The sequence below is a fragment of the Ochotona princeps genome, chromosome 15 (assembly GCF_030435755.1).
Source record: "Ochotona princeps isolate mOchPri1 chromosome 15, mOchPri1.hap1, whole genome shotgun sequence".
NCBI classification, from domain to species: Eukaryota; Metazoa; Chordata; class Mammalia; order Lagomorpha; family Ochotonidae; genus Ochotona; species Ochotona princeps.
The window spans coordinates 24,017,547-24,082,841 of NC_080846.1; the positions used below are offsets into that span (position 1 = coordinate 24,017,547).

General features: G+C 43.4%; 1 protein-coding gene across 5 annotated transcripts; it reads left to right on the forward strand.

Annotated features, from left to right (window-relative positions):
• The first annotated feature begins 15,810 nt into the window (after nucleotides 1-15,810).
• DYRK2 (dual specificity tyrosine phosphorylation regulated kinase 2) lies at nucleotides 15,811-48,206 on the forward strand. Of its 5 annotated transcripts, XM_058673895.1 has the most exons (6): nucleotides 15,811-15,965; nucleotides 26,422-26,497; nucleotides 33,964-34,052; nucleotides 35,725-35,974; nucleotides 38,893-39,041; nucleotides 46,399-48,206. In XM_058673895.1, the coding sequence occupies exon 6, from the start codon at nucleotides 46,420-46,422 to the stop codon at nucleotides 48,004-48,006; it is 1,587 nt and encodes a 528-aa protein (XP_058529878.1). In that variant the 5' UTR covers nucleotides 15,811-15,965; nucleotides 26,422-26,497; nucleotides 33,964-34,052; nucleotides 35,725-35,974; nucleotides 38,893-39,041; nucleotides 46,399-46,419; the 3' UTR covers nucleotides 48,007-48,206. The 5 variants fall into 5 exon arrangements, with proteins under 5 accessions (XP_058529878.1, XP_058529877.1, XP_058529880.1 ...); XM_058673894.1 differs by lacking the exon at nucleotides 35,725-35,974; XM_058673897.1 differs by lacking the exons at nucleotides 35,725-35,974; nucleotides 38,893-39,041.
• The last annotated feature ends 17,089 nt before the right edge of the window (nucleotides 48,207-65,295 follow it).

Here is a 65,295-nt window from a genome sequence, read left to right on the forward strand (position 1 = left end):
GAATAAGTATAGTCCCCATCCCCCACATTAGTTTTACTCCTGGAGTGATCAAAACACATGTTTCAAGAAGGTTCCAGAAGGACTTTAATCTAGAGACAGAGACTAGTTCAAAGTCATACCACAAAGGCCTTACATTGAACTTCATCCTAAAAGTTATAAGAAGCCATTGAAGACCCAAATATTGAGAAAGAGAAATCGAGGAATGGTATGACACATTTTTAAATAACTTAGGAGAAAAATAAAAAGCAAACCAAAAAATAACATCTAGCCACTATTTTTTAGAATAGATAAAGGGGATGAGAGCTAAATCAGAAAGAAAAGCAAACTAAATTAAAGCAAGCATAGTGGGCTTCTGAAAGTGTGGCCAAATATCAGATTGTTAACCAGGAGTTAAAAAGCATAATGTTGATAGAGTATTCTCATTTAGATCATTTTAAAGAAATTTAATTCTTTATAAATACATCTTCTCAGCATTCATCAGGTACGACTATCCTTGGCAAAGGGAAACTAGGATCCTCTAAGTCAGCTAAATGGTCGAAACATTTACACCAAGGACATTGACCAATCAAATTTTCTTTTTGCTTTTTAGTGTGTGTCAGCTCATCACTGATCCCTCCCTCAGTGAAGGAAATAGGAATTGTTGAACACATCCACATTTATGTCCTTCTAGAAACAGCAGACTGTTCCTATACCTCCTCCCAGTTCCCTGAAGTCCTGATGTTTTTCTCATGGTCAAGATTATATGCATTTCAAAAAAATGCACTATAAATTATATCATAAAGGCATCATTTAATTAAAAAGAAAAAGTACCAGTATAAAGACAAGTGTTGTCTCCTGCCTGCTGGTACAGATGAAGAGGGCAGGGCTGGTGTGGAAGTGGCTGGCTTCCCTCTGGGGATAGGGACAGCTAGGCCTCTGATGATTCACAGGAGAGCCGTCCAGCAGGTCAGGCCAGTTCTGAGGTTGTTGGATGGTCCTGAACAGCTCTGCAGCTACTGAAACCTCTTCTAACCATTTCTTTTCTTCCCCAAGATTTAAGGAAAGGTGTTTCTTTTGTGACTGCCAGTTTGGTATCATTTTCTGTCTCCCTTTCTAAAGATGAACTATGCTAAAGTCAAAGTAATGGACTAAATCTTACCCTTGTTGCCATTTGTCATTTTTTTAATTGTCTAGATCTTGCTGCAGATACACCCGGGGTCAATGAGTTTCAGAGCCAAATGAAAACAACAGGCCTTTGACTGGGCAGTCTCCAGCAGTGCAGCCATGCAGTGAGAGGGTTTGGCAACACCACCCCTTTCCATTGTCCTGGGATAGTAGGTAGAAGTCAGTGTATGGCTTGGAACTGAGCAACTGAGCAGACTAGTTTGTTGGGAGCCTGCAGTTCAGGGAGAGATAATTGCTTTATTGGCTCTGGTTTTAAAGCAAAAACAATGTGAGCCTCTGACATCATCAGAGCAGTCCTGAAAAGTTCACATGATTGTGAAAGTGTGTGAAATGTTAGACACCTCCTTGGTTGTGAGTGGGAAGAATGAGGAAGCCCTGGAAGGGCAAAGCTGCTAGTCAGCAGGTGCTGAGCTCAGGGAGATCCATTTGCTCTCAACAAAGCCCAGGGTTGGGAGCCATTGATGGAAGCAGACCTGGAGGAGGGGCGGACCTGGCTGTGAGGGTGGCACATCGTGAACACACTCCAGAGCTCTCAATTCCCTCACTAATACATCACTGAATGCTACTATGAAGGCCACTCTATCCCTTCCTATCAATGACCACCCTGCTCAGCCCTTTTCAGAAAACCCATCTCCACTTGAGAATGAATTATGTGGACATAGCTTGGATCCATGAAAATGTCTTACTGGTTTCTTCCCAGTGAGGAAGACAGTGAAAAGAAATGTTAGCATTACTCAGCTTTTTTCTTATTGACATGAGACAGGCAGCCAGCTAGACAGATCTGTTGAACTGGAAATACTGGCAAACCATCCCTACCCCATGTAATTCTGTCTTCCCACTTGTTAATCAAAATGCCCTCTTGTCTGGGATACATTTGCATCTGGCACCTAAAAAGAAGATGCCATGAAAATATGGATATTGAGCTCCATGTGGAACTTGGGGAGGTACATATAATTCCCAGGTGACTTCATGTCTGTAGGAACCACCCCTAACTTCATAATAGGGACCAAAAGAGGGACTCTCTCTTTTCGGCTGCAGACCATGGCTAGAGGTGCTTGTAGGTGCTCTTTCTCTCTCCTTTCCTATAACTTCTGTCTTTTAGGGAATTTTCTGCTCACTGCCCACTCATGATAGGAATTTGTCTATGTAGGGCAACCCATGCTTGTGTGTGTGTGTGTGTGTGTGTGTGTGTGTGTATACTCATTTTCTCACCTTTTAAATGTATTTCAGCACTTAGTACATATTATATGTGTTAATGTTAGGATGTGTGTCTTTGTGCTTGCAAAGAACACCAAGTAAAAGTAATACACCCCTAGGCAACACTGCTATCACATAGCTAAATTATTACTATGGCAATTGCTGGCTTATCTCAGACTGAGGAGTTGCTGAGTTGCATAGCTTTTGTTGGTAAAATTTGCAAAGTTCCTGGCAAACTGGGATTCGTTGAGCACCCTAATTCTACCAGTACCTAATCAGATGCCAAGCGAAGGAGATAATAAAGGCTGCTGAAGGTTATACCCAGCAGCACCAGAGCAACTTCAGAGTTTTGCATAGTGTTTGTACTTTATAATGAACTTTGACATGCAGTATGTCATTTTTATCTTAGAACAAATTTGGAGAGGCAGGGGAGACATTTCACATTTATAAAAAAATAACATTGAGCAACAGTGATGAAGTGATGTGCTCAGTGGCAGAAAGCTGATTAATGACAGAGAATGCAGGTGCTACTCCAGCTCTCTGAGGAAAGGGACAAGGTGTGATGGAATGACTCAAGTTCAGGGTTTTCCTACTGTAACATATAGCCTCTCTCAAGCAGCGCAGGATGACTCTGCCATTATACAGCTTTTCTGTCATCTTGCTGTGCTACAGAGGACCTGTCTTACAGTGAAGGAGAATTACATGGGAATTCACGGCCATTATCCTAGCAACAACCAACCTCCAAGGAAGCTCTGATACTAAGGCATTCGCTATGACCTCTAGTCAAAGGCAAGGCAAAATGCTACTGCCCAGTTACAGTCAAATGGCATATGATAGGATTTCCTGGTAGAAGGCAACACTAGCTTGGACAAGAACAGCGAGAAGAGAATTTTAGGAGACCAGGCGGTGGAGAGCTGTGACAAGGTAGCCAACCTGGAAGGAATGCCTGGAGGTCTCGCGGAGGCAGAGCAATTCACAGAATTAAAAACGTGACTCAGCATTTATAGTTCTTCCCTACAACTCCCCGCCCCCCACAGCAGTGATATTTTAATATTGCATTTTAAATTTTATTCTGGGACCAGGAACTATGTCTACATGATGGTCATGTTTCTTACTCACTGCACTGCAAAAGAGAGAGAGAGAGAATGAATGAATCTTCTATCTGTTTTACTCCCAAATGGACATCATACCATCTAGAGCTAGGCTAGGGTAAAGCTAAGAGCCAGGAACTTACCTATGGTCTTCCAAGTGGATGTAGGGATCCAAATACTTGGGCCATATTTTACTGCTTTTCCCAACTGTTAGCTGGGACTGGACTGGAAGTAGAATAGCCAGGATAAAAACTGATACCCATATGAGATGCTGGCATTGCAGCATTTACTGGCTGCACCACAACCCCAACCCATTCTCAAACATTTATTAGAAAATCTCTCAGGGCAGCACTGTGGTGTAGCAGTTAATACTGTCTGTGATGCTGACCTAAACATATAGACACTGTTTTGTGTACTGGCTGCTTCATTTCCAGTCCAGCTCTCTGCTCATGGCCTGGGAGAATCAGCAAAAGATGGTCCCAGGGTTTTGATTGCTGTCACCTGCATTAGAGACCCAGAAAAAGCTCCTGAATCCTGGCTTCTGGCTTCAGCCTGTTCTAGCCCTGGTCATTGGAAGCTCTGTTCAGCGATCCAGAGGATGTAAGATCGTTCTCTCTCTCTCTCTGTAATTCTTTTGAAATACATATATATATATATAATATATATATTATATATAATAAATATATATAAAGTTTCTCTAGGAATCTAGTTACTCAAATCATCATAGCTGCCTCCCAGGGTGTGTAGTAGCCAGGAGAGGAGCCAGGAGCTAGAAAGTGGAATTGAATCCAGGTACGCTGCTGTAGAATGCAGGCATCCTTGTCACTGGGCTACAGGCCTATACACGTTTCAAATCTACTGTATGTATCATTAAAAACAAAACAAATGAAATAATAATATTCTTAGGTAAAGAAAATTTTGATTACCTGGTTGATTTTTGTTGTTGTTACTACTCATTTTCTATATTCTAAGAAGTACTCATAGCTTGAATAATTGGAGCATTCCATCTGATTCTACAATATGAAAGATAGGCCTAAGTTACCTTTGCATGAAAGAAAAGACTTTAAAAAATAAAATATGTGTTAAAACTATTGAAGGTCTGACTATTCACAGATGTTTAAGGCATTTGTAGGTCAGCATGTTAATACTGTAATCCCCAATCTACCATTTCTATTCAAATGCAAACACTAACTCATCTAGGATGTAGTAAACTGGCTATTTTGTCTTTTGTTTCAAAATGGCTCAATTTCACAACACATTGAAAGCTCAGCTGCTATTTGTGGTTGGCAAGGAAAACAACATTAAACTTTCACTATTAGAACATAGACACCAATTAAAATCAGGAGTAGGTAAAAGTACCCCCAAAAGATGAAACTTTCTGCACTTTCTAAAATCCGTATTTCTTAATATGATTCAGTCTTGTTTTTGTAGCTGGGCACATGTTTTTCAGTTACAAATTTGAGCTCCATAATTGTATTTAGTTCAGAAAATCAATGTTTTGTTATTAATTTTTGGACTGTTTACATCAGTCTCATTCTAACTGGAAAAGGGCCTTGGAAAATGTTCTCAGTAACCAAAGACAAAAATTTTTAATGTGGAATACTTAAAATAAAACACCATTTTCCAATTTAGCCCTTGTTTTAAAGTATTAGAATTTGTTCTTTATATTACTGGAATTTTCTAGGGGCCATCAGTGGGTATGTTTGGTGATGATTGGGTGCAGTTTACCCAGGTATTGCACTTTGCATTCATTTTGCATTGAGCTGAGGAACTGTTTGTTTCTGATTGTTTTCCTGTGTCCCAGCGGCCTCCCAATGTCTCCCAGTGGGAGCTGCCTGCCTTGAGATCAGTAACTTTTGGCTTTATCTCACATACTTTTGCCTAACACAACCCCTCATTGTAGGTGCACATTTATTTTTCTTTTAGAGCCAACTGTGCCAAAGCTTTTCTTTGAGTTGCTTCACGCCCTCGGAATAGCCTAGTAACACAAGCACATTATCACCGTCATTTTTCAGGCAGAGATGTGAGAACACAGAAAGCATAGGACAATGGGGGAATACGTGGCAGAGCCGGGCTTCAAGGTCAAAGCCCAGCCTAATTTTAGAAGCTTTGTTCTGCCTTGTGTGATGAGGGTTTTGCATGAATTATCTGGGGTTAAGGGAGATGCAAGTGAACAGTGAACGGAAGACCCTGAAAAGCACCGTTAGGTAGATATTCAAACTCATTTTTCCAAGACTGGAAGCGGGGTCTTTGGAAATTGTTAGATATTCAGCACCACTATGTCAAATTGCTATAATTTATTTGAAATATCTCAGTGCCCACACCATGTATATAGATATACTCCCTAGAGGGAGTCAAATATGATCCAAAGTGCTTGAATCGTAAATCCAGATTCCAATTTAAATTGGGATGATCCTGTTCCCAGAGGGTTTATATAGACAACAAATGGATACTGAGATTGTTTCTTATTGATGAAATAAATTGTATTTATGACAGATGGGTTGAATAAGAAATACTTGTAAAGAAAATTCCCTTCCTTCTAAGACAGTATGTGAACCCAAGTGTCTCTGTAGTCACTTACCTTTTATATGGTGTCTAAGTTGGGAACTCTAATTGGATCTTTGTCCCCATCTTAATGGAAGATTTTGTTGGCTGATCCTGCTAGTGGAGGGTGTGGTGTATTTGCCTAAGGGAGCTACTTGCATGCAAAGTGTCTGTTGGAACCCCCAGAAAGGCAGAGAACCATGACTTAACCAAGTTTACAAGAACTGGCTGTGGATTTTGCATGTGTGCTGGAATCTGATTTGAAATTGGCTGGTAGGAAAGTTGTAGAGGGGGAGATCTGCAGTTCCCACCCTCTTCTGATTATCTGATTATAAACAGTGCTTGATTATAACAGACCAAAGGAGACTTAAACTGTATTACAAATCCAACTTTCCTTCTATAATCAGATATCACACCTTGATCTTATCTCTATTATTTATGACTACCTTTTGGTACATCTCATTAACAACTCAAAAAAAATCCATCATGTAATATTGAATACTTATCCTTAAAATTCTCTTACTTGCATAAGGAGCCACATCCTGTTTATGTATGGAGAAACGTGCTACCTGCAGATATGAACAGATAATACCAGTTTTGCCCAGAAAGGCCTTTGGAAAATGACGTCAGACTTTGATGTGACTGCTGGAAATGATTCTACGGAAAGTTAGAATCAGATCACTGGAAATCAAAGTACTGCATGACAGAAAATTCAGGAATGCCAGGAGCCTCCCTGACTCCTTTCTGCTTTCTGGAAATGCCAGTTTGATGATGAATAACAAAAAACAAAAAAATCTGGAGTTTTGACCCCAGTTGGAGAAATTCACCTACAGGGGATATTAGCAAAGGCATTACAATAGCACTGCCAAATGCAGCTCCATAAGTGAGTGCCCTTAGATCTGTGCCAGTCAGGGGGGAAACCTGCTACTCTAAGTTTGCCCAGAGCAAAGAAGATCAAATCTGGATTCTGTGTTTCTCCACCATTACTATTATAACCACTGCTAGGCGCAAATATTTCTGCAACACTATTTACAGTCATATGACTGTTTTTCCTTTTGGCCTGGCTGCTGAAATGTGGATTTTAGTTGAGAGGTAAGAGCTTGTGGCTAGCAGAAAAAAGTACTGTTGATTTTCAGGAAAATACTTCTGAAATACAAAAAAATCTATGGTTTTCTAGTTATTGGCTTTTTGAGAAGATCTTTAGAATCTGTTTTTTTTTTTTGTTTTGTTTTCTCTTTTGATAGGCAAGACCTTCGGGGATGTATTAGGTAAATTTTACTCACTTTTCACATCTAAGAACCATAGCTGGAGAAGACTCGGACTCTCCCATCTTGCCCCCTTCATTGCATGTTATAAGGTAAAACATTTGGAAAATATTGTCATTGACAGGGTCCTTAACTATTTGTAAAGTGGAGGATACAACACCACCCTTTGATGGTAGCAAAACCACATTACATTTTTGTTTTTTCACCTTACTCTCTTCAATATAAACTTTAGAGCTATGACTCCATAAGCTTGGACACTGTTTGGCTTAAATTAGGCTGCATTATGCAGTGTTGGAAAAATATTTGGAGAGGTGGAGTACTTACTAGTTACTGAGTAAACTTAACCATTTAGTGGAAAGACTAAATAACCACAGATTAGCCCAAGAAATGCTTACTACATGTCGGTACAAACCACATGGCTTTGTAATAGTTTTTTTTTTTAAAGATTTATTTATTTTATCACAAAGTCAGATATACAGAGAGGAGAGACAGAGAGGAAGATCTTCCGTCCAATGATTCACTCCCCAAGTGAGCGCAACGGCCAGTGCTGTGCCGATCTGAAACCGGGAACCTGGAAACTCTTCCAGGTCTCCCACGCGGGTGCAGGGCCCCAATGCATTGGGCCGTCCTCAACTGCTTTCCCAGGCCACAAGCAGGGAGCTGGATGGGAAGTGGAGCTGCCGGGATTAGAACCTGTGTCCATATGAGATTCTGGCGCGTTCAAGGCGAGGACTTTAGCCGCTAGGCCACGCTGCTGGGCTCTCTTCCAGAATCTTTACAGTACAAATTATCTATGGCCAAGACTGTTATCTGTTTATTGCCATCTCTTTTTTCTAGCTCACAGACACATATCCAGCCTATATTTCTCAGCCCCTTTCCCAAGAAAATTTGGCTATAGACTAACTTCTTGCAGATAAAATGTGAGCTGAAGACAGGTTATCCCTCCCTGCCCTCTCTACAAAATCGTCTGTTACCCTTCTCATGCTCTTCAAGCCCAGTGATTTCAGTGGAGGACCCTGCAAATCAACATGATGGTAGAGCCACAAGACTGAAGGACATCCCAACAGGGCCATATTGTCATTTGCCAGTACTGCTATACTACCAAGGCACAGATGGGGTAGCTTAAACAACAGAACCTTATTCTCAACTCTAGAGGCTAGAAATCTATCAAGAGGTTGGCAAATTTGATTCCTTCTGAGGGCTGTGAGAGGAGCGGTAGTCCCAAGGTTTTCGCTTGACTAGAACTGGCCATCTTTGTGTTCACACTGTGATCTAACTTTATGAATTCCCACGTGCAATTTTCTTTTCTTTTCTTTTTTAAAGATTTATTTTATTTTTATTTGAAAGGCAGATTTTACAGAGAAAGAGTTATCCCATCTACCATGTACAATTTTATAAAAAAATAAAACCTATTGGGTTATGGGCCCCATTGTATTTCATGGTAAGTTCATCTTCACAGATTATCTCTCTAACAACTCTATTTCCAAAATAGAATTAAATACTATTTGGATTTCAAGAAATTAAGCTTTTTCAACCCATAACAAGCCATGCAGAAAATCACGTGACAAATGACATGCACCTCAGACTTTGTGAAACCAGTGAAATATTGCTTACTATCACAGCAGCTAGTATTTATTATCATTAACTAAGATACCATCTCATCACACAAACCTTGGTATTAGGAGTAACAAATACATAACTTATCTAAATGTTTTGCATTTTAAAAATGTAATAAAGGAAGATAAAAATTGGTCTTCAGATTGTACCAGTGCATCCAGTCTTATCATTTTGTCTGGACTTCCAGCATTGAATCGCCCCATTGAACCATTGTGGTTTAAACTGGTCATGTAGTTGGAAGAGAAACAGCCTCGAGGGGACATAGGCTTTAGTTCTGCCTCTACCCAAAACACGAGTGTGACCTCAAAGCAAATCATGTTTTTTTTTTTTCCTCTGAGCCATTGTTTATTCATTGGTAGAAGGAAAGTAATACTTCCCTTTTGGGTTGTTAGAGGGATTAAACAAATTGAATTAATTTTCAGAGTTAGCAAAGCCTAGCAAGGAATAAATGATGGATTGGGCTTAGAAAGCAAAGTTAAGAAACAGGTTTTTGTCTTGGAACTGTGATGCCACCCTCCACATTGGTATTTCCTGGCTGAGAGACACAGATCTGGGCAGCTGCTCCAGTAACATGAACCTAAGGGCTGATGTTGTTGGGAAAGTCTGTAAAAGAAGCTTTCTATGTGCTCTGATGCTGAGAGCACATGAAAGGATTTCAACAAGAAGGTTGCTCTGTCAATCGGAGCTACCCGAAGGGAGGCAACATGGACAAGATTGCCTTTTCTGTTCCAAAATGTGTTCAGTACTATCACTTGTTGGTAATATGATCAGGGCATTTACAACATAAATGTTCTGTGATTATGATAGAAAGCTGTGTTGCATAGAACTTAACACAAAACAGGTATATTTTCAGGAGGTATGGAGAAACTACTTTTTTATGAATATAAGTCCTGGAAAGAAATTTTCCCAGAATTTTATGGCAGCATGGGTGTTCATGATGGAGAGCAGGGAGGTAGCCCCTAAAGCAGAAAACTGAGGGTAGCATGATGACTCAGAGTGCACTTTCCCTACCACACAGCTTCTCATAGAAATCTCATACTACACACCATTCAGAAAAAAAGGCGTAATACTCAACAAAGAACACATCACTGTCATGTTCATCTCCAGTGACCATGCCATCAAAATTAACACAGCATTTCCAGAAATGGTTCTGCTTTGTGTCAACTGATGCCATGCTCAATATCTGGAAGGCAGGTCATCACCAGCTAGGACCTGGCAGTGAGCTGAGTACCAGGCCCCCTGTGAAGGAGTGTGAATCTGAAAATCTACAGACAGGTTGTTGCCATTAGAGTTTCAGGACACACAGTGGGGACTGCCAACTCCAAGCCCTCCAAGGGCTTCCACTGTGGGTCTTTTTGAAAACCTTGTGTTTGAGCACATCATTTCTTGCTGAGATAGGTGACTCCTATGTCCTAGTTGAGATACAAGTCTTTTTACCCCCTGGGTACATCCTTAAATTGTTTTGTGCTTCTTCTCCAAGCAACCTCCTGCTGGTCCCTTTTCCCTCATCATTTTTTTTCTCTCTCTTGACCATACAGAGTTTCTATATCACAGTAAATATACTCCCTGCCTTCAGTTCAGTGTCTCAATTAGACCCTGGTTATTCAACATTTCTATTACAGGCACTGATTTGCACACAAAACACACACAATGCAAACTCCAGGGTGGGGAGAAGTTATCATGGTACCAGCCACCATCAGCCCAGTGCCAGTTTCAGGTCATTGCTGCTGCACCACAGTCTAAGAAGCCTTGCTCCCAGAAAATCAGGTGCCATCTGGCCCTTCCCCTGAATATATGCTTGATTGCTTCACAAATGGTAGAAAGAACTAATTTTAGCATTTCTGTCATTTACCAAATCACACAATTTGCAGCATGGATTAATCCCATTTAATCTAAGCTGGAATTCTTGCTGTGGGTCTTAACTATGCTTTGACCTTTGGGGAGGTTATTTAACCTTTCTAAGCTTTCACACTTTCATTAAAAGGAGATGACTATGTGACCCGAGTGACATGATACATGTGAAATCATCCAGCGGGCATAAAATGTGAATTTAACCTGAATACAAACATTTTTACTAACATGGATATAATTTACCTTAAGGTGGTTACGGATTAGTTGTAACTCTAATGTGCAAGATCATTTGGTAATGTTATTCTGGATGATATGATAATGGTAGATATGTATCATCATATATTTGCTAAAGCTTCTAGAATATTCAAGACCAAAAAATTAGCCTAGGTTTCAACTATGGATTTTGCTTAGTATCGCTATTAACTTATTTTCTTTTTAAAGATTTATTTAGTTTTATTGGAAAGGCAGACCATATTTACAGGGAGAAAGAGAGACAGAGAGAAAGATCTTCCATCTGCCAGTCACTCCTCAAATGGCTGCAATGGCCAGAGCTAAACTAATCTGAAGCCAGGAGCCTGGAGTCTGGAACCTCTTTCAGGTCTCCAACATGTGCAGGGTCTTCAGACGTTGGATCATCCTTCACTGCTTTCTCACGCTACAAGCAGGGAGCTGGATAGGCAGTTGAAACATGAACCAGCACCAATATGGGATCCTGGCACTTGCAAAGTGAGGATTTAGCCAATTGAACCTTCATGCTGGGGTCAATGTTAACTTATTAATTGAAACCAACATACTGCATTTGGGAAAGATGCTAATAACACGAGCAATGGAATGACACAGGAAACACTATAGCTTCATCTCTTTAAAAACTTTTTTTTAAGTTTACTTGAAAGTCAGAGTTAGAGAGAGAAAGAGAATGTTCCACCCACCAGATTACTTCCCAAATAGTCACAGTGGCTGGAGCTGGGTGGGACTGAAGCTGGGAGCTAGCAATTTCCTACGAGTCTCCCACATGGATGTAGGTGCCCAAGGCCTTGGGCCATTCTCTGTTGCCTTTCTAGGACTTAAGCAGGGAGCTGGATCAGAAGTGAGGCAACCACAACTTAAACTGGTATTCATATAGCATGTCAGCACTGCAGGCAGAGGATTGACTTGCTCAACCACTGTACCAGCCCCAACACTACATCTTTTTACTCTTTCTGTTAACCTACAACTGCTCAAAATATGGCCTAATAAAGCCAACAAAGTAACAAACAAAAAAGCCACAACTATTTGCACGAGTAGACTTGCACACATATTGACACTTGTTGAAGCCAGTGGTAAGTAAGTAAACAAAGTTTGTTTTATGAATTTGTTTAAATTGGTGAGTCTCTTAATTAAGCAACCTAAAGAAGATATTTGACAAAATATCCAAATAGCCTATATTCATTTAAATATATGTAGTATTATGGAGAACCTATGAATCGCTGAACTTGGTGCTAGACATAATGGGAAGGGGTTTCAAGAACACTTTATAATAAAATGGATTTCTCCAGAAAGTTTAAAGTTGTGGGAACTGGTGATGTGAAGAGTGTTAAGCCACCACCTGTGATGGTAAGTACTCTGTTTGGGCGGGCTGGTTCAAGTGTCAACTGATCGGCTGCTGATCCAGCATTCCTACTAATACACTTGGGGAGGCAGTGAAGGATGAGGCAAGGGCATGCAGGTTCCTGCCACCCAATGGGGGGACCCTGATGGAGCTTGGGATCCCTGCTTTTGGCATAGTCCAGCCCTGGCTGTTTTGGGGTATTTGGGGAATAAACCAGTAAATGAAAGATCTCAGTCTTTTTCTCCTTGTCATTCTGCTTTTCAAATAAATTCATAAATAAATCTTTTTTAAAATGCTGAAATTTTGTTGGAGAAGTAAGGTGACTAGTTTTGAAATGAGTGAACAAACTCAGAAAACAAGATAGCAGAGAACTGAATCCATGACATAGAATGTAAGTTGCAGGACACCTCTAGAAGAAAATGAAAGGGATTTCTATCACAAATTCAAGATTTCTGCTAAAAAACATATATATATATATATATACATATATATATATATATATATATATATATGTTTTTGTTTTGTTTTAGTTTGAGGAATAGTTACATTTTTCTCAGCCTGAAGTATTTTTTTAAATTTCAAAGTAATGGATAGATGATGTTAGAATCATCAGTAGGATCCCATTCCTATATTAAAATAAGGAGGAGAGATGAAACAGTACAGAAGCAACGTTGGGGATAAGAGTGCCCAGGTTGCTCTGTATCTCTCTGGAGCCAACAGCTGAGCCTGGAGACACACCACTGCTGAAAGAATCACTCAGGTAGTTGGAAATCTCAAAAACACTTGTGTGGATTCTGTGAATTTTAAAGACTAGCTAAACATAGTGTCATGTTTATACGCATACATGCATTGTACATGTATTTTTATCTTTGTGAAAAATCATTGAGACCTTGTAGTTTAAGCACAGTGAGTTTTGCCTTGGATGAGAATTAAATGCTGTTGTTTCTCATAGATTCTCATGTCTGAAGTGACTTATCAAAAATAGGCATCAAAGATTTTGTTTAGATTTTTTTTCCAGGAGAAATGCTGAGATTACAACTCTGCAGGAGCCAAGAACATGTGGGACTGTACAGGGCTATTTATTACTCTAAAATTAGATCTCCAAATCAAATTTCCTGAAACATAAAATCAAGGAGGTTGTAAATTTTAAACTTTGGCAGCGGATGCAACATGCAGGTATCTCTTGATGACATGTAATTTAGATATTGAGCCAGGAGACTGGGGATTGGAGTATAATCCATCTCTCTCTCTAACTTACAGTCCTGGTAGATAAGGTTTTGAGAAGAGGAGGAGGGAGATGAGGAAGGCAAGAATAGAAAAGGAGGGGAGGGAGGCAGGAACGGAAGAGGAGGAAGAACAAGAGAAGGAGGAGGAAAGTGGGGGAGGAGGACAGAATGTCTTCACTTGGTAATTGCGTTCGTTGGCTTCTCAGGGGAGCCTCTAAATCATTCCCTGGGTTTCTAACTGCTGCCAGTTCCTAGAGATTTCTCTGTTTTTTATGAAATAAATCCCAGAAGCTGTAGTCTGCCTCTGAAGAGCAGAAAGAGAGGTGTCTGTGCTGAAGCCACTTCACTCCAGGGCTCAGCAGCAGCACAGCAGGGTGCATGTCATGCTGCAGTGAGTGGGCCACCTGTTCTGACCCGTTTGATCCTGCCTCACACTGCCAATGGGTGGCCTCAAAATGCAGAGGAAAGAACTGGTGCTCAGCTCGCCATGTGGCTCACCTCATGTGTGGCTGAGGACTTGAATCTGCATCTGTCTGACCCAAAGGCCCTGGCTTCCTATCATCACGCTTTCATCTTCTACCTTGGCCTTTGTGCTGTGGGACAACAAATGAAGTGTAGCGGAAGAGATGAGATCATTGTCCCATTTTCTGAAGTCACGTAAATTATGAAAAACAGCCTTTGTGCACAAAGCAAAGATGTGTCTCTCTTGGAATAATTTAAGGGACACTGACTCCTGGCATTTCTCCCTTCTTTCAACCAGCCTATCAAAATGCTGCCCACATGCACTGTTAAACGTTCCAAAATTACTCATTCAATTTTTTTTTGCATTAAATATTGCTTTTGGGGTGGCGGGTGCAAGCATTTTGGCTTAACTGGCTAATTCTTGCCTTCAAGGGCCAGCATCCCATACGGGATGTCAGTTTGTATACTGGCTGCTCCTCTTCCAATCCAGCTCCCTACTTATGACCTGGGAAAGCAGCAGAGAATGACCCAGTTGCTTGGGACTCTGCACCTGCATGGGAGATACAGAAGAAGCTCCTGGCTCCTGGCTTAAGTATAGATAATGTCTACCAAAAAGGAAAAGGTGTTGGCTTGAGGAGTGTCACTGGCCTGTGCAGGAGTGTCAGAAAGAAAGCATATTTTTAAGCCTTCTGTTTGCTTCCAAAACTGAAGACTGTCCAGGAAGGTGTTTTAACTCAAGCCTGTTTCCACAACTGCGACACTTGTGACTCATCACTTACCTTGCCCCTCTCCAAGTGTGGTCAGATGGACCAGTCTGTCTGGGGTAAGAACCCCAGAGGATGAGGGTAGGCAGAAGAGGCAGACTGTGAAGCATGGGAACTGAGCCTCAGAAAAAATCGTTGGCCCACTTGAGTGTTCTACCCAAGGCCAGTTCTTCCCTTGAAGTATCTTCTTTATCTTAAATGCAGCTCTGTCAGGCTTCTATAAAACGGCTATAAATTGCAAGATTAAAAAGAGAGAAGAACAGTTTACATTTTTGGTATTAAAGATCTTGTGTGTGTGTGAGTTTTTATCAACAGTGTGAAATTTACAATATCTTTGGATTAGCTTGCAGGGAACGTCAGGTAAACACAAGCTAAACATCTATGAGCAGTAATCAAAACCATTCACTTCAGTGGGCTCAGTAAGTTCATTACACTGAACACAAACAAGAGATAATCAAAAAAGTACATACTGCAAGATCAGCCTAGGGGCAGAAATTTCCTGTAGGAAGCAGACACCAAACATTTCACGTCCTTTATAAGCAAAGGCAAGGATAGCTTCACCAGTCCTGCTACTGGGGTGGGCATTTGGCCAAAGGGTTAAGATGCCTGTGTGGTTATGACAGCCATATCCTGTATCTTCCAAGTGCCTGGGTTTGAGTCCTGGCTCTGTCTCAGATTCTAGCTTTCTGTTGATGCAAACCTGGGAGGAAGCAAGCAGTTGGGATCTTGTCACCAATGATGAAGTGGGTTGAGTTCTTCGCTCCTGGCTTTAGCCTGGCCCAGCCTGGCCCAGCCCCAGCTGTTATGGGCATTTGAGGAGTGACCAACAAGTGATAGCATTAAGTTCTCTCTCTTTGGTTAAAAAAAAAGCTATAATCTATTTCTCCACATCTTCTTTGTGGCCAAATGGAGAGGTAGGTTCTTGAATATTTCCCTACCTTTGTCTCACCAGCTATTCTCTGTGATTGAGATGGCTGTAGTGCAGTTTACCCCTTTGAAGCCAGATCTGGCAATTCTAAAAGGCAGTTTAGAATGTGGGTATGTAACTCATCGGCTCCAATCCCAGTGCCAGCTGAGGCAGCAGCCTCTTGAGGCTTAACTGAGGCTGGTAGATCCACTTTCATACCAACGCACATGATAACTGGTTCTTCTTGCAAGTTCACCATGGATTGGCCGTATTAAAAGTACCTAGAAAGGTAAGTGATTTCCAAGCCAAGAGTTTACCAGGAAAATGTTCCTCTCATGCTACCTCCCCAGAAAGGAATATCATAATCATGGCAGCATGGTGTCTTCTTGGGACCTAGAAGTGTTCTCGAGTGGGCAGAGTCTCACTGGAGCTGGAGTGAGATTCACACCATGGCCTTTATTCTCTGAATGAAGGAGCCTGGCTATCTGTGTATGACAATGGTGGGAAACTTCACATCTAATTCAACAAAGCTGAGGACTGTCAAACACAGCAGCCCTTGTGGGGATCATGTGTTCCAGATCTGGGGAGGAAGGTATTTCTACAAAATGCCTAGGCACCAAGTGGTGAAGCAGTGTGTGCAGCCATCTTTGGAAAAAAGACGTGCTCACCTGGGTGTGCTAAGTGAGTGCTTCTTGGAAATTACCTTTCCAGAGAGCCAAATCTAAGTCCCAGAGGTGTTAATGTGGTTTTGTTTCAAGAGACTACTCATAATTTCCACCATTATAACCAGCAGGCTTTGAAACACATTCCACCCGAATAACAATTTGAATTCCTATGAACTTAACTTGTTTTGCAAGGAGGTTTTGGGTAATTTGGAAATTCAACTTTGTACATGGGTCACCAAGGTGTGAAAAACCAAGCCAGCTGTGCAATGAAAATTCCTAAGAGAAAGACCTCCTGGGGATAGTTTGAATTCATTGAGTACAACTGCCTCTTAATAAAATGCTGATTTTCCTGTTTCAAGAGTAAAGACTTAATGGGAAAAGGGATAGAGAAAAAGAAAGCATATGTTCTTAAAATAACACCTTTTTTCTAATAATAAAATTAAATTTCTTGTCTTTACAACTAAAAAGAAAGAAATAGAGGTCCTATTATTTATATAAGCGTAAGACATGGGGCATTGTGGTATATAGCATTGTGGTATAGCTAGCATTGTGAAGCCGGCATCCCCATTTGAGTCCCAGCTGCTGCACTTCTGATCCAACTCCCTGATACGCCCTGGGAAAGCAGCAGTAGCAGTTGGTTCAAGTAGTTGGACCCCTGCACCCATATGGGAGACCTGGAATAAGCTCTAGCCTCCTGGCTTTGGAACTGCCCAGCTCCAGCCTTGCTGCCTTTTGGGGGAGTGAACCAGTAGCTGGAAAAATCTCTCTCTCTCTCTCTCTCTTTCTCTCTCTCTTTCTTTGCCTTTCTAATACAAATAAAATAAATCTTTTTTTAAAAAATAAAGGTAAGACAATGAGTAATCGAAAATGGAATATCAGACTAGAATACAAATGGTATACTACCTGTAAGATTTCAGCAAGTCGGTGGGAGAAATCCCAGTACCTATGAAAGTAATACAGTGTAATTAATGAATAATAAAAAAAATGCACAGAAAAAAAAAAAGATTTCAGCAAGTCTGTACAGGATTGTAAGTTGCCAACTTTTATCTTCCATACTCCCTAGTAAGGTGGCTGACAGATGTAGGAAATTTAGATTCTTAGGAATATAGTTTTTCCTGCTTGAATTTTACTTGATTTATAATATGCATCTGTTACTTACTGATGGCAGGTTAAAGAAAACCTGTTATAAGAGTTTTGTAGAGTCAGTTTTGTTAATCATTTGGTACATATTAGAATACACTAGACATCACACCAAATAGATTTTTTAACTTTTTCTATCCAGGTCAACAGTAACTAATGACATTTATTTGACATCTAGAAAATTGGTAGCTCTCTTCAATTAAGGTGTTTGGTCTGTACTATATTCTTTTATTCACTTTGTATCATTGACCAGATCAAAATCTTTTTATAATTTTTTAAAACTACTTTTCTGACCTTTGGATATGTTTCTGCTTTACTCAAAAATAATTTTGCAAGTTTACATGCAGAAAGTATTAAACAGATTTGCATATTCAAATAATTTATTTTCAGGTAAATATTACAAAATGATGTAATACATTAGAAATACTAAAAATAGGAATGTAAAGATCATTAAAAATATTATACATGGCTATTTATTACAAATGCCTTATAAAAATGTTAGGAGAAATAAAGCTGCTATGACCTAACTGTTCAAATTATCACTGTCATCGAAGTAACTGATTTCCACCTGGTATTGTCTCCTTCACATATTTGTAAATGGCTGATGCAAGTTCTTCTGCACCAAACATACCTTTTCATTGTGTAACTTTCATGTAGAATAATTGACATCATATAATGTTTCTCAGATGCGTTTAAAGTATTTTCATTAGGATTCATCTTGTGGCATAGCAAGCTAAGCTACCCTCCTCGGGATACCTGTATTCCGTAAATGCCCAATTCAAGTCCTAGCTTCTTGTGGCTTCTTTGATCCAGCTTCTGGCTAATGTGCACACAGGAGCAGCAAATAACAGCTAATATTTGACTCTGTCACCCTCGTGACAGACCTGGAATTCCTGGCCTCTAGCTGTTACAGGCATTTGGGGAATAAATCAGCCGATAAAAGAATGAGAATTCTCTCTCCCTCTCTCCTCTGTTATCCAGCCTTTCAAATAAATAAGTGAATAAAAATAAATAAATAAAGTTTTAAATTAAATGGTTTAACCTTTCTTTTATTGGACGATAACTGTTTTCTTCATTTAAACTAATACTACAATATTTAAAATAACTATGCTTTAATTTCCCAAACTTTTTCCACAGTACAAGTACAGAACCAAACTACATGATTCCTTTTCAGATTTTTTTTAAAAGATTTATTTTATTCTTATTGTAAAATCAGATGTACAGTGAGGAAGAGAGACAGAGAGGAAAATATTCCATCTGTTGACCCACTCCCCAAGTGGCCACAATGGCTGGAGCTGTGCTGAACTGAAGCTAGGAGCCAGGAGCTTCATCTGGGTCTCCCATGTGGGTGCAGGGTCTCAAGGTTTTGGGCTGTCCTCTACTACTTTCTCAGGCCACAAGCAGGGAGCTGGAAGGGAAGTGGGATGACTGGTATTAGAAACAGCACCCATGTGGGATCCCAGCATGTGCAAGGCAAGGGCATTAGCCATTAGACCACCGTATCCTCCTTTTCAGATTTATAAACCACTATGTGGTACTGCTTTTTTGGTCCTCTGCAAGCATCAGCAATGTGAGAACTTTTTATTCCCAGCTGCCATAATATTCTAATATTCTTCGCTTTTTCCTTGAAGCTCATTTTAAATATATCACTAAATTTTAGCTTCCTTTGGTCATCAATACAGTTAAAACATTTTTACTAGATTAACGAGTCATTTATGGTCTTCTTATTTAAAATATTTTCTCTAGTTTGCCTTTGAAATAGCCTCTGTGTTACTGTTCATGTTGACCAATGTCAAAATGATTCTAGGATAAATTCCAATAAATTGATGTATCATTCCTAGATTTGGCAAAAACTAGCAGGAATCCAGAAGCAGCAATTTCCCAAATGTTGACATTATCCCGAAGGTCCACATGGAGCGTTTGACTCAAAGCTTCAGTCACATTTCATAGGACCTTCATGTATCTGTGATTATAAACTCCTGTATCCCATCCTAAATGTTATGCCACATGTTGTAAGAAGTTGTTTCAAAATCAGAATTGAATTCACACTTTCCCTTGATTCCGTCTTAGGATAGTCCCCTCAAATTTGCCTTGACTGTGAATATTTGGAAAGTCCTAGCCACAGGCCATAAAGCTCCTCCGTGCCTAGAACTCTTGGCTGAGAAATACTGGAAAAGATTACAGTGTATAGACTGATACTTTTTATTTGACACAGAATTGGCTGCACAAGAAAATTTGCAACGGATATGAAAGAGGAAGCTATCAATTAAGAAAGATTAGTTTCTTATTTACTAAAATAGGGCTTGTGCCCCAAACTTGGCTGATTCATTCACAAAGCAAACTAAGCTATGGTACTCCCTGGAAGTATTCTGCACTGATCAGTATTTCCCTTGCAGCTTAGGCCCTTCAGTCTTGCCACAGCAAGCCCCCACCCCCAAACCTTGGATGTTTGCTTCCTGCCTCCTCTCTTTGCACATCTGCTTCATTTATTCTCTCCTGACACGCTGACTTCTGGGTTGCTCCTGGAATGAGCTAAGGAAACCACCTGGCCCTGGGATTATCTGGTTTGCCTGGGTATTCTTCCCCTGAGACATCAGTGGGGTTAACTTGGTTACCCCTCCAAACACTTAACTCAGGCATCGCCTTCACAGTGCAGACTCCTCGACTTAAAATTATAGCTTGAACTATATTCTGCATGAAAAGTATGGGGAAAAAAGCAAACAAGGGACACAGTGTTTTCTCCTACAACACTGTCCAGACAAATCACTTTCAGCTACCCATTCCAAGTTTTCTCCATATCCAGCAATTCTCTTGGAGATTTGGTATGGTTTACAGATATGTATGTGGTGACAGGTTGATAAAAATGCATTTGTGATAGTCAATTTTAGACATAATTTGACTGGGCTTAAGAGATGTCCAGGGCCCGGCGGTGCAGCCTAGCAGCTAAAGTCTTCACCTTGAATGCCCCGGGATCCCATATGGGCGCCGGTTCCAATCCCGGCAGCTCCACTTCCCATCCAGCTCCCTGCTTGTGGCCTGGGAAAGCAGTCGAGGACGGCCCAATGCTTTGGGACCCTGCACCTGCGTGGGAGACCCGGAAGAGGTTCCAGGTTCCCAGCATCGGATCGGCGCGCACCGGAAGTGGCGGCTCACTTGGGGAGTGAATCATCGGACGGAAGATCTTCCTCTCTGTCTCTCCTCCTCTCTGTATATCCGGCTTTCCAATAATAATAAATCTTAAAAAAAAAAAAAAGGAGAGATGTCTAGATGGCTGGTAAAACATTATTTGAAAATGCACTTGTGGAATATTTCTGAAATAAATAAATAATGTATTTGAATTGGTAGGCTGAGTAAAGAAAATTGCCTTAACCAATGTGAATGGACATCCTATAGTCTACTGAGGGTTTGAATACACCACAAAGGCAGAGGAAGGGCCTGCTTGCTCTTGCCAAGCTAGTCCTCAGACAGCAGCACTCCTGGTTCTCTGGCCTTTGGCTAGTAACAAGAGTTACACAGCATTAGTTTCTCAGGTCTTTGGGTTTTGACTTAAATTACCTCTTCCACTTTCCTAGGCCTCTTCATTGCAGATGAAAATGAAATAATCTCTTGGCTTCCATCATCACATCAGCAAATCCTACGTAATAAATCCCTTTCTATAGAGTTATATAAATAGTCTATTGGTTGTGTTTCTCTGAGAAAGCCTGACTAACTATATTGCATCTAATCCGATCTTGCTGGGGGATGGTCAGAAAATACAGTGACCCAAATGCTGACTTCAGGAATAGGGAGGACCATGGGAGCGTATTCCCCAGTCATTCAAGTGAGGAGATAACACTTGCGAAGGTTTAGTATAGCATGGCTCCTGCTTACCCTAAACTGTCTTGAGAGCAGTGAGGAATTTTGCAAATATTGAAATACAAGTGTAACATTGCCAGATTATATCCTGATTCTCAAAGTGTGTGCTCGATGTAATGTGATTTGAATGAGCCCTTACTGTAAACAAAATTCTTCTCCCTAGCGTTTCAGGGAGCCAATTAGAACAGCCTATGAGAAAAAGTTTCAAACTACATCCGTAGCCCATATTTAAAGTATAACTGAAGTTTTATTTAAATATTTTTAAATATTTACTTGTTTTTATTTGAAAGGCAGATTTATAGAGAGAAGGAGAGAGACAGAGGGAGAGATCCTCCATCCAGTGGTTCACTCCTGAGACAGCTGTAACAACTGAAGCTGAGCCCATCAGAAAGTAGTCTTTTTTTGTGTCTCCCATGTGAGTACAGGGTCCCATGGACTTTAACCTTTTTCTGCTGCTTTCCCAGGTCTTAAGCATGGAGATGGATAGGAAGTGGAGCAACTGGGACACAGGATAGGAGCTGTTATCCACATGGGATGCCAGCACCCCAGGAAGAAGGTTAGCATGCTAGACCAAACTTTGTTTTCCTAAAGTCTATCTAAATATGTTTGTATTGGACTCTACGGAAAAAAGTATTGAGTGACGCACTGAGAACAGAAAGGAAAACACAACTTATAATGTCAGGAGATGTTGTTATTGTTTCATAAACATGCAGCAGAGGCAACTTAGTATGTGTTCTGAAAACATTTGGTGTTTGTTACTAGAATTTATGAAGAGGCAGCGTGATGCTCTTTGTGAGTTCCTGATGATCCTGTTGATGGTGTCATTGCTGCTAGCAGTTGAAAGCCACACTACACTCTCTTGTCTCTAATGGTGTCATTAATATCCTTGTACTGACTCAATAAATACTGCCTGCCCAAGCTTTGGGCAACTGACTAGGTTGCATTGTACCTAGGCAAGTACTAAACTGCTGGGAGAAAAGCAGCTAATAACTGGCAGGCATCTTGGGCCTGTTTAATGCCAAATTTGTGTCAACCATACCAGTGTGCTAGCAAAGTTGCTGTTCTATTTTTAAAAAATGGTATGTGGGAGGCAGACACCAGCATGCCAGCAGACAGGGTATAGGGACTCATGCACAAGTGTGATTAGTCCTGGGTTGGTAGGCAGGGTCCCAGGCTGCCATCACACACTGTGAGAGGACCAGGCTTGGGGATCTGTGTGCTCATGGGCATGGGAGCTGTGGGTTGCTCAGGGAAGTGGGTCTGGAGAGGTGTGGGATGAAGGACTATTGAGGGAGAATGTGACAAGTGAGGAGTGACTTCTGGGGGACTTCCAAAAAGACTACTCCACTTGCAAGGAAACAAGGGGACTGAGACCATGTGGTTTAGAGGAGGGAAATCGGAGGACCTTTTGAGGCCAATACACCCATCCATGTGGCAGACCTGAGCTGTGGTAGCTGGTATCTAACACCACCTACCAATGCACAGAAAAGCCATGGCTAGGAGGCCTGCCTGGCAGGGCTAGATCACAGTACCAGCCAGTGAGTGTCAGGACAGAGTATGGGCCATGTTAAAGGGGGCCATGACTCTAACCAGCTCATAAGAGAACTGGATCTGGCAGCAGATTCTTGGGGGAGATTGTGGGCTCACCCCTGTGGGACTGCCATACCAGCTAGTTTGCTCAAGGGCTGGAGGTAGTACTGAGGCATGACCATGGAACTAACCAACTCTCATAGATATTGGGGTTCTGAATAGGCCAAGCTGGTCGAGGCTGTAGCATATGTAGGCATACCCAAGAATTGGGTGTGGGGCAGGCTGGGCTGCAACATCCACCAGCACACACAAAGGCCAAGACTGGGGGGCGGGGAGACTGTGCCAGGCAAGGGCCTAGCACCTGGTGGGTCTGGGAATGGATCTGGTGGGGGAATTTCCCTGGTGGGTCATCACTCCCAGTGGTGGGTCATCACTCCCGCTGGTGAGTCATCACTCCCACTTGTGAGCATGTGAGTCAGGCCAGGTAGGGCTGCTTCACTTGTCGGCAGGTGTGTGGGTTGGCTCTAGTGGGGTGGACTGGGCAGGACCAGGCCAAACCATAGAACACTGAGCCAAGATGGGGTACAGGCCATGTCAGGATAGGCTAGGTTATCACACCTGCCAGTTTGCATGGAGGCCAGGGATGGAGGCAGGCTGGGCATGGCTGAACTGCAACGCCCACCAGTGAGAGTTGAGACTTGGGGTGGGCTGGGCCAGGTCAGGTGGTAGATCTGAAAGCAAAGGCCAAGCCGGGTGATGGGTTATGCTGGTCTGGGTTGGAACAACCACTGGCATGTGGAAGATCTATTGCTGGGTGTGAGCCTGGTCAGGGAACTAAGGGGACAACCTATTTGGGCTGTAGTTCCCAGTAATAAGCATGAGGGCTGGAATGGGGCCGGTGTACTGGGCTGCAGTATCAGTCAGTATGAGTGTGGACTGGGCTCCAGGACCCATTGGTTCACGCAGGAGTCAAAATGGGTTTTAGACAGACTGAGCTAGATTTCTGCACCCACTGAACCATGCAAAAGCTGGGTCTGGGGGCGGACCAGGCAGGGCTGGGCTATGCCACCCAATAATAAGAACCAGCATGGGTGTGGGCTAGCTGGGCAAGGCTGCTGCTCCTGCCAGGACAGGAGAATGGACCAAGAACCTATTGGTGTGTGGTGTGGATGAGATTGGACACTGGGAGGTGATTTGATAGAGGAGCTTGAGGAACAACTCTGTTAAGGCACAGTCTGCAGGTGAGCACAAGAACCAAGCATTGGAGCAGCCCAGACCAAGCCAAGTTACAACACCTGTTGGCATATGTGTGGCTCAGGCCTAGATGTGGGCCAGACTGGATCAGTTCATAGCAGCCATTGGCAGATGTGAGAACTAGGATGAGGTGCAGGACAGGTTGTGTCGGGCTACAATACCAGCCAGTTCATATTAGGACCTGGACTGAGGGCTGGCTGGGCTGGGCTAGGCTGCAGCACCCACCAGCATGAGCTGGAACTAGGGCAAACTGGACTGAGCCAGGTACAACACCTGCTGGTGAATGCCAAGGTGAGGTGATTCATGCTGGTCAGTGCAGTAGCATCCAGCAGCATATGTAAGACCCAGAATGAAGGGAGATGAAGTAAGTAGGGGAGCTGTAGGGGCTCCCCTGCTAGGCCACTGCTCCTGCTGGTAAACATGAGACCTGGGTCTGGGAGACAGACCAGGCTGGGCAAGACTACAAAATCTGTTGGCCTGCATGTGATCTGGGTTGGGGGAGAGCGAAGTTTGGCTAAGTGACAGTATCTACTGCTGCATGCATGAACCAGAGCAAGTGCAGGCTGGTTGGGCTTTGTTACAGCATCAGCTAGCAGGTGCTGGAACTAGAGACAAGTCCTGTCAGGCTACACTGTAGAATCACCTGGAAAGTGGGGGATCCAGGGCTGGGAGTGGGCCTAGTAGGGAAATTGTGGGCACCTCTCTAATGGGCTTCAGCTCCCACTGGTGAGCATGCATGAACCAGGGCTGGGGGCTGGCCTGGCTGGACAGGTGGTGACAATATGAGTGTGGGCTGGATATTGTCGTTGGTTGGGCTGAGCTAGATTCCAATGCCCATTGATGTTTACAAGAGCCAAATAGAATGTAGAACACACCGGATCAGTCTGCTGCACATACTGGCATATGTAGGAACCGGGGTTGGAAGCTGGGCCTGGTGGGGGTTATTGGGGCTTGCTCTGACTGCGCTACAGTTCCCGCTAATGTGCTTCAGGGCTGATTGTATGATGGGCAGGGTTCAGCTGGGCCACAGCATCCATTTGTTTGCATATGAGATGAGGCTGAGGACAGAACTGAGCAGGTGATTGCAGCCATCACTCTATGTGTAGGTTGATGTGGGTGATGGACCGAGCCAGACCCTGCAGTAGCTGCCACACACAAGAATCATGTTGGGGTCACCTCTGGTGAGTTTCTTTGGGGACCCCTGCAATTGGATTGCTGAACTCAAAACTCCAACCATGGTGAAAACCACAGCATCTGTGGTCTGACTGTGGAGTGCATGTCAGAAATTGGTCTCCATGGTTGCTGAGGCCGATACATGTCCTCCCTGAGCATGCCCAGGTACTCGTGGAGGTCATGACACCAGTTCACTGAAGCCTGCAGAGGATGTTTTGTATCATTGAAGTAAGAAAAAATTGGACAGCTGTCCAGGTCAAGTTTGATGGCAAGTACCTGGGCGAATGGAGACTCTAAGATGGACTATTTTTTTTTAAAGATTTATTTATTTTCATTGCAACATCAGATATACAGACAGGAGAGACAGAAAGATCTTCCGTCCGATGATTCACTCCCCAAGTGAATGCTATGGCCAGTGTTGCACCGATCTGAAGCCAGGAGCCAGGAAACTCCTCCAGATCTCCTACACGAGTGCAGGGTCCCAAGGCTTTGGGCCATCCTCGACTGCTTTCCCAAGCCACAAGCAGGGAGCTGGATGGGAGCGGAGCTGCCGGGACTAGAACTGGCACCCATATGACATTCTGGCACGTTCAAGGTGAGGACTTTAGCCTCTGGACCACCATGCCAGACCCCCTCTAAGATGGACTGTTTAGCAAGTAGACCTTGGAAGGATTTCTTCATCCTTGGAGCAACAAAATCAACAGCAACTCAGAACTATCGAAACCACTTAAGCAGTATCCTCAGAACATGCTCCACATGGGGGACACTGGGATGAGACTGGGGGCCATCCCCCATTCTTGGGTACTGATGCAGTTGGGCTGCTAAGAGCAATCCTTGCCCTTATACAGGAAGAAGAAAGACTGGGGGCGGTTGTCTCATCCACTTTCCCCTCTTCCTTGACCCTCCCCACCTTAACTGATTGTCCACCTGGGCATGAATCCCTCTTAACTATATAAACATCATAAAAAATAATTATTTCTGAATAGCTTTTCACTGTATTGGAATGAAATTTTATTATTAATATATTATTATATATTATATGAGAATATATTTTATTAGACATTATAATATATATTATAATTATAATACTTAAATATATTAATTATTTCAGTTCTCTCTCTATCTTAGTGGTTAAGAACATGAACTCTGGAGCCAGAAGACTTGGATCCAAACCAAGGATTGCAACTAAGATTTGTGACTTTAGGTAAGCGTTTTCATCCCTTTTTGTCTTGTCTTCCTCACAGCACTGTAGTATGCTACCCTGCATAGAAATGCCCTTGTGGAGTAAGCACTTGGGCAATTTTCTCACACTGCTTTGAAGAAAAATCAGTAGATAGGCAGTTGGGGAGTGAGCCAACAGATGGAGAATTTGCTTTCTCTCTTTTTTTGTCCTCTCTCCTCTTTCTCTGTTTCTCTGCCTCTCAAATAAATGAGTATAAATCAATCAGGTTTTTAAAGATTCCATGAAATAGATGAACCCAAGCTTCAGAATTAATAATTATACTGGGAAATTGGACACAATATATTTTAAGACTCTTTGATGGCTCTAATGATCAACAATGGCCATACTTTGATAAACCAGTAGCTAATAGGTTTATTGTGTCCAACAGATTGTCACTGTCAATTTTTTGTTTTATAACTCTTTCTTCCAAAGAGTTTTCTGTTGTGATTTACCTATGTCCTTTTTTCTGTCAGTTTTATTTTTCACATTTCAAAGGAAACATGCTACATTTATTAACAAAGGCCTATGAATTGTATCCTAACTCATGGGGAAAATGTGAAACAAACTCAACAGTTCGTGATGCCACTGAATGAACAGAGTAGAACCAGAAACCCTGAAACACACCCAGCAGCCACAAAGACCTAAGCACACCTCCCCCAAAGGACCTCGATTAAGATACATTAGAATCCTAAATACAACTGATAGGAGTGAGCCGAGTCACCCTAGAACAGCTGGAACCTTTCACCTCTTAGTAGGACACAACTCAAGATGACCAATTTTCCTTTTTTCCATGTAGAGATTCCACATGCTTGGAATTCAGCAACAAGGCTTAGCTAAGATAAACTAGACATTGTGGATCATGTCCAAGTAATTAAAGATGGAGATACTTTTTTTGTTTTGTTTTTTTCTTTTGAAGATAGTATACAAGTACAATTGGAAACATGCATTCTTTGTGTTTGTTCTACAGAATTGAATTCTGAAACTAGAAAAGAGTTCAAATTGATGGCATTTTTTTACCTACTTCATTTACCAGATTTTTATCAAGGAATTGTATGTCCTCAGTACAATTTGGGCATTTAAAACCAGCAGTGGAATAAGAATGATAGACTCTGTTTGAGTGGAAATGTCTGCTATTCCAGGTGGTGGCATGAAAGAGAAACAAAGTGAATGTCTCAGTTGGTATGCTGCATTTGAAATAGAGTGCATAGGGAAAAACTCACCAAGCAGGCAACATTCAGCAAAGCCCTGAAGGTAGTGATGGCCTGCCAGGGGAAGCGCATTTCAGACGATGAAACCAAGAAAAGGAAAAAACTCTGTGGTGGGACATGTGTGGCATGTGTGAGGAGCTGTGTCACTGTGGCTGGAGAGAGTGAGCAGGGCAGGACGAGCAAGCTACAGAACCAGGAAAAGGCAGAGCAGAAAAAGCAATCATCCAGAAGCCTTGGCTACTGCAAGGACCTGGGTATTGACCCTGGCAAATGGGAAACTGTTGGGCAGTATAGAGAAGGGCAACATGATCTCATGTCCTGAAAAGACTATATGGTCACTGCTAAGAGGCTGTGTCTGTAATTCAAGGAAGATGATATCAGGGGCAGTAAGAAGCATGTGAAATCTGGATATTTTTAGTATGAACTCCACAAAATTTTCAGATATATGTGAAAGAATCTATAAGAACAAGAGAACAATCACAAATGACCCTAATGTGTTTGATCAGAATGATGAAGAAAGGCTGAAGTTACCACTTAGCGAGTTAGAGAATGTGTTGGGGGGAAATAGGCTTAGAGCAGTGGAAATTACACATTCAATAAGGACTATACTAAATATGAAATCCTTGTTCTTTGGATGTCTAAGCAGTAACAGGGATCAACAATTTGCTTGAAGATTCATCTCTGCCCTGTACAGATTCCCTGTACCCAATCGCTTTTTCAACAGTCATACTTGAATTGCTGTTTTCACTAAACTTGACTATGAACTTCTGCAAGAAGTCCAGAGCCTCAACGTTACTGTTAGAAATAGTAAATAAGTAACAATAGGTATATCTCCTGTGTCCTCCCGATATCAACAAAGAGCCCCCAAACAGAGAAAACTCTGTCCTTAGTGCGACAGGTCACGAAAGATCAGTGCAAACAGGTGTCACTGTTGGTAACTCTGAAGTAGGCATTGGTTTGAGTCTGCACACTTTGGTTTAAAGTATAGACTGAAACAAGGAAAAACATTTCTTTAACTGGGTATGTATTTCTACATAAAACTATTTTGAAAAGCTTGAACCCAGATTACAATTGTCTTCTGTTAGTCATGGCAGTATTACCAAGAATTGAAGCATAACTGAAAAAAAAAAAAAAGAGAGAGAGAGAGAGAGCAAGCAAGCAAGCAAGCAAACAAGAAAGAAAAGCATAGGCAGGGGCCCAGTGGCGTGGCCTAGCGGCTGAAGTCCTCGCCTTGAACGCCCCGGGATCCCATATGGGCGCCGGTTCCAATCCCGGCAGCTCCACTTCTCATCCAGCTCCCTGCTTGTGGCCTGGGAAAGCAGTCGAGGACGGCCCAATGCTTTGGGACCCTGCACCCGCGTGGGAGACCCGGAAGAGGTTCCAGTTCCCAGCATCGGATCGGCGCGCACCGGCCATTGGGGCTCACTTGGGGAGTGAATCATCGGACGGAAGATCTTCCTCTCTGTCTCTCCTCCTCTCTGTATATCTGACTTTGTAATAAAAATAAATCTTTAAAAAAAAGAAAGAAAAGCATAGGCATACATTTGGAGCAATAGACTATGGAAATAATGGAAGTGAAGAAATTTCAGGCAATACAAAATGCAGAGTAGATTAAAAACCCAGATGGCTGATGGAGAAAAGGTGGGTAATATCAATAGTTAACTCTGGGCCAACACACACACAGTAACAGGAAGTGGTAGGGTTTGCCGTGTCCTGTAGGACCAGGCTGCCGTATGACTGGGTGGGGATGCAAAGTCTTGGGAAGTGTTGTATGACTGTCAAATAGGACTGTGAGGGAACACAGTAGAGTTATATTTTTGCCTTATTTCCAGAAAAGTCAGAAATCTGGATATTTACATAAAGCCTCCTGAGTTTTAAATGTTGGCATTTAGTTCACATTTTCAAAAAGCCGTGGGCACGCCAAACAAAACCTATCTGTAGGCTGCTTTTGGTCTATAATTTCTAATTGTGTAACTGCTAACTTTGCCATTTAGATGCCCACACTTTTAAATTATTGACTAAACGTAGCCATTAACCCCTACTCTAGTAGGACAATCCCTTCTCTTGCACGAGAAAAAAAAATCTTTTATTTTTTAAATATAGGACCTGAGATTTCTGTGTGAATATGAGGTCCTAATATTCTTACACACACACACACGAGCAAAATGATGATAGGACTTGGTGTGATAACTAGTGGCTAAATCCTCGCCTTATATGCACCGGATCCCGTATCAACATTGGTTCATGTCCCAGATGCCCCACTTCCCTTCCAGCTCCCTTCTTGTGGCCTGAGAAAGCAGCAGAGGATGGTCTAAAACCTGTAGACCCTGTACCTGTGTAGGAGACATGGAAGAAGCTCCTGGCTTCAGATTAGTTCTACTTTGGCCATTGTGGCCACTTACAGAGTAGACCAGCAGCCAGAAAATCTTTCTCTTCTTCACTCTGTAAATCTGACTTTTCAATAAAATAAATAGCTAGACACATCTTTAAGAAAGATTATGATAGACCAAAGCTAATTTCTCAGCCTTAGGGGATTTATCAAAACAAATTTATTAATTTTGGTTACTATTCTTATGTGACTCTCCAATAAAAGTGATGTCTGCACTGAATAAAGAGGATGTTGAAGAAGGTAGAATTGGACTCTGCTGCCTCCAAAGTACATAGGCATTTAATGAAAGGATCCTGCAGTATTTTTGTGAAGAATTTTGAGTTTCAAAAATCATGTAGGCTCATGAAAAAAGGAGAAAGTGCTCCTCACCAGAACGAGCAAGTGGAAGGATTTTTATTTCACTAAGGTTGTGCATCAGCGTCTTCCCTAGCCATTAGTTTCTCCATGAGTCTGTCTAGAAATGTTCACTAAGAAGCAATAATCACTCAAGAAGGAACAGATTTGGTGGAACTCAATTCATTCTAACGGACTCAGGGAGCCCCTTAGCCCTGCTGTAGGCTCAGTAATTTTAAGTGGTTTTGCAAGGATTCTGTCTCACAGGGAACTTTCCAATGAGTATCCTACTACATGAGGGTTTCATTTCCATATATGCTTATAGTTTTAGGGGAAGTAGGAGTCTTACTTTTTCTCTTTTTCTATAACTGGGAGAATTGATATTCCCAAGTGGGTATCTGTCTTAAAACTCTTCTTGGCCAATATGTTAATTGGAAGAGTAACATTTTTTCATAGTAGGGCAAGTTGCTGCATGAGGAATACCATAGAGTAATGGCAAAAGCTCCGAAAGTTTGGAAAGGAGGTGAACTGGATGTTAATTTTGTCTAAGCAGATAGAGTCCTCCAACCATTTTGTATAAACTCAGAAGGCAGGTGAATGCCTTGTGGGATTTGCTGTCCATGCCTGAATGGTTGAATGGTTGATGGCCTGGTTGATGACAGGGATCTGGTTTTAAATGTCTTTTTGTGCTTTTTTTTTTAATACCAGGAAGGTTAAGCACGTATTTCAGATGGATTCTATACTGGTTTAAATAAATGCAACGTCTTTAGGTGAACCCATGACTTTCATGTCAGACTTCTGTGTATATTATAATTAGATATTTCAAATTAATTTATACTCTACAACATTGAAAGGATCACACATGCATTTCTTGTCAACATTATTCAACAAATTTCTACATTTTGAAAAAAGTCTACACCATTAAATACATGGATTAAATGCCATGAAGCCATGAAGTGTCCCTAGATGGCATTTTTAATAGAACTAAAACATGCCACTTATAAGCATCCAATTGACTATTTGAAACATTTTAATGAAAGCATACTTAAAATTTCTGTACTTTTGCTCATTTCTTAAATCAGGGAGAGTGAAAAGAGCAAAACCAAACTCTTTTGTAAGCATTGCAAAAGGTCATTTGCTGCATATGGCATTGTGTTGACACTTTAAGGTTGCTAAAACGTCTAGGACTTCTGGCTTCAGTGTTCTGTGACTTGAAACAGCCAGAGCTGTTAACTTGACTTTGAGATCCTTTGCTTGCTTCCAGTAAGTACTATGTCTATTTCCCTTGAATTATAAGTGAATTTCTTTCTAGAAACCTACCATGTTTTAATTCACTATTTTCAATAAGCAATGGCCAGGGAAATGAGATTTCAGATTTTACTAGAAGGGTTTATCAAATCCTGATAACACATACTTGGCATTTTCTATGTGCTGGATTTTGTCCTATACCTTTTGAATAATTTTATTTAATTCCAATCTAAGTTCTTTGATGAAGATACTATTTTAAGGTTGAAGAAACTTAGATTCAGAAAGTTTGAGAAATTTGTCAGGGTCATACTATCAGTACAAGCAGAACCACTAGTTGCACCGGCTACCATTTATACAGGACACCATCTGTAGCAAGTCATCCAACCTTGTTATGGTGCTATGGATTGTTTTTGAGCAAAAGAATGGTGATGTTCCTTTTTAAAGATTTATTTTTATTGGAATGGCAAATTTACAGAGAGAAGGACAGAGATAAAGATCTCCCATCAGCTGATTAACTCCCCAAATGAGTGCAACAGCTAGAAGCAGGAGCATCTTTGGGGTGTCCCTTGTGGGTGCAGGGTCTCAAGGACTTAGGCCATTCTCTGCTGCTTTCCCAGGCTATAAACAGATAGCTGGATGAGAAGTGGCTCAGCCAGGACATGAACCAGCACCCGTATGGGATGCCAGTGCTTGCAGGTGGAAGATTAGCCAAATGAGTCATCACACTGGCCTAGAGGACCATGATTCATAACAAAATGCATGGATTGCAATGCGTGGATTTTCTGACAGTGGTTATGCTTACCTAGCAGCCTTTACAAAATTCCTTCTGGTCTTCAGTTGGGCACCATATCATTGATATGGTCATGTGAACAACCTCTGAAAATGTCAGACCTATGGTATTTTGCATGTAAGAAAGGCATTTACATCTTCTGGCTTAGGTCTTTTCTGAAGATTAGTTTTGAAAGGTACGTGTGGGTTTTGTTGTCATATCACCCAGCCATGACAAAACAAAATTTTGTCTAGATCGTTCAAGGAGTTTAGAAAGTCATAAGTTGCTTGAAAGGAAATGAGAAAATAATTTAGAATTTAAATAAATGAACAATTTTCATTAACTTTACCCTACTCCCATTTATAGATATTCTCAATGCTTACAGAAACATTTAATATCTAGGAAAAAAATATGTATGGAGATCTATGGAGGAAAAAGTGAGGTTAAAAAACTTGTCTTAAAGGAAAACTAAGTGGTGATTTACTCTTCAATTCAGCAGGTGAGAACTTGGGGGCAAATTGACCATAGGGCAAGAAGTCACAAGCTTGAGGTTGAAAATTGCTGTTAAAATTTTGTCCCCATGCTGCTGTTGCTGGACTGCGGGTGCCAACTAGCCACATGTGTGCTTCATGGTGTTCTTGGCACTCTGTAAGAGCTTGCAGGGTTTTCAGCTGTCAATGTCCTGTGACTTAAGACATAGGCAAACCCTTTAGACTTTCTTTCTTTCCTTCTTTCTTTCTTTCTTTCTTTCTTTCTTTCTTTCTTTCTTTCTTTCTTTCTTTCTTTCTTTCTCTTTCTTTCTTCCTTTTTTTCTTTCTTGCTTTCTTGATTTCTTGCTTTCTATGTCAGTTAGCTTGTGAAATTCCTTTACTTTAAAAAAGAAATAAACAAAAAGACAATTTCTTTTTGTGTTAAAAAGTAAGAGAACATTATTTCATTCTTGCTGAATAACTGGGTTATGGATGCTAGTCATCTAACTGGATTTTCAATGCATGCATAACAGCTTTAGATAAAGGGGCATGTTTATCCAAACATTTCATGTTCATTTCTCAAGTTTTCAGGGAAGAAAACTCACAGAGGCTTTGGTGTAGATGTTCTGATACTTCTCTCAAAAATCTGAAGTATGCAGTCATATCTAGGTCCTGGGTGATCGTTCTCAGATTATTAGTAAATATTCCCAATTATAAACATGAAGGTTTGACCAAATTATGTAGAGAAGTGTAATTTTAGTCCAATTTACATGCCTGATAGAACATTGCTTTGTATAAATCCTCTAGATCTTTGTTTTCCCACAGATGATGTCTTAGCAGCTCTGTAGATACAGAAGGAGTTCTGTTCAAGAGATGGGCTCATAAGGAAGGCACAGGTGGGGCCTAGCTGGCAAGCAGCACCATGGAAACAGGCTTGTAGTTAAAGGGGAAGAGACCCTGCTTCTGTGTGGATTGAGCCTGCTGAGCCCAGGCTGCAAATGGAAGAGCTCTTCTCTCTTTTCACTCATCAGCTGTTGAGACAGGGATGCGGAAGAACCACCTGAGCTGCTCTAGGCACCACTGTGAAGTTCAATGAAAATGTGTGGCCAGAGAATTGAAGGTAGGAGCCTACCCAGCCTCCTGTGCTAGATGGAAGTGTAAGTTTTGACATCAGATTTCCTTGAACCTGCCCCTACTTATTGCCAACTACTTGCAAGTGACATAGCTATCGAAAATCTGCATAACCTTGTCTTGGAAGTTAGGATACACAAACAGCTTGGTGTAGATTTTTCTTGTGCTTAAGAGAAGTCTGCCCCAGTCTGAGCCCTGGATCATATTTAATCTTCTCCAGTAACCCTGCTCTGAATCGTCCAACAGACTCATATTCTCCTAGCCCTCTGGACTTGAAGTGTTCAGATTCTGTTGCTTTTACCCTTTAGTCCTTAGCTGCAGATGTTCCTCAATGTATAGTTACATCCTCACTCATCCATCTTCAGTTGAAAGTAACATCTGTTGAGAAGGCATTGAATGCCCCTAATCTTCCATATGTTACAACCGAGCAACGCAGGTCATTGCAGAGTATCTGTTGGTAGCCCCACGTAATTTCAAGGCTGATCTGGGAGCTGGGTTTGCTGTAGTTCTCTGTCATTCTAAGAGAGGATTCAATGCCACATTACTAGCTCAGGACAATACATGAAACCCTGTATTTGAAGTATGGATTCTACCCAGTTCCTTATTGCCTTTGTACCATCATAAAGCTGGCAAAATTATAAGACAATCCATCCTAAATCAGGGGCTATCTGCTTATGCAACCCTTGGCAATTGGGATGTGCCAGAGAAAACATGGCATGATAAGAATTTAATTAAAGGCCTATGAATAACAGACTGGGTCAGATAAAGAGAACTCAACAAGGGAAATGAAGCACCTTGGAGCTCTCAATAACAGAAACCCTTACTATCTCTAGGCACAGGGACTGGGTGGGGAGTGCCAACAATTTCTGTAGCACAGGGTTACTCAATAGGAACTGAGAGCTGTAAGCAAGAGGCTAGCCAATGAATGGCAGGTGACTTTCCAGGGACACAAATGGCCTGACCTCATTGTGCTTGGATTTTTGGTGTCTTGCCAGTACCTGCCATTGGCTAAATCTAGCAGGAAGCTAGTGGAAAAGAGAGCTCATTGATGCTGTCTATAAATCCTCCTGTGACATGGGGCAGAGTGAATGAAAGCAGGGAGTAGGTCCAACGGTCCAAAGACAAGTGCTCCATGTTCTTGAGCTAGTTCTTGGATATGGCTTTGTCCCAAGTTACACTGAAAGCCCCCTAAGAACCAAAACTCTAGCTTGTTAGTTTTGATCTTTCACAGGGTATAGTGCAATGTGAATTCAATTATATTACAGATTATGAGAAAAGAGTCATGTGTAATCCCCCACGTTGACTTTGCTATCTCATTATGTATCTAACTCTCAATATCTCAATACACCCACTGCAAGCTGCAAGTTTCTCAGCATGGCCTGGCATCTGGTGTCTCTGATTTCCTTTGCATGGCAACCCCTCTTGCTTACACCATGGAGCAACCCCGTGTCCTAGTCCATTCTGGTTGCTACAGTAAAATACTATAAACTGAGGGCTTATCAAGAACAGATGTGTTTTCATGATTCTGGTAGTGGGACATCTCAGATTACTGGCTGGAGTTGGCATTGGCCTAGGTCAAAGCACGCCTGGCACGCCTTCTGAGCCACCCATGCGGATGGCAGGCGCCCAAGCACAGAGGTCATGATCTGCTGCCTTCCCAGGAGCATCGACAGGGAGCTGGATGGGAAACAGAACGATTGAGACTTGCAACTGCACTTGGATGCTTAACCTACTGAGCCACAACAATGGCATCAAGACTTCACTTCTGATTCCAGCTTCCTACGAATGTCTATCCTGGGTGGTAGCAGAGTGATGGCTCAAGTGGTAGGAGATCTGGACTAAGTTCCAGATTCCTGGCTTCAGCCTGGATCAGCCCTGGCTATTGTGGGCCTTTTGGAAGTGAATCAGCAGGTGCGACAGGATCTGCCACTTGTCTGTGTCTCTGTTTCTCTGTCTCTCTGCCTTTTAAATACGTGAAAGGGGAAGGAGGGAAAACAGTATGGAATCTCATGATGGCCCAAAGTAGTTCGCAGAAAGCTGGAATCAGACTGGGAGTCAGAAACGGATTCAGGTTTGACTCCCACTGCTCAATGGCGCTTTGCTTTCAGTTAATTTTGAACACTATAAATGTGTCCTCCAGTGGATTTGAAAGTGTTATGCTCTGGAACATACATTGGGGGATATTTCTTGGTAGGTCAGTCCAGCTCATGATTCTTCTAAAAGGCACATTAGTGCACTGATTATTTAACTGTGGCTCTAATTAATTAGGAGGAAGCCTCCAGAGCATTTTTTTCCCTCTCCTTTTTGAAGGGTTGTATAATTTAGGCCAAATCGATTGTTTCTGCCAGGGATCCCTCCCTGAAGCAAGACCTCTGCAGGTGAGATAGAGTCAAGGTGTTTCCTTGCTGCACTCTGATTTCGGTATTTTTGTCCAGCTAAGGGTGATCTCCATGGGAGGTTGCTATGACAACTGCGAATAGGAGTGGCATTGTACTTTGCAGGAGGTGGCTCCCGTCCCTTGGTGTCTGCACTAGTTTGGACCTTCACGCTTGGTCAGCCGGGGGCCAGAGATGGGGTGGGGCAGAAAGTGGTGGACCTCATGCCTCCAGGAGAACTTCAGAAACCTGGCACCACTTGAGGAAGAACATTCAAGCACCTTTCTGCCCTTGCCATCCGCGACCTCCTCTGGTTCTGCCCCAACCTCCCCCTGGACTTGCGAAGTGACAAAACCTGTGCCCTTTGGACAAAGGCACACACTGTACTGCACAGGACCGAGCAACGGGTGTGAAATGTGCAAATAGGTTTTTGGTCCACCAGGGAAAGGGAGGCCGCAGAGGGCACATCGCAAGGGCAGGGAAAATCTGCAGGTGCCTTGGAAGGAGAGGGGAGAGATAGGTCTGGGAGGATGCGAGGAGGCATAGTTGGCTGACAGCACAGTGGTGAACGGAAGGCGTGTCTCTCCCAGCGGCCGCAGAGGGGAAAGACTCTTGAGTTGTAAGGAAATGGGAGGTGTCTCTCGTGTTTATTTTTGCCTAGCAACCCACAGCCAACTGCTTTCCCGTCTGCGGTCCACGCGCGCCTCTCTGCCTCCCCTTGTCCTAGCGACTGGAGAGCGGTCATTCGGTGTCAGTAAACTTGGAGGGGGGGAGATGTGGTGGAGGTGGAGGTGGAGGTGGGTGGGCAGTCCCCTTCGCCCGAGCTGGGTATTGCCCGGCTCAGGTCGGCCCCTCCACGGGATTTGGCTGTCCTCCGTGACCCTCGCACAACTAAGTTATCCACGTGATGAACTGGGGGAACGCGGGCGGTTAAGTCCCCGGTCCCGCGGTGGGGGGAAGCTAGTATTGTTTGTGAACAGCCATTAGGTCCAGAACGCAGAAAAATGCATCCGTGTTTGGGGGCGCGCTGGGAAGGGGAGTGGTATCTGCAGCCATCTCGGTGGAGCCAGGCTGGGGTAGGCTGTGCTCTGGGCAAAGGCGGGGCGCGGCGGGGGCTGGAGAGACCGGGGGAGGGGGCCGGGTTTCGGTGCGGGAGCTGCGGGCTGGGGGATCGGTGCAGATGGCGACAAGGGGAGGTTGCGGAGCTGTCCCCTGAGCCGATGGCGGCTGTGCAGATGCCCGGGTGGCCGCTTGGGGGGTGGGGTGCACCGGGGGCGTGTGCGGGCTGGACTGGGGGCCGCCGGGGGCGGGGCCTGCGGCGGAGGCGGGACTGTCCTCCCGGACCGCGCGCGGGCGTGGGCGCGGGCGCGGCGCCGGGGCGAGTGTGCGCGGGGGCGCGCGCGCGCGTGTGTGCCAGGAGCAGGCTCCGGAGCCAGTGGGTCGGCGCGGCGCTGCCCGCTCCCCGCGCCCCTATGTGAGGGAATCGGGGAGACCCGCGGCGCGCAGGGGAGGGCGAGGCATGAGCACGGGCCGGGAGGAGCTGCGGCCCGCCCGAGGAAGAGGAGGACGGCGGCGGCGGCGAGGAGGAGAGTGGGGGGGCTCGCGGCTGCGGGCCCGGGCCGAGGGGATGCAGCCGCTTGTGTGTGTCTGGCTGTAGCTGACGCGAGGCGGCCAGGCGGCGCCGGGGACCCGCCCGAGGGGCGACCGGGAGGCGGCGGCGGCGGCCGCGACAAGTAGCAGCGGGACCGGCGGCGGCGGAGACGGCAGCCCTGAGATGCATTTTCCTCTGCAGCGGCCATGTTAGCCAGGAAACCTTCGGCCGCCGCTCCCGCCGCCTACCCGACCGGTAAGGAGGGCCTGGCCCCCCGCTCCACTCCGATCGACCCCAGGCCAGCCCCGGGAGCTTGGGACGGCTGCTGCAGTGGGACCTCCAGCAAAGTGTGCGGCGCGGCGGCGGGAGCGGGCGGGTGGCGGACGCGCCCTCGCCTCGCCCCGGCCCCGCGCATTGTTGCACGCGGCCCGTAGGCGCCTTCTGGGGAGCCCTTCGGCCCCGGCCAGGCGGCGGGGACCTCGCACTGGGGAGCCCGGATCGGGTGCGTCCAGGCGCTCCTCCACTCCCGCCCTGGGCTCGGGGAAGCCGGTGCACCAGCTGCCAGCGACGTGGGCCGCGAAGCCCCGGCCCGGCTCCCACGCCGGGTCGCGAACTCGCGCGCCGGTGACCGACTTAACTTTGCCGCTGCGGTGCCCCGCCCGTGGGGGCGTGCTGGGAAACCGGAGTCCGATAGCCCTCTCCCCAACCCCCGCCCTCAACCCCCAACCCCAGTGGGTGCTTTTCACTGCGGGAATGGTTTGAAGGGTTTCGATGCCCGAAGAGGCGGTGGGAGAGGTCGCGGTTCGGGTGACTTTTTCCGCCCCTGACCCTCTCTTTTGTCTCCTCCCGCGCGTGACTCCCAGGCCGAGGAGGGGACAGCGCCATTCGTCAGCTTCAGGCTTCCCCGGGGCTCGGCGCGGGGGCCCCCCGGAGCGGAGTGGGGACCTGCCCGCCTTCCCCCATCGCCCTGCCGCCTCTCCGCGCCAGCAACGCGGCCGCCACGGCCCACACGGTGAGACCCCACCCGTGGGCGTCTGGGAGGCGGTGGGCGGTCTGGAGGGGCTCGGGGCACCGGCGCCCGTGCTCCGCGGAGGGGGAGCTCGGAGTGCATGCGTCCCTACGCCCCTGGCCAGGGGCGGCCTCGGTCAGTGGGGCGAGCCCAGAGCTGCAGCCACAAAGGAAGATTCCTGGCGTGAGCCCCTGGCTTCCCCTGCAGAGCTCCTCTTCCTCGAATCTTCCTCAATGCAGCTTTGCTCCTTCTCTCCTCTTCCTTCTTTCCGTCCTTGCTTCTCAGCGCTCCCCTCCATGACCCGGTAAACACCCCCCCCCCGCCCCGTGCCCCGTGGGTAGTGGATATTTATAGAAACAGATATGTGTTAGGGGACAGCCAGGCCGTCCTACTCGGGAAATCGATCCCCCCCAAGAGCTTCCAGGCCTGATTGTAGCCAGCAGGGAGTCCCGCCAATTGTCCCCCGCGTGTGCAAGCATGTTTTATGAGTGCTACAGGTCTGAGCATGGTGGAAATTGTAATTAACATTAACAAAAATAAGAGCCACAGCAGCAGTCAAAACAAAACAAGTCACTCCAGGAGAATCCTGCAGTTGGACACTATTCAGAAAGAAGCACAGTGGAGGGGGGCGGCTTGGCTTTGTTGGTGGGAAGGCCCGGGCACCTGACAGGTGCGGTTGGGCCTTCATAGCCCGGGCAGGGCGGGGAGTGCCCAACAGCGTGGGACTGGCTGCCACAATGGTGGGCAAGCTGCCCTGGGCTCGCCTGTGCGCGCATTCCCTCCGCTCCCAGGGATCGCCCTTGGATGGTGACTGCCAGCTTGGAAGAGGTGATGGTTTCAGAGGACTGGGGCTTCCTTTGAAACCATCTAAGATGATTCTGCATGAAGGGTACTTGCGGAGGTTAGGGCTTTGTTGTTGTTTGTCAAGTTGAATTTTCCTAGAAAAGGCTGTTTTGAACCCACAGAGGAGCAGCTCTGGTGGGGGGGTTGTGGGAGGATCTTGTGTCCTTAGTAAAGTGGTTTATGGGAAATTTGCGAGAGGATGTTTAGGTTACAGTTTGTGCACCTGTTCCAGCTGCAACAGTGTATAGGCACTTTTCGCACCTCCCTTCTGGCAGCACAGAAATGATCTCATGTGTGTCCGAGTGTGGCTGTTAGAGTTCGGTGGGAGGATAGATGCTTCTGTAGTTGACTGTTAAATGTTCTTGTCACAGTGACATTTTTAGGATCGGTCATCGGGTTTTTTTTTTTTTTTTTTTTTTTTGGTCTGTTTTGTTTGCAATTGCCTGGCAATTTGGAAAATGTAACATCCCTTCCCTACCCCCCTTCCTGCAACATGTGTTGTTCTACTCACATGACATGGTGTCAACTGGGGAAAAAATCCTTGGTTTGCCCCTGGATTGCAGTTTTTTCAGGGTGCATTGGCCAAAGCCTCTTTGTGATTGAAGTACGGAATGGAATTGGGGAAACAAAGTAGCCAGTAGTACTGCAGCTGTGACAAGCTGTGAATGTACTTTTCTGGACACCCCTGAGTGGCTGCTGTGTTTTTCTGTGTTTAACTGATTGACCTGTTTCATCCATGATGTTGCTGATGATTTGGTACTTAATTTGGGAAGGATGAATGTGGCAGGTTGCTGAGTTTGGATTTTATTTGTATAACATCACAGACTTCATGGAATAGGAGAGGTAAAGGGGGTGCAGAACTGATTCGGCTCCGCTACTCAAAGTCGCAGGAAACAGACATGTTAGCTGGTTTGGTCAGGATTCCCTAGGTAGTTCCTGTTGTAGTTCTTACCGATCGGCGTCCTGAAGCCCACACTCTCCTGAGCCTACCTTTAGTGTCCTGTTCCATGTTGTGGATTCTGGGAAATTGGAGAACCTTTGCCATACATATTCCTTTGTCAAGTTTTACGTTTCTGTAAGTTTTTAGTTTTTGATCCCAGAGCAGTTATGCCTGGGGAGCAGTATTTTAGAATGTTGCAGGGGAGGCGGGATGTGAGGGAGGGAGGGAGAGAGGAGGGCATTAAGGAGAAAAATGAGCTTGTCATTGGAGCTTGCTTTCTCTTGTAGATGACACAATCTGTAGGTAAATATGTGATCATAGAAAATATGAACTTTGAAATGTATGTGGTCCATTGCCCTTTATTGTCTTATCTTTATGCAGGTACTAAATTTAGTCTGTTTTTTTAAATCCCCATTGGTTCTAAAAATGTAACTCTGTTGGCTCCTATCATTTTTTGCTTTTAGTGTAACGTGGAAGATATTAATATATTAGCTTTCAAAATTCGAGGATGTGAATAGGCATCACGTACATACTGTTGCAAGGTTTAAAGTGTTTTCCCATTACCAGATTGACTTGTATTCAAAAACTGGAATTAAAGAATGACTATTCGCGTTTAAAAAATAGTAGTCTTTTGAAGAAGTGAAAGTAGGCCTTTGACTCTGGGCCACACAGACTGTCAGCATGTTTGAGGAGGAGCTAAAATTCCGGTCATTTTGGACTCCATTCTGTTCCCATAACAGTACACAGCATTTCTAAGATGACTTCGGAAAAGTTTTGAGGATGCCCAAAAATATCACCACAGTAAAAAATCAGCTCTTTGCCATTTTATTATTGAACGATTGAGACTACTCACTTTCTCAGGCTGTTCTTCTTGCATAATTTTTAGTACAAAAATATTTCATAAACCAAGAAAACTTTGCCAGTCTCACCATTTTAACCCATAAATTGTAGGTGTTTCAGTTACATCCCTTCAGTTTATGTTTTCACATGTGACATACCCTATGCCAGACACGGCGAATGGTGATGAGCCAGTCTCAGACTTCGTAAGTTTTTAATATGTTCAGGTTCAAGTTGTACTCCTGGCATTGTTCTGTCTTGGCTGGCTTCCCTGCCCACCTCTTTTTGTGGCTCACTTAATTATACTGTGCAGTTTGGTTGTGTGATTTTTAGAGGTCTGCAATGCTTGTGGTGCCACGTCCTGGAGTCTCTCGTATGAATCTCCTTAACATCTGGGATGTTCTTAACATTCACTGTATTTTTTTTAGATGTTGGGTGGATGTGCCTGCTGCCGGCACTTTCAGCCACCTGTGCTTTGCCTGGAAGTCTCTGCTGATACACAGCAGGCTTCGATCTTGTGACTTAGGTCATCAGGGACGTCTCCCAGATCATTGGGCATGGACTTCATGTGAAGGTACAAGATGCAGTCCTCAAGAACTGCTCTAAGAGAGATGAGAGATAACAGGGATGTATTGACCTTCGTGGCACCTGGCAGCTGTTTATTCAATGCTTACTGTTTGCCTGAGTTGATGTTAATAGGGACTTATCAAGATAAGAAGTAACCCCACCCTGGAATTGCTCCCACTTGGGAGGGTACGTCTGGTTTTCAAACAGTTACAGTAAAATGAAGTAGATGTTATAGCAGCACTATGTATGTCCAGAATGAGCTATTGTGTGGATCTTGCCAAGTTTAGGGGAAGTGAGAATTAAGCCAGACATTGAGGAGATGGCCTGGACAGGGGGTGGAAGGAGACTCCCAGCAGTCTTGGAGAAGGGCAATTGTAAGAGCTCTCATTTGCTAAGCACTGTTCTAGGGCTGCCTGCGTATTACCTTTTTAATCCTCCTAATAGTTCTAATGAGGTAACATTGTTACCTTCTTTTGCAGACAAGGGCACTGAGGTCCAGAGAGATTAGGTAAATTATCCAGGGTCATGCAGTAGGTGCTGGAACTGAGCTTCACTTCATGGGTGTCTAACTGAACTCTGAATCCCTAATCATTACTAAACGAAAGCTCAGCAAAAGAGCCTGCTGTTTCCATGGGTCTTGGGGAAGCCAGCTTTGTACCTTTTGGAGAGAAGAGTGCCAGTGGCCAATGAGACTGCGTGGACTTGAGTCAATCAGGCTGAATATTTGAGAACCTTGTGTTTGCACTGTGAAGTGTTCACCTGAGTCTTAGGGTGCAGCTATGGGCCTTGAGCACTAGCAGAAGTAGTCTGGCCTTGGGGCTTCACAGAGATAACTCTGGAAGTGCTATAGAGACTTGAGGAGTTCTAGACTAACAAACCAAGGAGACCACCTCAGTTGTCCTGGTGAGACAGAGGAACATGAAGTGTTGATGGAAAGGGCAGGATATAAAAGGACGGGGCTTCCTGGCGACATGGGAAGGGGAAAGAGATGATGGCAGCGTTCTCCAGGTGTGCAGTGCCAACAAATCCCAGCTGTACAGCCTTGAAGGACTAGGGTGAGGGGTTTGGTAGAAAAATCATGAATTGACTTTGAGTTGTTGGCCATCAGTGGTTGGATGTGTCAGTCTTGAGTGAAGGAGACAGATTTTTTTCAGATGTGAGTTATAGGAGTAGCTGTGGGTGTTCACTGGAGCCCTGGATGGGGGTGTGACTCGCTCAGGGAGTGTTAAGGGAATAAAAGCTTAGTATTGAGACTTGAACCCAAATAAGGGTACTTGTGCTGATAATGGATGCTGCACAGGCAGACTAGCAGAGGCAGTTGAACAATTAGGAGATAATCTGGCTTATTTGCAGACTCTCTTTTTGTTCTCATCCCCAAAATGTCGGTGATCATAAAAATTGCTATAGCAAAAAAAAAAAAAAAATGGAAGAGAATTTCTGATGCTCAGAAGTTTAAATTGGCTTTATCATTTTAGGAATCCGTGAAGCTCCAAGGTTACTTTTGTTCCCAATGAAGTCCATGCATTTTATAGCATGCAAGCAGGCAATGTTGATTTTAATTCTGCAGTTTCTTCCTTTAGCCCTGTAGAGAGTAGGTCTGTAGGACAGATAGCGTTTGACCTCCAGGTCCTTTTATTCCCTAGTATTTGAAAGACTTAATGGAGAAGATCTCATACAGCGAGTAAAAATGGGAAAGAAAGAAAAGAAAAAGGTGAACTCCTGCTACATTTGTCCAAGGATAGCTCAATAATTTCACGGAAAAATGGGATGAAAAGATAAGTTTATTTTGATGGAAAACCATTTTGAAATCCTTGCATAATTTTTTCAGGGTGTACATTTTCCATGAAATTTTCAAAGGCTGCCTGTGAGTGTCCAGGACTTTCCTAATTTCTTTTTGTGGACTGCACTACTTCTGGCATATGGCAATGATAAAAGAACCTGTCCAGCTGCCCTTGCACGATACAAGGTCACCTGGTGTGCACTGTCATCTATAGATTTAGTGAAGAACTCTTTCTGAGAAATAGAATCCCTGAATCTTTGAGATCACAGTAAGACAGGCTGAAGTACCACCTTGCCTTTCATTTCAGATGAGAGGGGGAAGGAGAGAGAGAGAGAGAGAAAGAGACCACAAATGGTCCTTGTGCACATCACATGTTAGCAAAAATGTGAAGGTCTTGGTTGGCTAGTAAAAAGCACTTGAACTTCCATTTTATAGAAAGGCATTCCCAAACCCTGTCCAGCATTACTATGTTACATACACAGTACTTCTCTGAGTAGTTGTACAGCCTCCAAAGTAAGGATGTAGAGGGGGATACTAGAAAAAGAACCTCAGTGTGTTAGTTGTAAGCTCCTAGATATCAGAAACTCTGCCACTTTTGTGGTTAGATTCCTTTGATACTAGTAAATGAATGAGATGGGTTGTGAATGAAAAATTGATTTTGAAATTTTCATATAAAAATCACCCAGCAGGATTCTCTAAGAGCTGTGGTTAGGACAGGCATTTGTTGTAGCAGTTAAGATATAACTGCGGGGCCTGGCACAGTTGCGTAGAGGCTGAAGTTCTCACCTTGCATGTGCTGGGATCTCATACGGGCACTGGTTCATGTCCCAGCGACCCTGCTTCCCATCCAGCTCCCTGCTTGTGGCTGGGAAAGCAGTTGTGGCTGGCCCAAAGCCTTGGGAACCTGCACCCATGTTGGAGACCCAGGGGAGGCTCCAGGCTTCAGAACGGCTCGGGTCTGGCCATTGTGACCACTTGGGGAGTGAATCAGCTGACCGAAGATCTTCCTCTCTGTCTCTCCTTCTCTCTTTGAATCTGTCTTTTCAATAAAAATAAATAAATTTTTGAAAAGATATAACTGCTTAGCATCACACTGTCCTTGTCAGAGGGCCTGGGTTTGAGTCTGCTTCTGATCTGGCTTCCTGCTAATGAGTGTGCTGGAAGGCAGTAAGTGATGGTCCAAGTACTCCAGTCCCTGCCAGATATGTGGGGTACCTGGCTTTGGCCTGGCACAACCATGCCATTTGAGAACTAAACCTCTGGATGCAGAATCTCCCTGTCTCTCTGTCTGCGTTTCCAATGCAGAGAATAAGAAATAGATGAAAAATGACATCTTAGGTGTTTCTGGAAGAATCTCTAACTGGGAGGGGCTCCTGGCAGTTTTTCGTCTCTTGCTTCTAACTAATGGTGATGTTGAAAGGAAGTTTCAGGTGGATTCCCAGTAAAAGTGGGGGACCTTTTGGTTTACACCATTCATTTTCTTCAGACAGGAATGTTCAGGGGTGGCCTGTGTGCTAGAAATAGACATTGCTACTTTGTATTCCTTGCTGGAATGCTGAGTATCCCAGCAGCGGGTAGTAGCAATACATGACTTCAGTGTGCAGGGCCACTGACCAAAGGAAGGCCCCAAAGAGTCTGGTGGACGCTTGTTTGTTGGACTGAATGTCCTTAAATGGACATTGGAGTCAGTTAAGCCCAGGGCCTTTTAAAAATAGGTTGGAGGTTTATGAGACACTGTAGCACATAGCTGTGTGGGAATCTTTGGAGCCTAAGAGCACAGTTTTCTTCGTTGCGGAGTCATGTGTGTTCCTAGGTTTGCTCAGACTACCAAAGGGAAGGGAAGCATGGAGTCGTGCATGTTTTTGGCCTAGAGCGAGCTATTACAGAAGGGGAGGTAGATAAGACCAGGCATGGTCCCTGTGCTCCCGTTCATAAACTACTAACTGGGATATTCAAGGTTTGCAAGTGTGGATTAGGCAAGACACCTGTGGTGTGTCAGTTCCTATGCGGAATGTTTTGGTTGCAATATTGAATGAAAGAGTGGGTTCCTGCCTTCATAGAGAGTTGATTCTGAAGACCATGAATGTGGCCTGCAAACTGCTTTCTCTTTGGCATAGCATTTGCAGGCTGCTCTGTTCAGGGTCCCATGTTGCATAGCCTTCTGCAGCCCCTTTTCTTTTGTGTGTCATAGCCTGTCTACATTGTACTCACTCTCCCTGCCAGCCTATTCCTCGTGCCCCCTGCCTTGCATCCAGCTCTTTCTGTTTCCTATTCTGGTCATGAATTCAAACCACGCCAGATGTTGTGAGGGTCAGGGATGGGGGCTGGCTTGGAGAACATCCCATGCAAACAGAGGCCTTCCCTTCTGTTGATGCATCCCATCTGTTTTGCAGATTGGCGGCAGTAAGCACACCATGAATGATCACCTGCATGTCAGCAGTCACAACCACGGACAGATCCAGGTTCAGCAGCTGTTTGAGGACAACAGTAACAAGCGGACCGTGCTCACAACACAACCGAATGGGCTTACGACAGTGGGCAAAACAAGCTTGCCCGTGGTGCCAGAGCGGCAGTTGGAGAGCATTCACAGACGGCAGGGGAGCTCTACATCCCTCAAGTCCATCGAAGGCATGGGGAAGGTGAAAGCCACGCCCATGACACCCGAACAAGCAATGAAGCAATACATGCAAAAACTCACGGCCTTTGAACACCATGAGATCTTCAGCTACCCTGAAATTTATTTCTTGGGTCCAAATGCCAAGAAGCGCCAGGGCATGACGGGTGGGCCCAACAACGGTGGCTACGATGATGACCAGGGATCTTATGTGCAGGTGCCCCACGACCATGTGGCTTATAGGTACGAGGTTCTCAAGGTCATTGGGAAGGGGAGCTTTGGGCAGGTGGTCAAGGCCTACGATCACAAAGTCCACCAGCACGTGGCCCTGAAGATGGTGCGGAACGAGAAGCGCTTTCACAGGCAGGCGGCTGAGGAGATCCGCATCCTGGAGCACCTGCGCAAACAGGACAAAGACAATGCCATGAACGTGATCCACATGCTGGAGAACTTCACCTTCCGCAACCACATCTGTATGACCTTTGAGCTGCTAAGCATGAACCTCTATGAGCTAATCAAGAAGAACAAATTCCAGGGCTTCAGCCTGCCTTTGGTTCGCAAGTTCGCCCACTCGATTCTGCAGTGCTTGGATGCTTTGCACAAAAACAGGATCATTCACTGTGACCTTAAGCCCGAGAACATTCTGTTAAAGCAGCAGGGTAGAAGTGGCATCAAAGTGATCGATTTTGGCTCCAGTTGTTACGAGCATCAACGTGTCTACACGTACATCCAGTCGCGCTTTTACCGGGCTCCCGAGGTGATCCTGGGGGCCAGGTACGGCATGCCCATTGACATGTGGAGCCTGGGCTGCATTTTAGCAGAGCTCCTGACGGGTTACCCGCTCTTGCCTGGGGAAGATGAAGGGGACCAGCTGGCTTGTATGATCGAACTGTTGGGCATGCCTTCCCAGAAACTGCTGGATGCGTCCAAACGAGCCAAAAATTTTGTGAGCTCCAAGGGTTATCCCCGTTACTGCACTGTCACGACTCTGTCAGATGGCTCCGTGGTCCTCAACGGAGGCCGCTCCCGGAGAGGGAAGCTGAGGGGTCCACCAGAGAGCAGAGAGTGGGGGAATGCACTGAAGGGGTGTGATGATCCCCTTTTCCTTGACTTCTTAAAACAGTGTTTAGAGTGGGATCCTGCAGTGCGCATGACCCCAGGCCAGGCTTTGCGGCATCCCTGGCTGAGGAGGCGCTTGCCAAAGCCTCCGACCGGGGAGAAGACATCAGTGAAGAGGATAACCGAGAGCTCTGGTGCTATCACGTCGATTTCCAAGTTACCTCCACCTTCCAGCTCAGCATCCAAACTGAGGACTAATTTGGCACAGATGACAGATGCCAATGGGAATATTCAGCAGAGGACAGTGTTGCCAAAACTTGTGAGCTGAGCTGCAGTCCCCCAACAGACCATGCTGGTAATCTGAAAGATACGATGTTGCTGAGCCTTACCGGTTGAAGAGGAGTAGCTCAGACCTGTTTTTATTTGTTCAATAACTACTCATTTGTATCTTTTCAGCACTTAATTTTCATGTAAGAAAGTTGTTTGTTTTGTTTTTATAAAATACATGGGGACAATGCTTTAAGTTTTTATACTTTCCGAAACCGGTTTTTTTGTGTGTGTGTGTGTTTGCGTGCGTGTGGGTGTGTGTGTGTTCTCCAAGTACGATGAGCCTTACTGTATTTAGTGTGGCAGAGGAATACTGTCAGTGGCAGGCCATTGATTGCGTCATGACTGCCACGCATCTACAGATTGGTATCACAGACGTTCATTATGCTTTTCTGGTTCATAATATGTTCACCCCAGGGTGATGGCTCTGTAAGTCCCTCTGCTCCCTGTGCCCACGAATGGCATGTCCTACTTCCTTTTCCCATAAATTTATCTGAGTGATAGTGGCGGTGGGGAAGAGGTGGGTGGGTCGGGACATACTTTAAGAGTGCACCTTAGAGATTTATGTCTTCCCCCAAGGTAGTTCTCAAATACAAACCCCGATCCCCTGGTTTAACTTGCCCAGTTAGCATTCTGGCACTTGAAAAGCCAGCGAAGCAGCCATTAGTGCATGATTGAAAAGGGACATGTGTGTTCCTCGTAGTTCACTGCTGTGATTGGCATGCTGTTTTGTCAAGAAACTTCGTGTCACAGAATTGGTCTGGCGCCTACATTTAGAAATGTATCCCACGACCACCCCCTACTTCTCTTTCTGCTTTTCTCCTCTCTGTTCCTCTTTCGCCACAAATCTGTTGCCTGCGTCTAAGCTTGGTCTCCTTCCCTCAACCGTGTGTCCTAGAATACAGAAGAGACAATTCAGCCATGAGGACGACCGTGTGTACAAAGAATAGCAGCCTAGCTACTTAAGAGATGGGGATTTGTGCAGTTCCAAAGGAGATTGGGCAGATTAGGCTCTGTTCCTACTATACAGGTGCCATGGTCAGTTTCCCTGCGCCTGGGAAAATCTCTGAGCTCTCTTCAAAAATAAGGAGGGTTGAAAAAACCTCTGGATGAACACAAGTCACTATGGCTATTCAGGAAGGCCAATTTTAATACCGCATTTCCAGGAGGAAAAAAAGTTCAACCTCAAGTGAAATGATTTGACTTAGACTTTGCATTGTTAGAAGAACCACAGAGATTGCATTCCTCTGTTTTTATTTTCCTTTCGTTTGGATTGCACTGATTGCTTTTGTGGGAATGACACTTTACCTGGAAAAGTAACTGAGAGTTAGGGAAAAGAATATTTTCTTCTCTGAATAATAATTATTTTCACAGTGAAAATATCAGTATTTTATCACTAAAGTATGAGCAGTGGTATCTATCCATTTCAAGGCACGTGGACAAAATTTTTTAGTATGTGCAATTTAATCTAGAAAGATATCTGCCTGTTTGGATAATAGGTTTGGGGTAGTATAAATTAGGGTAAGTAGTATTTTATATGCACAGATATTATTGTATTGCCTGTAAACTGACTTATAAGTACTTAAAGCATGGTCCCCAGTGAGGCCAAGAAAGTTTCCGGTTAAGTTCCTTTCTGATCTTATCCCTGCATTTCCTTTTTTTTTTTTTTTTTGAGGAAAGTAGTTTTGAATGAAACACTTTACTTATCATGAGGCTTTGTTGGTTGATAGTGGGGAAAAAATGCTCAGGAAATACTTCAGATATTTGCCAAAAAAGAGTAATAAGGTTAGCTTATTAATAAGATAATGATACTGATACTTGCTTTACTGTTTAAGGGTGTCATAGATGAATTAATTTGTACTTCAGTATTTAGAAAGGATTCCTTCTCTACCCTTGTCAAATTCTTTGGCATGTGGTACCCATTTCTGTGTGACCCTTGAAAGTGCAATATCATGTCAGGAAGTTGCATCTTAACTGATGCTCATGTCAGGATACCCCCAATCAGTGGCTTGTAGAATTTAAAGAATTGTGTATTTATTGCTTAAAAGGTGTAACAAGTGTGAGGAGATGATGGTCTGGTGGCTTTGTAAAAACCACAAGCTTCTTAATGATCATGAACTTCTTTAGGTCATTCAAAGTACGTAAGACTGTATCAAAGACTATTTCCCCCTCATAAGGCTCCTCCTCCATTTCCATATTTATGTTGACGTGCGTGAACGCGAGCTGCCATGATTCATTTACCCGTAAAGTGACTATACGCACATGCTCACACTTGTCTTTTCCCCATCACCCAAAACTGGTTCTTCAGATGCCAGCATTTCTGACTGTCTGCATTCACAGATGCAACCGGAAACTTTTAAGCCAAAACTATGATGTGCAGCACTATGGGACTTTTTTATTTTATTTTATTCAGATACAGTGAGATTTCCTTTATTCACAAGAGCTGCCACATTTTGGTATCTAGTAATAGAGCTGCTTTTAAAAATTCTAGCTTGATTGTAATGTCAGTGAAGATGTCGCATCTTACGTGATTTTAAACCACAAATCAATGAAGGGCTCTAATAGGCTACTAGGAGTTGGCTTGGAAACAGTCCTTGGTCTCACAGGTTACCATTGTCTAGGGATGTCTGAGCTGTTTTCAGATGTAGGAATAGCACAGTGTTGTCTTTGGTTGCAGTCGCATTTGGCTCTGTTTCTTGCACCAGCGACGTGTTCATGACCGTGTTAAGTGTCGCTACAACAGTGGAACAACAGAGTGATGCAAGACAGTATAGATGAACATTAGAGGAGAAATTGTGCCCTTAGTGTTAACAATGTGCCTTTTGTTCTGAATGCCATGTTGTAGGGCATGCATTTTTTGGCCTCTTTAACTCTTTGAATACTAGGCAGGAAGGATGGGACCCACCTCTGGAAAGATACATCTGTCTTAAATATCTAGTTCCAGGCCTTAATAGAAACCATAAGGCATGAATCACCATCAGGCACTAAAAAGATAAACCATTGGTTAGTTAGACAGGGAATTCCTGTTTTAAGGGGTTAAAGATGGTCTTTGTTGTATCTTAACATCAGACTGATTTTTTAAATGATATTTTTTTGTTATGCTAACACTAGACAAAAATCAACTGTATTTGTAAAAATTTACCTCAAACCATTTAATTTTATAGTGTGATTAATCCCAGGGCATTTGGTATGAACCAAAGTGCATTCCTTTTCTATGTGCCTGGCTCTAGTAAGGATGGCCAGGGATTTTTACAATTTGGGTGCAAGGCACTTAAGCCACTTTTAAACTTAATAGGTGGTTTGGAGTCACATTAAATGACTCCGCTGGAATGTTAGGACACACTTTAGGCATCAGTAGCATTGGGCCATATTGGAATCTTAAAATATAAGTGTGAATTATTTTAAAGAGAGCATTCATTTTTGTAATTATTTTCATCAAGAATATTTCTGGTAAGCAGAAGACTTTTTAAAAAATTCTGATTTGGTTGGTAAAGGTTTTAATATTGCCCAACATAATGCTGTGGTAGCATTAAAAAAAAAGTATTTGTGAACTCTTTGTTTCTTAGGGGCTTGTACATCTCTCTGCTATGGACATATGAAAAATTCATTGTAATTATACTCAGCTCAACTGCTACAGTTATGTCTAGGCAGGGGCTTGGGTTTTTATCGAGCAACAACTTAGACACGTGACTGTAATATGCTGCAACTGTGTGTACTGAAAATATGTGAAAATGGTTGAATGTGGACTGTGTATATATGTATGTAAACATTTCTGTGAGATGCTGCTGTCGCCACTTAACATGAAATATGTTCTAGTGGATTTTAATCCTAGTGGCCAGTTCTATGATACTGTATGTATTGTACAGCTGATGACAGGAGTAAGACTGTTTAGTGAATATTTGTTAAAATTTATTGTTGTGGCCAGAGATAATTTCAGAATAAAATTTTAATGTCCTACCTAACTTTTCTCCCCTTCTCTAACTCTAATTTAACTCCTGATCTCTTTCTGGTATTATTCTTGGTCTGTTAGTCTGGAGAGGGTTTGGAAAGCCAAATACACCAGTCAGTGCCTTGACAAAGTCAGCCTACTCGTATGTGCATCAGCAAGAATTTGTTTAGCAATCCACTGTACCTAGTGCAAACTCAAAGTAAGAAGGTCTGAAGATGTAGTAGGTAGATCCTTTCTCAGGATCACTGTTATTAGTTTAATGTGTCCTTTGTAGTGGTCCTTGTCTTTGGAGGGGCACTGAAGCTGGGGGTCGTCTTCACTCTTTCCTGTGAGCTTTTCCTTAGTGCTTTTTAGTGCTTACATACGTGTTTGCAGTTTTTGTTCTTGGACTGCCTAGGGGAGATTTCAGGGCCTTCTCCTGACCCCGGTTGGGTCAGAAAAGCAGGCTTATGAATTGCAACTAAAGATTTGTGAAGAACGTTCAGCATCCAACTCAGACCGCCTACAGACAATAGCAGGCAGGTGCTCTGGTGATTTGTCAGACACGGCATGGATATTATACAGACCTAGATTTCCCTGTTGTGAAAGTGCTACCTCACGTTTTCATTTACATCCCTCCTGCCACCAACAGCCAGGTAATGACTGTGGCTTCCATCTTTAACAGTGGAATTCGTTGAAGTGAAGCAAGGCTGTAAGAATCCCCAAGCCTTACCATTGCCTAAGTCCTGGCACTCTTGCATTGCTTAAATTGTTTCTCGAAGTCGCACCCAGTGAAAAGTGTATACACACACACACACACATATATATAAATTTTTAAAGGTCTGCATTTTGTTTGGAATTCGAAAGTGGTGCTCAAGTTTAATTTAAATTTAAAAACAAAATCAGATTTGACTTAGAGCAGATTATAGTTCCCACTCATTCTCTTTTCAACACATCTTTCAAATCTGGTAAATTGATTAATACTATATTTTATTTGAATCTATAATCTTTTCCCTTTTGGAATCAGCTGCTATACAGTATTCTTAGAACTTCAAAGTTGCCTTTAAAATAGCACAAGAGAAATTTCCTGGCTGACTTTGATACTGGTCTTTTAAAAAGGGGAAATCGGTCTGATTACTTTGTTTTGGAAAGAGAACATTTTGAAGAAAGGGTATTTGTGGTTTTGCTTCAATTGTTTTTCTTTTCTTCTTTGAAAGTTTGAATCACATTGCATTTCCTTTGGGCCATTAGACAAAGAAATACTTGTCATTGGTGATACTTAACATTGTCCAAAATGAAAAATGACTGCCAGTGTGTTGCATACACATAAGAAAATTGCTACTTACTGCGAAGTCTTTGGTGGTTTGTTTATTTAGTTTGACTGACTCACTGTTCTGCTATAGTGGACACATTTCACACATAATTGAGAGAGGCATAATCGCCATTCTCTTCTATCCCAAGGAAATCCAATGAGGAAACCGAGGATTAATATTTACTCTTCTGAAGATAGCCAGTGTTTTGGAGCATGACCCAGTTATATGTCAGGAGCAGGAAGTATCTGTTTTTTCTCTGTCACGTGCTCCAGAAGAAGCTCCTCTCCGTACCTCATGGTGCCTTAAGAATCTCATGAGGTTCATCCCTCCATAGCCCTAGGAACTGTACTTTCATTTACCCGGTATTTGAAGAAGTGACTTTGTGAAAACTGCAAAGTTTGGGGTTTATGGGGTAATCCAACTCTTTTGGTCTTGGGGAGCCCTGGCAAATCCTTCACCACTCATCACACACAAAGAGATACATACACACATTGAGAAAGGGGAAAGGAATTAGAGAGAGCAATAGACATTTCTAGCCAATATTTTCCAGATTGGAGAAATTAAAAAAAAAAAACAACAATGTGTCTTCTGAGCATCTTAGTTGTATGAAGTAACTTCAAACACGTGCACACCCCTCGGGTAATTATGGGACAGTGACCTCATATCGCCCTTTGTGGGAGACTGGTTTTCATAGCTTTGCTCTTTTATTCTCTGTTCTTAAAATGCTTTTCACATTTGAATGTATGAAACTATTTCTGACACTTTACTAATTCTCAGGGATGAAAAGCTAAATTTGACTGATTGTAGCAGCAGGTAAATCTCTTCAATTCTTTCTTAGGTTTCCTATCCTTTGCTTCCATATTTAAAAAAATCTAGAGTGACTGCCAGGGAAATATATAAAAATAAAAATTTCAAATACAGTTTTAAAATACAAAATTGTAAATAAACCATTTTACAAACTAAAATATTGTGTCTTTCCTTGCTTTTTATCCCAAATTATTTCCCCTCCAAAGTCGGAGGAATCTTAAATATCAAGACTCTTTGTAAAAATGAAGTACATTAGTTGTAAAATGAAAATCGCAGACAAGTCCAGAGCATTCAACTAAAAAATTAGTGAATTGTTTTCAGTTGGCTTTTTTGGGGAGTGAGGGGTGTTTGTGATTAACTGCAAATTTATGTCAACCTACCATAAATAAGTGAGTGAGTAAATGTGATCATTAACCTGAAGAATAACCCACTGAATCTCCCCTTTCCTAGAATTCACTTTATTGGATTCATGTGGTTCGGGAGGCTCAAATTACAAAAAGAAAAAAAAAATCCAAGTAATATTGCATCTTTTGCAGGTGGCTTTCAAAAATCAAGTATTACATGCCTACTACCTGCTACTAAATGCCCACTGTATGTTCTTTGGTAGGCACCAGGGACATATACTGGTGAGGAAAAACAGCTAGTGTTGCTGTCTCCAGGGATGTTTTAGACTTGTTGGGGAGGCAGGCATGATGTAAATAATTACATGAACAGATTTATAAGTGTAAACGCAATGAATGCTGACAGGGGGAAGCTGTGTGCTGTGGAGGGTGCATGTGTGGCTGAGGGAGGTGTGCTGTCTTGTATGGATCAGGGATGGCTTCTTGGAAATGAGCTGCTTTTCACATGTGAAGTGCAGAGCAGAGGCTGAGATCCCTGCGCTGGAGGGAACCAGGCAAGCAACCAAGGAAACATCTCTGTGATTGGAGCTTGGGGATGCGGGCATCTTGGTGTGAAATGAAGTTGGTAAGTAGTTGGGTACCACACTGTGCCACACCCTTGTAGATGCTGTTGAAGATTGCAATCTTCATGGGCAAGGCAGCTGCTGAGGGAGTTTAGGCATGAGAATGCCCTGAACAGAAAGGCTGTCCCTTGTAGTCTATGGTAAAATGCACCGAGAAGGGCCAAGTGGAGTCGAGGGAAGACCACTGGGAAGTGTTGGCAAGACGTGGAAAACTGGACCACATAGTGGGCATAGACATCAGAAGAGGGATTTCGGGACTCTTTGGGATGTAGATATTCAGGTAGAAATGGCAATGCTGTTTTCTTGGTGCGTGGAAAATAGCTGTTACCATTTGAGTGTTTGGTTTGCTTCATTGTATGAAAGGAACTACAACATCTGATTTGTTCAAAAAAGAAAAAGGTTATAAATCCATGCGTTTGATTTTAGACAAGGAGGTACTGGTGAGCCCTTTCTTTTGCTGCAAACTTGATACCTTTGGATAAAATATCGTTTATTAATTCATTCACACCGTTTTCCCCTGCAAGTTTAGAGTCATAAGAGATTCTTTAAAAAAGGAGATTTAGATGTCAGCTAAGCCACATTCTTCCCAAGAGAGCGATCCCTTCATCCTATCCTCCTTTCCTTCCTTCCACTGAAAGTAAAAATCGGCTTCATAAGGATGGTATATAGTAGTCCCCATTATCCATGGGGGACATGTTTGAAACCCTCTCATGGATGTTGATGATACTGGATAGTACAGAATTAATCAGTCCTATATATATATATATATACACACACATATATATAATATTTGTGTTTATGTGTGTGTAATGTACACAGATATAACACATATAATATATATATACAATGTTTTTTCCTATACATAATTACTATGATAATGTTTAGGAAGGAAGTTAGTAGGAAGTTAGCAACAACTAATTATAAAATAAAACAACTGTAGCAATATGCTGTGATAAAATTACCAGCATTGCTACTCTTGGCATTGGGGGATCATAGTTCAGTAAAATAAACCTTACACAAACACGATAAGGTCACAATGATCTGATGGCTGAGATGGCTAGTAAGTGACTAGCGGGCAAAGAATTCTACAGTGTGGGTACTATGAGAAAAGGCCCTCCCTGGGCCAGGTGGAACAGCATAGTGCTAAATTCCATCCCCTTAACCAGAGTAGCATGCAATTCAGAATTCAGGAGTTGTTTATTTCCGGAAGTTTTCATTTAATGTTTTTTGACCACGGTTGACTGAGGAGAAAGGAAACCACAGAAAATGAAACTGTGGAGGCAGGGGTTGGGGGTGGATATTTGTCAGCATAAGACAGAATAATGAATCCTAGCAGAAGAATTTCCATGCCCTTAAGGACTGTATACACACATACACACATCTAGAAAACATGAAGCAACTTGAAAACAATAGGAGACAAAATTCAGAGTAAGTAAAGACCACATGTGTCGCTGCTGTCACATGAGGACATATTCAAGGGGCTGAGTCTCCAGCCAGGTCTTGATGGAATTCAGACTGGTAGTGAGACAAAGGATATTGAAGCGATTGGGGATTGCTCTGAATTAGGTCACAGACCATCCACTTGTTCAGTATCTGATATTTATTGAGCACCTATGTGTATAAATTCTGGCATCTGGCAAGGAGTGGGCAAAGAGATTAGAGTTGCTATAAGATGAAGAAGTGGAAAATAGTTCCAAGAAGAGCAGCCTTGGGCTATGGTATCACTGGAATGGGCTGTATTGCAGTACTTGCTTAGGGGCTGTCCATATTTGCATGCTTTTCCCTCCTGTGGAACTTGACCTTCAACCACACAGCCTTCTTTAATCTGAACCTGAGCAAGGTGGCCCTTACCAAAAGTAGACATTGACCATTGTCTAGTCAATAACTAAGGGAAACTTCCATATGTTCCACTATTTAAGCAGGTGGGAGTGAGTTGACCATGATGGTGAATTCATGCCTCTGCTTCCTCTGTCCTTCCTTGAGGCTTATGCCAGCTCACAAAGCACAGACTGTGACTGGAGAGAATATTTAAGTCAGACAGGCGCCGGTTAAACAATCACAAAAGAATTCTGTTAGGAGTTGTGACAGGTGCCAGGGCAGGAAGCTGTATATCTTGAGACAGAACAATAAACCAGAAGGAAGGTTTGAACGCCCAATGGTCTTTGTGTGGTGATGTGGAGCGTGAGGTGAGACAGTGTAACAATCCAGGGCTGTAGGACTGGAGAGACACCTGTGTGGTGCAACTGTGATGAGAAGGGTGAGGAGAGAGGGGAAAGCTAGGTCAGGGTCAGAGAAAACCACTAAATCCCATGAAGTCTCCACTCTAGGCCTCTTTTGGAGTCCCATATCTTCGTTCCCTGTTAATTCTTGTGGGAAAGCTACAAAATATAGTCCAGCGCTTAAGTCCTTGACAGCCATGGGAGAGACCTGGAAGGAGTTTCAGGATCTTGTTTCAGCCAACCCCAGCCCTTACTATTATAGCCATTTGGGAGTGAGTGAGCCACTGGGTAGAAGATTCTCTTTCTTCCCCTCTTTCTCAAATAAAGAAGCTAAATCTTAAACAAACAAACAAATAAAGAAAACCAACTCCCTAAGGTATTGAGAACCTGTTGTGATGACACCAAGAAGTCATTGATACCTTGCCAGTATTCATTTTTTGTTCCTGGTTTTCTGGAGGGAAGGCAGAAGGAGATAGTTACACTTCCCAGACACAGCTACCCTCAGTAACCTGAGAAGTTAGGGAGGGACAATTTGATGGGAGTGATAACAATCCCAGATGATAGGGCCTGTTTAGGAAGGTTGAGATAAGCAGAAGACCTTGCAGGAGTACTATTTATATAGTTAATTTTATAACTCAAGTAACAGAGCTAGGGGTGAAATGCAGGGTGCTTTGCAGTGGCTTAGAAGGAGGCCATGGGTTATGGCTGCAGGTCCTCTACCGATGTCAACAGTCAACACAGATTGGTAGAGACAAATCACCTGCAAACGTAACTCAGGTGAAAATTATAGATACAAAAAGCTATGTGAGTGTGGCACGTTGTGTGTGTGTTCTTTCTGTGTTGCTTCAGCATTTTGGTCTCATTCTCACCTTGGGACCTTTGTACTCCCTGCTCCCTTCACAGAAACACCTCTCCGTCCGTGTGTGGCTGACGCCTGACCACTGACAACTTGGGTGTTTAACAGAGCCGCTCCTTTTCCACTCTGTCATTGCCCATTTGCCCCGTCCATAGTCCATGTCTACAACATTATTCTTTCTCATTTGCTTGAAAGCACTGAGCAGGGTGTGAAAAATAATCTTGTTGATCTGTTTCATGATTGCCTAGTGTCTGTCTCCCTCTTTCAGTGTAGTTTACATTATGATAGTTCTTGCTGCTGCTGTTTTTCCTGTTACCTTCAATCTTATAGAGTGGGTACTTTGAAATTGTAATTGACACATGTGTTTGAAAGAAGTAGAGGAGAAGTCAGTGGACAGGAAGAAACTAGAAATGTTACATTCCAGGAAGAGCAGCCATCATTTCTAATGTATCCCTGAATGCTTGGTAGTGAGTTCTTAGAATATTTTCTTGGAATGATGGAGTTTCCTCGAGGTTCAGTGGCAAAGCATGTCATGACTGACTAATGAACTCTGTCTTGGACGTGGATGGTACGGATTAGTGGTCGAATAGATCTCCGTGTATGAGAGTACTTTAAATGGTTTCTGGAAAGTAAGTTTATTTTGGTGCACGTGGTTTTGAATATTTGGGTGCAGGGTCTCAAGGCTTTGTGCTGTCTTCTGCCGCTTTCCCAGGCCACAAGCAGGGAACTGGATGGGAAGTGGAGAACCCCGAACTGGAACTGATGCCCGTATGGGCTCCTGGTGCTTTAAATTCCATTTACCATGAAATTTTTGAAGTGCTCTTGTTTTTCCTTTCATATTAAATTCCTTTCTTTGGCACGTTCTATGACTGATGCTTGGGATACTATCAGAATGGTTGTTAATTTCCTGGTGAAAAATTCATGAGCAAGCCCTTGGCCAGCAATTGGAGGCAGCCCAGTGACAACTGCGAGTAGCATGGGAGTGGCAGTTGAGTTGTCATTTGTTGGCTACTTGCTGCCTCCTTTCAGGCTTGAACTCTGCCAGTCTGCTGCTCTCAGAGCCAATTATTTGCTCTTGAGGACAGTACAGCCTTTTATGAAGATGACCGCATTCTTGTGTGTGTCTTGGCACACAAATGATGAATCATGGGGCTGATTAACCCGGGACCCCCATGAATGATCAAAAGGGAATGTGAAAAAAAGAAGCTTTTCTTGCTCTAAGACTCAGCCTTCTAGATTTTCTCTAGGACCTTCCCCTTTATCATAAATAGGACACCACAATTGGTTTTTTTTTTTTTTTTTTACTCTTTCAAGCATCCTGCTACCTTGGAATGCTAACTCTAAAACCTACAATTTGCCATGGTGTTGCAGCTATCACAGCCGCATGGTTTAATAGGCCTGATACTGCGGCCATTTCTGCCTTTTTCCCTGAGTCAAGGCTCACAATGCTTTCCCCCTGAGCCAATGCTCAGGGTGGAGCTTTGTTTGGAAGCATCCCAAGCTTCTGTTACAACCACTTTAGGAAGCAAAGCCAGGCAGCGACTCTCCTTCAAGGTGTCCTCCTTCCTTCTATCGGCCCTGTCTGAGCTCAGTGTCACCATTGACCCTTTCAATGACCCAGGAGCTTGTCCTGGTCATGGGCCTGCAATTCAGAGGCTAGCATGGCTGCAGGCAGAGCAATGAGTCTGCCAAAGACGCCCATGGTCTAACCCCCATAATTTGTGAGTGTGTCACGCTGCATGATGTTAGGGACCACACTTTTTCTCCCCAAACTCCTGAACCCAGATGCTCAGTGTTACATAAGGCCTTTCAGGTAGCATAGAGGCTCAAATCCCATAGGACTGGTGTCCTTACAAGAAGATGCAAGAGCTCTGTGTGCACACAGAAGGAAAGCCACATGAGGACACAGCAAGAACATAGACCTCCACATCCAGGGAGAGACGCTTCACCTTTGGCTTCTTCTCCTGCAGAGCTCTGAGGATGTAAAATTCTGTGGTACTTCTTTATGGCAACCAGAGCTGGCTAATATCCATGGCTGATGATTGGGGTTGCTCATCTGCTGACTTTATTATTATTACTGAAAAGACAGATTTACAGAGAGAAAGAAAGACAGAGAGAAGCATCTTCCAGCAGCTGGTTCACTCCCCAAATGGCTGCAATGGCTGGAGCTGAACAGATCCTAAGCAGGAAGCCAGGAGCTTCTTCTTGGTTTTTCATGTGGGTACAGGGTTCCAAAACTTTGGGCGATCCTCCACAGCTTTCTTAGGCCTTAAGCAGGTAGCTGGATGGGAGTTAGAGCAGCCGGGTCATAAACTAGTGCCCATATGGAATCCTGGTGCTTATAAGAGGCGAATTAGCTAATTGAGCCATTGTGCTGGGCCCTGATCTGTTGACTTTGAAACAGGAGATTGTCCCTAGTTATCCAGTGAGCCTAAGATCTTCACAAGGATCCAAAGAGAGTGGAAGAAGGAAGAAGTAGAAATACAATCCATTGACGCTATGATTAATCTAGTAACACCTGTGCGAAATCTATAACCTACAGAACTAGAAAATGACAAATCAATGGATATTACATATGTAAGTGTGTCAGGGTATAGTATCTGTCAAAGTATTTATAAAAAGAATATATTGGAAGTATACATAGTTTGACTTATTTCTCTTGAAGGAAAAATTTGCACAAAGGGTAATAAGGTGGCAAAATATATTTAGCCAATCACTCATATCTTTCACCACCAAGAAAGTCATGAATAAATGGCCACCATTTGCTATTTTAAAAGAGCAAAATATCTGTCTGTGGAGAAACTTTTGAATAATAGCCATTTCTCACCTTTATCAACCATTACTTTTGAGAGAGAAAGAAATATGTATAGTGCATTTGAATGTGTGTGTGGTGCATGATTGGCATAAAGTGTGTGTGTGTGTGTGTGCATACTCGCGTGTGTGTTTTGTGCATGGCTGATGTGTATGTGTATTGTGCAGGCATCATGTAGTGTGTGTGTGTGTCCATACTGTGCATGATTGGTATAAAGTGTGTGTTTGTGTAATACTGTGCATTGTTGGCGTAAATGTGTGTGTGTTGTGCATGCATGGTGTGATGTGTATGTGTATATTGTACATGGTTGGTATAATGTGTGTGTGATGTGTGTGTTCTCTGTATGGTTGATATGTGTGTGGATTGCATATGTACGGTATAATGTGCGTGGATTGTGCATTGCTGGTATATTATTTATATCGTGTGTGTATGCGTGTGTATTGTGCAGGGATTTTCAGAAACTGCCTGTGTTTTGGGGATCCCAGCCACTAGGAAGCAGCTTTGTATGACCATAGTTTGAAGGGTAGCTCCGTCATTTGCTCTGACTTTTCTATTCCTTTTTGCCAGTAGTCTGTTTTTCTTGGTATTGAAGAAACCAATTCCTACTTTCCTTCACAATGAAGAAAATATCAGCCAGGTTAATTTTGGAAGAGTGCTTTCTCCATTCTGCTTATCTTTCTAACTGCTCCACAAGTCCTGGTCTCCAGGAACAATCCACCAGGAGACCTCCTCATCCACACATGTTCTGCTCTCTGCTCCAGCTCCCGTGCTGCTTCTGAGCAGTGTCATCCACTGGCTTCCACTCTTGGACACCTGCCTTGGGATCTCCCCCTCTCCTGCCCTTAGGATGTGCATACTGTCAGAACTCCCCATGTCACAGATGACACCTCTCAAAGAACACCTCTGAGCGAATGCCAGTGTTTACCCTGGAGACTTCGATGACCATGTTCTTCTTGGCACATATAAATATTCCAGCTATGTTCTCCTGAGGGTGTTGGAGTAGTAGTAGAACACTCAACAGTCATTAAAACCAAGTTGTGTTGCAATAGAATTTAGCTGACGTATTTAGGGTTTTCTTACAGTTTTGAGTTGTTTAAATGTTGATACATATGTTTCCAAATATGATCTCATTGGAGATTCAGTGGATTTGGCTAACAAACAAAGTTTGCAAGTGTATTGGTTTTAGAGAAGATTCATTCTGCAGCCAAGTTGAAAAAGAAATGTCTGTTGCAGAGTTCTTTGGCTTACTTTCATTAGTTTGTCTTTTGTGACACCATTCAGATCTCTTTCCCTCTCTTTTTTCTGCTTTTGGGAACACGAGTGTTATTGAGGGTTAAATCGTATGAATGTTTAGAGTTTTGTTCTCTGACATCAGCCGTTCATGGAAACCACCTGGGTATCCAGAAATCTGTTTGTGGCTTCCCTCTCTCTTGCTTCACACTATTCGTCTACCAAATATTTGTAGAGTGCCTTTGCTCACCACTGTATCTCTGTGCCTGGAATAGAATTACATTTAGCAACAACAGTCCCCAATGATTAGTAACACTGATTATGTGTAGGCTGCTGCTCCCTGCAGTCTCATGATGTGTGTGTGTGTGTGTGTGTGTGTGCGCGCGCGCGCTATTGCTAATCCCATTTTATAGATATGAAAGTTAAGCCACAGCAGTGTCTTAGTCATTGGGGCTGCTCTAACAAAATGTCATGGATGGGTGAATGCACCCACTATTTATTTCCTATAGTCCCAGGAGGCAGAAGATCCAAGATCAAAATACTGACAGGATTGGTATTTGGGAGGGCTTTTTCCCAGCTTTAAGACAACTGCTTTCTTGCTCTGTGTGTGTGTGTGTGTGTGTGTGTGGAGAGAGAGAGAGAGAGAGAGAGAGAGAGAGAGAGAGAGAGAGAGAGAAGGGAGCATAATCCATCATGTCCCACCCCCATGGTCCCATCTAAACATGGTGTTCTCCCACATGCCCTACCTCTCATACCATCACATTGGTTTTAAGGCATCAACACATGAATTTTGAGGGAAATACTCAGTCCCTAACAGAAGGAGTAACTTGTCCAAGGTCTCAGATTAAGTGACAGAGCTAAAACTTCAACTCAGATTTCATCTGCAGAGCCTGAACTTTTAATTATTACTGGGTATAAATAGCTGGTGAGTAAGTGAGTAAGGCGCTGACGATTTCCGAAGTTTCCAAAACTGAGTGAAAATTTGACCAAAGGAAAAAGAGAGAGAGAGAGAGAGAAACTGTAGCTTATAGGGAACAAGTGTCACTTGGAAAGGCATGGCCATTTCTGGCAATGCAGGGGCACTCCATGTCTTTCGTCCTCCTCACTGCTCTACTGATGTGGAAGAACTTTCCACACAGCCCTGGAAATCACAGCAGCCAAGTCTCCTAACTCCAACCTCCCTGTCACAGAGGAAGGGTGTGGCAAAGCATAATGAGTACTTACAGAATCTTGAAGACAAGAGTGAAAGACTTGGATGAAATGCAGATTCTAACTAAATACCATCACTGAGGATTTCATAATGTTATTGTCTATTGGAATATTTTGTTCTTTTGTTAGTGACCACTGAATTTGTCAGTTAGGTAAAGAGCAGATGTGATTTTGCTGAGAATGTAGCACTGACATCTATGTAAAATTTATAGGTTGTAGCCCACAGGGAAGAGGCTTTTGATCAAGATCTTTGAAAATATTTCATGAGTACCCTTCAAGCAAAAGATCATTCTAATTATTTTATAGTTATCCTTTATAGGAAAAAATCATTGTAAGTAACCAAAAAATTTTTAATTATATTTTTAGTAAATGAATATGATTTATAATCTTGACTTTTAAATCAAACATCATAAGTGTTATCTGACAGGTTGTCATAACAGGGACCATGGTTGATCTAGCTGTGAGGTTTGAAGTTGAGATCACTCAAAGATGTGATGACAGGGGAGGAGGATGGGAAACCTTTATTGAGTGCTGTCTGTATGCCAAGCTTTCTGCTTAGGAACTTTACCTTGGCCATTATCTGTAATCCTGAAAACATCCTTGTAAGGCGAGCATCTGTATTTTATGGATGGGAGAAAATAGAGTTCGGAAAGTTTACATAAGTACACATCTGCTGGAGGCCAGGACAAGACCCGCTTCCTGGTCTGTCTGTTCTCACAGTGTTCCTGGGCTGACTCACTACACAGCCCTGGGAGTCCTGCAGGCTTCCCAGAGGAAAACCTGTTGGAATTGAACTGTGAAACCTGAGTAGGAGCACTCCAGGTGACTGAGGAGAGCAGGGGCAGTTCAGGCAAAGAGAAGCAAGTGGGAAGGAGCGTGGTAGGCTCTGTGAGCTCGAAATAGCTGCCAGGGCAAGCATATATGATTTACGAGGCTTGCAGGAGATCCAGTTTTAAAAGGTAGGAGATCCAAAAGGGCCCCCAAACCAAGCTTGCCTGGTGTCATTGTAAGCTGGAGAAGCTGGCTTGTCTGCTCCCTGACCTATCGAGCAGAAGACAGCAAGGACTGCGGAATTAAATCACTTTCCCCCCCTGAAGTGGCTTCTTGACTCTCAGCTGATGTTTCATCTCTGAATCCTCTTAGCCAACATTCCACAAATGTTAGTGACTTTGGTCATTTGGCCCAGAGATTGGAAAAGATGTTCAGCCTTTGCTTTCTAGAAGGCGGCACACGTTTGGTAGGCATCTCGATCCAGTTCCCTGAACTCAAGTGTAGAAAACAAGGAGCCCAAGGTTTGAATCTACAGAGTGTATCTTTCCTCCAGACATGGCCTTTTTATTGTTTTTAGTAAGTGAATGGTTTTGAAACACTTATTTAGTATGTATTATATTTATTGGCTTATTCTATTCCTGGAAAATGCATTTTCTTTTTAAAGTTTTGATGTTTTATGATAATGTAGTATTGTTTTTAAAATTCTTACTATTTAAAAAAATGTTTATTGGAGGGACAGAGAGAGAAAGAGCTCCCTTCTGCTGACTTACTGCCTAGATGCTTGGATCAGTCCAAATCCAGGAGTCAGGGACGCGATGCAAGTCTTCCGGGTAGGAGATAGAGACTCATTTACTGAAACCATTACATGCCGCTTCCAGAGTTGAGAGTTAAACCCTGGGACTCTGAAAATGGAATATGGGCTTCTTAAACAACATCTTCGTTGCTAGGCTAAGTTCTCTATTACCTTTTCATTGATTTTTTTCAGCAGTATTCGTATTTTAAAACTGAGTGTTAACATTTCAATATTGAATTTTGAAGTTGAATTTCAAATAATTGCAAATATATATAATGAATTATATTGCATGCTTCCATCATTTTCTAAATAATGCATTTCAATTTTATTCCTCAAAATAAAATTGTATCACTGTTCCACCAAATCACAAAAATTAAGCATTTTAATA

Excerpts from the sequence above, each read along its gene's own strand:
- DYRK2 (XM_004583006.2), top strand. The coding sequence starts at position 38,236 with ATGTTAGCCAGGAAACCTTCGGCCGCCGCTCCCGCCGCCTACCCGACC. Across the intron at positions 38,285-38,892 it reads TCCCGCCGCCTACCCGACCG|GCCGAGGAGGGGACAGCGCC; the intron begins GTAAGGAGGGCC and ends CGTGACTCCCAG. Across the intron at positions 39,042-46,398 it reads CGGCCGCCACGGCCCACACG|ATTGGCGGCAGTAAGCACAC; the intron begins GTGAGACCCCAC and ends TCTGTTTTGCAG.